General features: G+C 39.1%; 1 long non-coding RNA gene across 2 annotated transcripts; it reads left to right on the top strand.

Moving 5' to 3' along the window:
• The first annotated feature begins 36,264 nt into the window (after nt 1-36,264).
• Nucleotides 36,265-66,245, top strand: LOC144330554 (uncharacterized). 2 transcript variants are annotated; one of them, XR_013396851.1, is made up of 5 exons: nt 36,265-36,316; nt 37,676-37,821; nt 50,358-50,477; nt 53,852-54,016; nt 65,968-66,245. It is a non-coding gene; the product is annotated as an uncharacterized LOC144330554 (long non-coding RNA). The 2 variants fall into 2 exon arrangements; XR_013396852.1 differs by lacking the exon at nt 65,968-66,245 and adding an exon at nt 62,475-62,645.
• The last annotated feature ends 5,844 nt before the right edge of the window (nt 66,246-72,089 follow it).

Here is a 72,089-nt window from a genome sequence, read left to right as displayed (position 1 = left end):
TGGTAAAGATGCCGTGAACATTGTTGAAATGATAATGAAAGATTTAAAATATTCCATAAACTTAGTTAATAAAAATGTGGTGGAGTTTGAGAGGATTCCCTCCAGTTTTAAAAGAAGCTCTACTGTGGAAAACATGCTACCAAACAATATCAAATACTACAGAAAAATCTTTTGTTAAAGGAAGAACTCATTGATAAGGCAGACTTCATTGTTTCTTATTTGAAGAAATTGTCACAGCCACCCAACCTTCAACAACCAGCACCCTGATGAGTCAGAAGCCATCAACATTGAGGCAAGACCCTCCACCAACAAAAGGATTACTACTCATCAAAGGCTCAGATAACTGTCAGCATTTTTTAGCAACAAAGTATTTTTAAATTAAGGTATGTACATTTGTTTCTTAGATATAATGCTGTCAAGCACTTAAAAGACTATCGTGTGAACATAACTTTTATATGCACTGGGAAACCAAAAAATTAATGTAATTAGCTTTATTTTGATATTTGCTCTATTGCATTGGCCTAGAACTGAACTTGCAATATCTCTGAGGTATGTCTGTATTTCTCATAGCTTCATATTGAGTAGTGTGACAATGATACAGGTTAAGTGATAGTAGAGCTACATCTCTGCAGACGGTTTCCCTTAAAATGACAATTTTCTGTAAATGGCATTACATGGCCCAATGGCTTCATTTATTGCCCTCATAAGGAAATGTGTCCATATATATGTGTCTGTGGGACTCCTTTACATCAGATCCCTGCCGCTGACTATACTGAATGGCAGTGCTTCTTATTCTAATGAAAACCATTAATGCCTGGTAGTATAGAAATGAGTTTATACTATTAGCATGTTATTTACATTTGAAATACAAAACCTTAACAAAATAAGCTTATGTATCAGAGTAGAATTAGGGCTCTGTGCCTGCCAGCACAGAAAGGGTCCTAAGGGCAGGAGTAAAAATCCCTTAAAGCACACAAAATAGCCTTCTAGTAAAACTGGTCAGAGATTCTCAATCTATGGTGGCTGTGACATGAATGATTCAGAGTACTCCTCCTGATTTTATATTTAACCCAAGAGTGAACTAGCAGAAAAAAACAAGAATGAAAATAAATACTAAATGGCAAATAAAAATTTTAATAATGTCTCAAACTTATATAATAGTTTATTCTTTTTTTTTTTTTTTTGAGACGGAGTCTTGCTCTGTCTGTCACCGAGGCTAGAGTGCAGCGGCGTGATCTCGGCTCACTGCAGACTCCACCTCCTGGGTTCAAGCGATTCTCCTGCTTCAGCCTCCCAAGTAGCTGGGATGACAGGTGCCCACCACTGCACCCGGCTAAATTTTTAGTTTTTAGTAGAGACGGGGTTTCACCATCTTGGCTAGGCTGGTCTCAAACTCCTGACCTCATGATCCACCCGCCTCAGGCTCCCAAAGTGCTGGGATTACAGGCATGAGCCACCGTGCCCAACCGAATAGTTTATTCTTAAAAAAAAACCTTCCACATACTCAACAAATATAATTTATTCATTTGCTAATCAATTATTATTGCACCTTCTACTTACTAAGGGTCTATTTTGTAAGCTAAGGATATGTCAGTGTACAAGATAGACATAGTCTTTGCTAGACCAGTAAGGCAGAGTTTTTAATAAATTGGGGAAAGGACACCCTATGTAATAAATGGTGCTAGGAAAACTGGATAGCCACAAGTAGAATGAAACTGGATCCCTATCTCTCACCTTATTAAAAAAAATCAACTCAAGATGGATCAAAGACAAATCTAAAGCCTGAATCCATAAAAATTCTAGAAAATAACCTTGGCAAAACTCTTCTGGACATTGGCCTAGGCAAAGGATTCATGACTAAAACCCAAACGCAAATGCAACAACAACAAAAATAAATGAACGGGGCCTAATTAAACTAAAAAGCTTCTGCAAAGCAAAAGAGATAATCATCAGAGTAAACAGACAACCCACAGAATAGGAGAAAATATTTGCAAAGCTATGCATCCAACAAAGGACTCTTATCCAGTATCTACAGGGAACTCAAACAAACGAGCAAGAAAAAAACAAATAATCCCGTCAAAAAATGACATAAATAAACATTTATCAAAAGAAGATATACAAATGGTCAAGAAACATTTTAAAAAGCTCAACATCACTAATCATCAGAGAAACGCATATTAAAGCCACAGTGAGATGCAAGCTTACTCCTGCAAGAATGACCATTATTTAAAAAGTCAGAAAAACAAGAGATGTGTGTGTGGATGTGGTGAAAAGGGAATGCTTACACACTGCTGGTGGGAATGTAAATTAGTATAACCTTTTCAGAAAACAATATGGGGATTCCTTAAAGAACTAAAAGTAGATCTGCCATTCAATCCAGCAATCCCACTACTAGGTATCTACCCAAAGGAAAAGAAATCATCATATGAAAAAGACACATGCACACCTATGTTTATTGCAGCACAATTCACAATCACAAAGATATGAAATCAACTTAAGTGCCCATTGACTAATGAATGGATAAAGAAACTGTGGAAATATATACACAAGGAAATATTACTCAGCCATTAAAAAAGAAATGTTTTTTGAAGCAACTTGATTGGAGCTGGAGGCCATTATTCCAAGTAACTCAGGAATGGAAAACCAAATACTGTATGTTCTCGCTTGTAGGTTGGAACTAAGCTATGAGTAGGCAAAGGCATACAGAGTGATACAATAGACTTTGGATACTCAGAAGGAAGAGGGTGGGAAATGGGTGTGCGATAAAAAACTACACATTGGGTAAAATGTACACTACTCAGGTGACAGGTGCACTAAAATCTCAGAATTCACCACTATATATAATAATTCATCCATGTAACCAAAAACCACTTCTACCACAAAATATATTAACATTAATTAAAAAAATAAAAAGTAATAAATATATAAAGTACTTATAACTTTTGATAAATCTTAGAAAGAAAATTAAAATGGTGGTGTTATAAAAATTACAAAGTGAAAAGATCTACTTTAGAAAGGATGAAATTCTATCATTTAAATAATGAAGGAAAATAATTTAGAGGGATGATGTGACTTGCTCACGGTCACATAGGCAGTTACAGGCAGAACCAGACCTAGATTCAAGATCCAGTCCACAAAGCAGTTCAAAGAAAAAGAGAAATAAGAATTTTCATGTTTGCATTTGATGATTTGAAAAATTGCAAGGCTTTTGCTACCTTTAAAACAGATGGAAGAAAAAAAACCAAACCCAGCATCCTTTCACCTTCTGTCATCTTAGACTAAGTGGGCTTTTGAATATGGGATGGAGACAAGAGGTCTCCTCTCTCTTCACAGCAATTAGCAGCAGCCAGTCTTTACAGAATGGGTGTGATGGGATATCAGTTGATAATGACAGATCCATTTATTACTCCTTTTGACTCTTTTCACTAGCTGAAATGTCATCAGCATAACTGTAGAAGTAATATTCTCTATTCAGTGCAGCTAGAAGCCAAACACATTCCTTAAGGAATAGTTACCAAGCCTTTAGTAATCCACTATGGCTAGCTAGATAAGGGCCCCTATGCTAAAGAATGTTCAACCCACTGCCAGTCCAAAAGAAGCTCCCCAATTGTCCAATATTATCCTCTTTCTTCAGTGCTTTTGCAGATATTTAGTTAATGGGTTAAGACATGGTGAGAAAAAGAAAAAAAAAAAAATTTCATCTCCTGTTGCCAAGCATCTTTACACAGAATGCTCAACTCAAATTCTACCTCTATTACGAAGTTTCTTGATCCCTGACTTGAAAGATCTGCCTTCCATCTCACCCATGCTTTCTGCTACTTATTGTAACATTATTGAACTCTAGGGGGAAAAAAGAGAACTAAAAAAAAGTCCTACTAATATGAATTGAGCACAGGCCATTTGTTGCATGATTTTTACAAAACTCATTTAATCACATTATTTTGACTCTTTTTGTTTTGTTTTTTTGAGACGGAGTCTCGCTCTGTCGCCCAGGCTGGAGTGCAGTGGCGTGATCTCGGCTCACTGAAAGCTCCGCCTCCCGGGTTTACACCATTCTCCTGCCTCAGCCTCCAGAGTAGCTGGGACTACAGGCACCCGCCACCACGCCCGCCGAATTTTTTGTATTTTTAGTAGCGACGGGTTTTCACAATATTAGCCAGGATGGTTTCAATCTCCTGACCTCGTGATCCGCCCGCCTTGGCCTCCCAAAAGTGCTGGGATTACAGGCGTGAGCCACCAAGCCCAGCCTATTCTGACTCTTTAATCAGAGTAAATCATTGAGGCTGGTATTACAGGGTTGATAATAAAGGTGCTATTTATCAAACTTCCATCATTCAGTACTAAGCACTTACTGGACTGCTTGTTTATACATATCACTACACAGTTTCATAAAGTTTGTTTTATTCTTCCTACTTCCCAGATGAGGAGACTGAGGATCATAAAAGATAAGTGTCTGTGATTACAAGACAACCACTAAACTGAAGCCAGGCTTCAACACAGTGGAAGAATGAGCCCAAAAGTATTTCAGGGATGATTAGGGCTGCCTTTCCCAACCCAAACTGAGAGTGCAAGGGCCTTGAGGGCAGAACAATTTCTAAGCTCCACTCCCCACATTCCAGAGCAGTGCTCCTTGGCTGCCCCAGGTTCCCCCAGGTGTGGCTCCGATGGGTTGTTGTGTGACATGAGTTGCAGTGACCATAGTAAACCTTGGCAGTGTCTGAATGATGCCATCTCTGCCAGTTCACAGAATGCACAAGCCATGGGGGGTGTAGTTACCTCTACATAGTTTTCAAAGGATGGAGCCACCCATTGTCTTGGGATGTAACCCCAGGCAGAGGGCTTCCTGCCTAGGAGAGTTGAGAGGGTGGAGCTGCCCCCACCACCTCAGACCAGCAACGCCACCACTGTGCAATTCCAACCAAGAAGAGCCACAGGCACTTGACTCCAATCAGTGAGAGCTATGGTATGGGCTGAGCCCAGCAAAGCCACAGTGGTGGAGTCACCTGGAGACTTTGGGGCCAAGATCACACCCCAGTGTGTCTGAAAGGCAGGACATCAAGTCAAAGCTTATTCTGCAGGTTTGAGATTTAATGTTTTCCCCATTGGGCTTCAAATTTACTTGGGACCTGTTATTCCTTTATTATTTCCTATTTCTCCCTTTATGGCATAGGAATGTCTATCCTATGCCTCTCCCATTGTATTTGGGAAGCACACAACTTTGATTTCAGTTTTACAACTGGAGAGCAATTTGCCTCAGGATGAGTTGTACTTTGAGTCCCACCCATATCTGATTTAGATAACATTCAGATAAAATTTGGGACTTTGAATTTAAAGTTGGTGCTAGAATGAGTTAAAACTTTTGAAGCTATTGGGATGGAATTAACGAGTTTTGCATGTAAGAAGGACATGAATTTGGGGGGCCAGGGGAGAAATGCTATGGTCTGAATGTTGTGCCCCCCATCATTTATATGTTAAAACCTAATCATCAATGTAATGATTTTAGGACATAGGGTCTTTGAGAAGTGATTAGATCATGAGGTCAGAGGTCTCATGAATGGGATTAGTGACCTTATAAAAGAGACTCCAGAGAGCTAGCTATTCCCTCCCACCAGGTGAGGACACAGCAAGACAGTGCTGTATATGATCCACAAAACTGGCCTTCACCAGTCACTGAACCCACTGGCCCCGGGATCTTGGACTTCCCAGCCTCCAAAATTATGAGAAATAAATTTCTGTTGTTTATAAGCTAACCAGTCTATGGTATTTTTCATCCCCCAAGGCTCCATCATTCGAATTTACAGTATATTGTTATAGCAGCCTGAACAGATTAAGATAAGGTCTCTCCAGGTGGATACAACCCAAAAACTTATGGTTTAGGAAGTGATTGATAGCTCTGTGCTAATAAGAAAAATAAATCTATTTTTTCTTCCAAGTAGAAGCAGTTTCTATGCCAGGGTACTAGTTTAAATAGGAGAGAGCTGGATTTTAGAACTCACACACTTTCTGACACCCTTGGGCAGTGAATGTCTAGTACACCCACCAGCTCTGCAGGCATACAGAAGTAAAATGTACCAGAGCTGAAACTTGAACTCAAGTCTGTTGATTTAGAGCTTATGATCTTAGCTACAAAGCAACCATGCCTTTTGATGTGGTAGATTTCCATGTGCAAAGGACTCATTTCTTGAATGCAATTTAAATTGCCTGGAGGTCAAGAATCATATCCGGTGAGTCTCAGAATCCTAGCATGTAACTTTGTCCTACAAAGCAACTCCGGATGCACCTGTTGCTGAATTGTCCGATACTCTGAGACGGTGTTAAGGGTAAGACAGCAAACCCCATTCTATCATCAGCCCCTAAGGGCCAGGGTGTAAGCCACTAAGCAGCCAATTCTTCCCTGCACCTGCTTCAGTCTCTTCTCTCTCCCCTCCACACTAACAGAGCCAGTGTCTATTTGTCCTTTGGAAGTAGTGTGCCCTGCTAGGAGTAAAATTTGGCACAATTAGTCTGTGGGCTCATCATAGTCATCTGCAGCATGGACATTCAGTGTTAACTGATCCTCTCACAACATCATTAAATCAAACCTAGGGAGGGACAAATCCTCAGAACTAGAGACAAACCATGAAACAGATTCCAGATATCTGAGCCTAACTCTTGCTGTTCCCTGCCTCTTCCAAGACTGCAGACACCTACTCCCTGAGGCCCTTCTGCCTTTCCAAACTCATTGAGCGCTCCAATTCTTTAATTTAGAGCTTTCCCTTTTGGGATTAGAGTGAAGGCTGGCCAGATTTACTCCACTGACTGCATGCTAAAAAATCTGGGAGAGGTGATTAAAGATACAGCACTACAAACCATTTTAGCAATCGTGAGCAGCTTAGACTTGTAGACTGGTAAGTAAGAAACTTACAGATGTCCTGGTATAGGCTCTCCTATCTCAGACGAGGACATTGTAAGGCACAGGGGGCAGAGAAGTGCTGCTATCTCCCAACACCCACTGCTATGCTCCTTTCATTTTTTTTCTTCAACTTGAAGTTTAACCCCAGGCAACTTATATTGCTCCATTTACATCCTTTTTTTACCTGCAGAGAAAACTTTTTAATGAAGCCTTGTTTTATTATTTTAGCCTGAATCTATCTGCTCTGGTTTTTCTTGTAGCACAACAACATACCTTTTTAAAAACAGAATGTTTAAAATTACAGACATATCCTAGGACCGAGATCTAACGGACTTTTAGTGGGAGGTGGGGGGTGAGGGGAGGAGGCAAGTGTAATTCAAAATGGGCAGGAGTGCAGAGAGCTAAGAAATATCTTGGAACAAGATAGCTGGCTTTTTTCCCCCCAGATCTGCTCCAGACCTGCTAAATCTGGCTGCCCTCCTGACCTGGATCTCAGGGTGGCATGGGCATTACCTCCTGTTATTCGCAGACGAAGCTACATCTGAGTGTGAGGATGAAAACACTTCTGCTCATAAGAACAGTTTGTGGTTCAAGGTTTGCAGACAGGAGATTTGTTTGTTTTGCTTCGGGCTTGGGGGTTTTGTACCCTCCCCCTGCCGCCTACTTCAGTCCCAAGTGACTCAGCAGGCTTTCTCAGCCAGGCCCAGCCTAAACACTGCCACTTGGCAGGGAGAGGGGGTGTTCCCCCAATTGCTCAGTGACCTGGCTGCACTGAAAAGAACAGCCCAGGCCCCCTCCCTTGCCCCCTGGGGAACAATGCAGGGAGCACAGCAGTATGCAGGCAAGTCATCCCTCTGCAAACAGGACTCCCCCACCCGAACCCTTTCCCTTCACCACACACTCCGCCCTCCTACAAAACACAACGTGAAATTTGAACAGCAAAGCTGCATGGTTAGTCTACTTTCCCTCGGGGCCCCACTAATCACAAACAAGGCCATGTGCGCATGGTACACGGGGATCCCTACATCTGCCCAGTGACGCAGACACAGCTGAGGTGGGGTGGATGCAGAAGCTGTGAAAGGCCACACAACAGCACACTTGAGGTCTGGGTGGGGTGGCAGGTGGTCCCTAGGTTGGAAAGAAACCAAGAGTCTCAGGCCATAAACATCCACTCCCAGGAAACAGTGATTTTGCTGGTTCGTTGATTCAGTCCACAAACATGTGCTGGACACAGGGCTAGGTCCTAGAGAAATCAGTGTTACAAAGGGTGGGAGAGGTGGTAAAGGGTGCTGTAAAATGTGTAAGCAATGGTCTCCATCCTCAGGGACCTCATAGTCCAACTGGAAAGACAAAAATGTCAGAGAAGGATGGCAACCGACAACACAAGGTGATGAACCCTTTGAAAGAGGTATATAAGCCCCTCCATTCCCCTTTGTCTTAAGTTGCTGATTTTAAAAAGCACTTTATTATTGTCCTTCAGCAACACTGCACACATATGTAGGGGATTCACTGAAGTCATACCTTTTACTTGTGATGTGTTTCCCCACTCTCACCACCTAAATAATTAGAAATTATTCTTCCCGAATCATCTCAGGCTTGACTTTATCCATGCAGTCTCCCTGACTGCTGCCACCAACCACGAGGATGGGGTAGGTGCTTCTATTTCATATCTCTTGTTCATACCTTTCTCATTGCCCATACATGTTGTTTATTAAATGTTTATGAGTCTTTGTCTCCCACTAGACTAAAAACTGCTGGAGAGCAGATAACTACAGCTTACTTACTTCACTAATCCTAACTCTGGCATAGTATCTGATACATAATGGACACTCTAAATAAATGGCTATCAAAGGTATAAGAATGGCAGTGGGAGAGACACCCTAAGGTGACCCCCAATGAGTCATATTGTCTAATCCCCTCTTCTTGGGTCCATGTGAAACCTGCAACTTGCTTCTGACCAGTAGAATATGAAAAAAGTGATGGAAGGTCACCTCTGACATGTGATTATTCTAGATATGCCAATGGCTCATTTGTCAATCTTAGCATTCAGATCTTTCAAATCCTAAAGAGTCTTTTTCTATGAGTTAATGAAAGATTAAAATTGCCAATCATGATGGTGTATTTGTCTAATTAGCTAGTTAAATCAGTTTTTTCATGTGCCTTAAGGCTATGTCATTAGATGCATAAAAATTTAGGTGCTAGGCCGGGCGCGGTGGCTCAAGCCTGTAATCCCAGCACTTTGGGAGGCCGAGGCGGGCGGATCACAAGGTCAGGAGATCGAGACCACAGTGAAACCCCGTCTCTACTAAAAATACAAAAAATTAGCCGGGCGCGGTGGCGGGAGCCTGTAGTCCCAGCTACTCAGGAGGCTGAGGCAGGAGAATGGCGGGAACCCGGGAGGCGGAGCTTGCAGTGAGCCGAGATCGCGCCACTGCACTCCAGCCTGGGCAACAGCGTGAGACTCCGTCTCAAAAAAAAAAACAATGCTAAAATTTGGTATTATTTTCTGATTCAAGTGACTTCTTTATCATTATGAAATATTTCTGTTTTTCTCCAGTAGTAATTCTTGCTTTAAAAGTGACTTTATTGATATTAATATAGCTATGCCAACTTTAATTTTTGGATGACACCTTTTTCATATTTTTACTTTCAACCTTTCTAGGTTTCAGTATTTTTTTTTTTTTTTGAGATGGAGTCTTGCTGTGTCACCCAGGCTGGAGGGCAGTGGCACGGTCTCAGCTTACTGCAAGCTCAGCCTCCCGAGTAGCTGGGACTACAGGCGCCTGCCACGCCCGGCTAATTTTTTGTATTTTTAGTAGAGACGGGGTTTCACCGTGTAAGGCAGGATGATCTTGATCTCATGACCTAGTGATCCGCCCGCCTCAGCCTTCCAAAGTGCTGGGATTACAGGTGTGAGCTACCGCACCCGGCCTTAGGTTTCAGTATTTAAGGTGTGTTGCTTGTAAGCAGGATTGAACATTATTTTTAAATCCAGTTTTATTACCTTTGATTTATAAAATAGTGTATTTTTATTTAATATAATTAATGACATATTTGCTTTTAAATCAACTCATTCCTATTGGTTTTATATTTGTCTCATTTCTTCTCCATTCCTATTTTTTGTTGAATTTTTTAAAAAGTACTTGAATTATTAGTCTTTTCTGATTACCCATTGCCCCGGTATTCAATTATTAATTATTATTTTGATGTGTACTATAGGGAAATTTTTTTTTTTGAGATGAAGTTTTGCTCTTGTTGCCCAGGCTGGAGAGCAATGGAACGTTCTTGGCTCACTGCAACCTCTGCCTCCCGAATTCAAGCGATTTTCCTGCCTCAGCCTTCAGAGTAGCTGGGATTACAGGCATGCACCACCACGCCTGGCTAATTTTGCATTTTTAGTAGAGATGGGGTTTCTCCATGTTGGTCAGGCTGGTCTCGAACCCTCAACCTCAGGTGCTCTGCCTGCCTCGGCCTCCCAAAGTGGTGGGATTACAGGCGTAAGCCACCGCACCCAGCTGGGAAATGTATTCTTGTAACAGTCTTCCTCAAATTTGTACATTTACCAACTCCCAGACAAATGAAGAGTCAGTTGCCTATGAAACAGAACTCAAAAAACAAAAAACCAACAGTGGGCTAATAACATGTTTATTGTTTCTCTCACATAAAAGATATCCAGAAGTGTGCATTCTAGAGCTAATATGGGAGTTTTATGAAGTCGGGAACTTTAGCATTTGGATATTATTATTATTATTATTATTTTTTTGAGGCGGAGTTTCACTCTTGTTGCCCAGGCTGGATTGCAATGGCACGATCTCGGCTCACCGCAACCTCCGCCTCCCAGGTTCAAGCAATTCTCCTGCCTCAGCCTCCCTTGTAGCTGGGATTATAGGCATGTGCCACCAGGCCCAGCTAATTTTGTATTTTTAGTAGAGATGGGGTTTCTCCATGTTGGTCAGGCTGGTCTTGAACTCCCGACCTCAGGTGATCCACCCGCCTCGGCCTCCCAAAGTGCTGGGATTACAGGCGTGAGCCACTGTGCCCAGCATGGATATTATCTTAAAGTCAGAGTTCCTAGAAAGCTAGCCAATAAATTCTGCTTTTATCTCATAGGCTAAAACTTAGTCACACGGCTGCATCTCCCTAGGAGGCTGGGAATGTTTTTGTTTCTTTGTTTCCTTGTTTTCTTTTGTTTTTATAGCTGGGCGCATTCCCCAGGATTCTCATTAGGAAGAAGGAGAGCACCAAAAAAGCAGGAGGTAAGGCAAGGGTTTTATGAGTCTGTGTCACACTATTAATCGAATATTTACGGCAATAAAAGAAATCCCATTCAACTCTGTTTCTAGATCTAACTGGTTTTAGGACTTTTTTTTTTTGGAAAGTTTCCTTTTGTGTTTCCATTTCTATATTTTAATTTATTTAAATGCAATGATTTTATAATCTCTAGTCAGTATGTTTACTGAGATTATTTTGCCAGTGGTTGCTGGGAGTCAGGGAGCAGGGAGCTAATTCTACCTCTGCTGAATCTCTCATGGTTGGTGGTTTCTGTGCTTTGGAATTTCAGATTGTGAGCTCATTGTCCTTAGCGTTTAATTTGTGGAAATCTCCTGCAGAATAAGATAACATGGAAGTCTTTCTGTAGTTCTTTACATTTGATTCTCTGGTAGAAACAAATGTTTCTTATATAAAAACCTCAGGAGTCATCGGTAGCTGAGGGTCACTTTGAATCTTAATTTATTAGTTTGGAGACTTCTGAAGTGTAATTTGTATGAATTTGATTCCCAGACTTACATGAGGAATAGGTCTATAGCATAAATTCTCAGTGAATTTTTTTTTTCTATACTGTATAGAGCTCAGCGGGAAAGAGTTTTTTGTTATCAGCCTATGCCGGTGAGTAGATTTTTCCACTAGTCCAGTTTTTACTTTGGATACAGACCTTGGTGGGTTCAGAATCCAAATGAGGGATATCAGTCCCAACATCCAGTGAAGCATAGGCTCAAGGCTTCTCTCCCATCACTGGTTGTATATAAAAAACCAGTTACCCCATCCCCTAAACCCCAAAGAAATTGTCATTGCAGTGTGCCCAACAACCTGGCTTTTTAGTGTTGCTTTGTTTTTAACCCCTGGGGGACATAACTTTACATTATTGTGAGCTTAGTGGTGCATTGAAAAGAAATGTTTGTTATATTTTATCCATTATTTATGGAATTTTTTATTAAAGTATTTTTGAGTAACTTTGTCATAATTCTGTAACTGGAAGTCAAGAGTGTTTCTTTTAAAATGATTTATTGTCTATGTGAGATTTTGAAGTTCATATCATAAACATCCAAATCCTGTAAATGGAATTTTGTGCCCTCATCAAAACGGGACCACCCTGACAGAGCCTTAAGTTCCCATTACGATTCTCAATCTCCAAAGAACTCCATCCAGTTACGCCAGTCCTCTCCTTGGATGGAATCCAATTTTGGAGAGTCCTGGGAGCCCATTCCTGCCATGGCCTGTGTTTCTTCTCCACCCTTCTCTACCTATTAGGCCAAAATCTGATTGTAAAGTTGGACTGTGTTTTTATTTTTGCCATAAAACCTCACTCTCTCCTTTGGAGGAACTGGGATTTAGGCAGATAATAACAGTACCTGTCTTTTTTTTTTTTTTTTTCTCCTGTGTCTAGTATTTTTGGTAATGCAAACCTCAACACTAAGTCTAGAGAACTCTGCCCCAGTTTTTTCCTTTGACAATTATATAACTATGAACTGGCAGAACTGGGGTTCAAACCCAGAAGGACATTTTCTCTCCACAACCAAAATTCGTAATTAACACAAGTTAATATTTTTCTCATTTGTGTACTTTTTCTGATCATGGCTACCCTTGTTCCTTACAGTTGATCCTCAGTTTTCTTCCTTCGACTTCTAGTATCAGCCTTTGACAAGATCAGAAGGAAAAGATTCTCTAAATGACTTCTGAAGATATGTATATGGTTTTAAAGTCCCTGTTGTTTTTCTATGTATTTTTCCCCTGTGGCTTCTCACCTAAAGGTAGTGATAACAGCAGCAGCCCATCTAGAGTGGCCCTGCCACGATGCCAGCTGCAGCGGGGAGGCGGGCCCAGGCCTCCCACTCCATGGAGCAAGTAGGAGCCCTGCCTCTCCAGGTGCTGCTACAATCGCCCTCCCAGGTGTAGGACTTGGGTGTCTCTCCAATCTGCACCCTCGGGGGCCTGGGAAGGGCCCCCACACCTCCCGCCCACAGGCTCGGGGGTGTCTGCTCCCACTGCCTGGCCTCTTCTCCACTCCCAGCACCCGCTCCAATCTCAGAGTGTGATTGGACTGAGCCTGGAAGCTGTTACAACCAAGCAGGGTTTGTGCACACTCAGGGCAGCACTGACACGCTGTCCCCCTGCTGCCTCAGCCCCCTCTGGGCTTTTGGTGCTGACAAACGTGGAAGGGAAAGCTGAGTGTGGGCTGAAGACAGCTCCGTGCTGACCTGCTGGTGCCCCTTGGTGCCAGCAGCCTAGGTGCCATGCATGACTGCAGGAGGCAGTCAGGCTCCTGGGAGGAAGGGAGCAGGTCCCCAGTGAAGCCCCATCTTCAGGCCAGGGAAGGCCTGAAGCCTGGGAGCCAGGCTGCCAGTCCTGTGGACCACAGGGGGAACTCATGGTGCTTCTTCCTGGGCCTGCCCCATGGACCAATCACAGACTTCCTCCCTCTGAGGCCTGTGGAGAGGAGCAACCCACTCCAGGGCCTCCTCCTCTCTGCCAAGGGTTGAACACTCACTGGGACACCTTGGCTGCAGAAAGGAGCTACCCACAGTGGGTCTCTGAGCTGTTCTACTGCTCTGTAAACTCCTCTTTGTTTTGCTCACTCTTCACTTGTCCACGTACCTCATTCTTCCTGGTCACAGGACAAGAACTTGGGACCTGCCAAATGGAGAGGCTAAAAGAGCTATAACACAAACAAAGCTGAAACATACCCCTTGCTCACCATGTTGCAGGCAAAGAGAGGGCAAGAAGAGCTGCAGCCCTTTGGGGACCCCAGACCTGGGAGCTCCCTGAGCCAGGGCTGTGACTCCCTTTTTGAGGACCTGCAGTTCCTGTCATCTCCAAGCTTCCAGGCGCCGCCGCATTTCCTGGTGACAGTTGAGGAAGCTGCTGGCAGTGCACCTGGTCTAGCTGCAGCATTGCAGAGAGCTGGTGCCTGGGCTGGCACCTGGAGCCACTACTGACTGTGCAGTAGGCCGACCCCACACTTAGTCACTCACGTACTTCTCGCTGCTTCACGCCTGGCTCGCCCTTGGCACGCATGGGATCCAGGCCAGTAGCGTGAGCCGAGAGCAGCCTGCCAGGCTTAGTGGGTGAAACTAGTTGAGTAGGCCCGGGCAAAAGTCAAGCAAAGGCGCCACTGTCCACAATTTCCAGCCAGAACAGTGACACCCCAAAAATCCCCTAACAGTAGATTATCACTTTTTTGGTAAAAGCTGCTGGAAAACATCTTGCCAAGATGCAATTCTAAGCAAAATGTTCGAGTCAACTTACAAACTCCAAGAAATATTCAATTTACAATGGAAATGCTAAGTTGATCATTAGATTTTGCTCTATGAATAAAGCATCCTGAGCAACACTATTTTTTAAAGCCCATAAACCACTTTGGTCTTAGTACTGCTAATCTCGTCTGTCAGTTTCTAACTTGCCAGAGCGTAGCTTATAAAATGTTACTCTTAAAGCCAAGATGGAAGAAGCTCTTTAACAAAACATCCCATTCAGGGGATAAAAAAAATCTTAAACCTTGAAAGGAAAAGATTATTTAGTCTGCCCTCATCAGCATTCAGAGAAGAGAGGAGAGAATCTGAGAGTGACATGACTTGCCCAGTATTGCATGATGGCCACATGGCAAAGCTTCCTGCAAGGTCTAGAGGCCAGGTGGCCTGAGCACAATCCAGTCTTCTTTCCACTTCCCCATGTTTTTAATCTCATTGAATTTGGCAGTTGTTTCCGCCTTTTTTTTTTTTTTTTTTTTTTTTGAGACGGAGTTTTGCTCTTGTCACCCAGGCTGGAGTGCAATGGTGCGATCTCGGCTCACAGCAACCTCCACCTCCAGGGTTCAAGCCATTCTCCTGCCTCAGCCTCCAGAGTAGCTAGGATTACAGGCATGTGGCCACCACGCCCAGCTAATTTTGTATTTTTAGTAGAGACGGGGTTTCTCTGTGTTGCTCAGGCTGGTCTCAAACTCCGGACCTCAGGTGATCTGCCTTCCTTGGCCTCCCAAAGTGCTGGGATTACAGGCATGCGCCACTGCGCCAGGCCATATTAGCCTGTTTTTAAAGGTTCTGGGTAATATGTGTTACATCGCTACTTGAACAAAGGAGTGATGTAAGGTGGTAATATATAGCACTAGAAAATAAGTGGTATTACTGTAGGTGGCCTGGGATTTATACCTCATTACCAACTTGGTCTCATTTATTCATTTATTCAATCAATAAGAACTGCTCGACATACTCAGACCACAAATGAAGTCTCCATTCTTTTCATTGATTATGTAATAACAAAGAAACACAGATATGTCTTCTTGGTAGGAAAGATTCCAACATCTTCTTGAAGCTTTACTTGGAATTCCCAAAGAATTCTAAAATTGCGTACAGTCTAAAAGATAGGATCAATCAGGTTTCTACAGCCATGCCGAGTTAGAGACAAAACTTTACCAGACCACAGCTGCTACTGAGTCTCAATATTCTCTAAAGTTGAGATGGAAAAAAATGGTTGGACAGAGTCACACATAAAGAGGGGCACCCACTGATTCAGTTTCTGGAACTGAATACTATGGTCTTTAGAGAAGGATCCCACTCTCAATTACATACCTATCCTCAGGTACTCCAGGAATGTGTTTGCAAGGTTGAAGTTTTTATGTTCGAATGCACAGCACCTCCAAATGAGCCAGCCACACTCCAGGATGCCTGGCCATTTATGTATTCACATAATACATATTTACCCAGCATATGAGGCCAAATGGAAAAACTCGTAGATTTTTGTATCTTTCTTCATGCCTGGCTTCTGGTTGCTGGGGTCAGAGGCAAATATGGAGATGGGATATGAGTTAAATATTTGTAACTGGATTAAATGATGTAATTAACTATAAATTATATAATTATAAAGTAATAGAATAAAATAGCAACTGTCCAGTTCCCAATGGCATGAGAGAGTATAGAGCTCTTTCAAAGAAAAAAATAAACACACTGACATTAAATATTTATAATAAAGCTAATAAGGTTACAACTAATGGTCCTGGTTTCCATGTAAAAAATATAATTGAATGGGACCCCAGAATTAAAGGATGTGACCCAACCAAACTCACTTATAATTATAACTAGGAGATAAGCAAAATAAACCTTTTATTTAAAGAAAAACTCAACTTTGCCATCACTGCCTCCTGAAGATTTGAGCATAGTTCTACATTAAGGGAACAAATCCTGATACCACTCTCTTTCACTCACAAAGACAGAAGTGACAGAAGAAAAGAAGAAAAATAGTGTCATCTCCTGGATCCCTTCTTCCTGAAGGTTAACATGCAAGCTCATTGTTTAGCTAAGCACATTATGGAATCTTTGGATATGGAACAATGTGATGGTTAATTTTATACGTCAACATGACTGGACTACAGGGGGCCCAGATGTTTGGTTAAACACTATTTTGGGTGTGTCTGTGAGGGTGTTTCTGGATGAGATTAACATTTGAATCTGTAGACTGAGTAAACCAGATTGCCTTCACTAATGTGGGTGGCCCTCGTCCAATCCCCTGAAGGCCAGAAAAGAATAAAAGACCAAGTAGGAAAGAATTCTCTCTCTGCCTACGTTAGAGCTTCCTTCTTTTGAAGGAAGAAGACATCATCAATCTTCTTCCTTCAGACTGGAACTTACACCATCAACCCTCTCCTAGGTCTCCAGCTTGCCAACTGCAGATCTTGGGACTTCTTAGCCTCCATAGTTATATGAGCCTATTCCTTATTTTATATAATGAATTTAATATAAGATACATGTATTATATATATCTTATATTTTATATAAGATACATGTATTATATATATCTTATATTTTATATAAGATACATGTATCTTTTTTTTTTTTTTGAGGTAGAGTCTCGCTCTGTCACCCAGGCTGGAGTGCAGTGGTGCAATCTCAGCTCACCACAACCTCTACCTCCCAGGTTCAAGTGATTCTCATGCCTCAGCCTCCTGTGTAGCTGGGACTATCAGCATGCAACACCATTCCTGGCTAATTTTTATAGTTTTTGATAGACACAGGATTTCACCATGTTGGCCAGGCTGGTCTCAAGCTCCTGGCCTCAAGAGATCCACCTGCCTTGGATATATGTATCTTATTGGTTCTTTTTTTCTGGAAAACCCTGAGTAATATACACAACCAGAGAGTTAGGGAAAGCAAAGTTACTCTCCATTTTAAAGAAGTGAGAGGAATTAGATTTCCAAGAAGGAGCTCGGGGAAAGGGGCTTTGGCTAAGAAGAAAGTGAGGAGTCCTGCATAAAAGGAGCTTACACCAGGAAAGAGGCTATATCTATGGAGAAATGTGGTGAATAAAAGTATTACATAGGTGAAAGAACTTGGAGGAGAGAGATATCTTGAGTTAACTGTTTGGTTTCTTGCCAGTGGGAGGAGGGACAGCCTGTGATTCAATTCCCTTTGTGACTCTAAACTTTCAGTGCCATCTGCTACTCACTCAGGTGTCCTGTGGAAGTGGTCATTGGGAGGAATAATAGAAAACATACTCTATTTCAGACCTATGCTGGCATTGCAACTACCAGGCCCAGCTCTTACAGGCACATCAGGAAAGACAGTCAGTCTTCCAGATCTGAGCTTCTAAACATTAGCCTACTGACATTTTGGACTGCATAGCTTTGTTGGGGAATCTGTGTGTTGTTGAATATTTAGCAGCAGCATATTTGTTTGTCTTCTATACATTAGATGACAATATCACCCCTCCATGTAGCAACAAAAAGTTCTCCAAACATTGCCAAATGTCCCTTGGGTGGAGGAAGAGAGTTCCACCTTCATTTCAGAACCTCTAGTCTAAAGTATATGTAGAAAGAGCTTTACAGAAGGGGAGATCTTACTTCGGGACAAACCTACCAGGGTCCAATCAATGGAAGGAAAAGCTAAAAATGCAAACTGGACCTCACTTTGAAGAGAAATATTTTCTTAGTCCCTCTTACATATAAATAGTCAAATTCTTTAAACTTCGCAAAAATTAGTAAAGGTTTCCCCAACAAATTTACAAATCACTACTGTATAGAGCATACTGGGAGGAGAAATGAAGGTATTATTTTATTTATTTTATCTGACATCCTAGCATTCTCCAAAAGGTCAAACACAATAAAATCACTAACAATAAATAGTTAGATGATAGGAAGACAGGTAAATAAAATCCTTGGCTTGATTAATTATAATACTATTACTGGCAGGGGAAAGATTGGAGCAAATTAACCAAGTGGAAGGTGATCAGACTAGGTATTTGTATAGTTCACAGTAACAATAATATTGTTCAAATAATTTTTTTTTCTGTAGTTTTACTTTGTCACCAAAAAGTAAAGAAGTTGGACTAGGCAAATAGAGAAATTTCTTCTGTTTGATAGAGGCCTTTAGTACTACTCAGTCTGGATTGACGAAAAATGAAACATTTTCCTGAATATAGAAAAAGTACATTCCTGGAGAAAAAAATGTGTTTCCAACAATTCTACCAGCCCTTGAGAAATGAAGGGAATGCACAAGATAAAAAAGCCCATTTTTGCCTTGGGCTTGATGTTAAGAAACTTCTGCCAAAAACGAAAAGGACAGAACTGCAGAGGGTCAGGACGATAAAGATGTGAGCCATCTAGAAATTTACCACATCGACATAGTAATTCCTTTGTGCAGAAAAACTACATGAATTCTGTGATAATCATTTGTGAAAGCAAGAAAAATATGTTGTGTTTCAGAGAAGAGTGAAAGGCTTTCAGCTCAGCATCATAAAAGTCACTATTAGAAAAGGGAAAAATACAAATCCCAAAGCAACTATTAAAACACCACCAATAACAAATAATGGTTCCTCCATAAATTTATTTTGATGATTATACCTTGTGTTCTATCTTACAACAAACTGTCAGCAGCAAGACCTGCAGACAGATGTAAGTTTAAACTGTTTAACTCCACCTAAGAGTGAAATTAGGCCACAGTTTCTGTCTTCAATGAAACTCCAATGAAACGGATGCACATCCCTCCTCTGTGATGTCATGGTTCTCTTCTCATCAGAGAATAATCTCAAATTCCTCTGCAACGCCCCTTGATTCTACAACTTTGGATGGAATTTTACACATAAAAATCACACAAGTGTGTTTACCTTCTCATAAGAAATCATTGTATAATTCTCAGGGGCCCTTCCCTGCCCCTGAAATAAGACAGCCTCCCTCTTCTCATTTGTATAGGTTCAGGATGGCTGAAGAGGCCCCACACAGTTTACAGAAAGGAAGCCAGTTGATGCTCTAAATGGAAAGTACATCACAATAATAAATCTGCAAACAAACCATAAAATTAGAAGATGGTGAATAACTTAATGGGATCCACAGGCAGAAGAGAACTTCCCATTAAAAGAGAGAGAGAGAGAGTGCTTCTCTGGGGTTTCCCATCTCTCTGGGAAGTAGTATGTGGCAGGTGTTGTCTTCATTCCACTGACAGCAATGAATGAGAGGTCAAGAGTCAATGGGTTTGTTTGAATCTGAGCTCTCTGGCTTCTAGGTTACTGCCACTCAGCCAGGACCTCTGTCCATTTGCCTGTGCTGTTGCCTCCCCATTGGCATTGGTCAAAAGAATATTCTGTGCCCCTTTCCAAGAACTGCAGTCAGACATCAGTGGTCTAAGAGATATTCAGAGTTCTGGTCAGGTGAACTAGTTTCTTGTTCCAAGTCAGGGGGCATTCCCATGCTACAATTGCCAGGAGAGGAGAGAGTGTTGGTCTAACCTACCCTCTTCTGAATGTGTATTCTTTGGTCATAAAGAGAGGGGAAGGATCAAGAAAGATACAGTAAGAAAGAAATGTTAAAAATAATGACAAACATCTTATGAGACTTACAGTCTACAGCAATCTTTTGCATGCATGTTTTCATTTTCCATGCCAGCACCATTTTTTTAAAGATGTACTGTTTTTACACAGGAAAAAATTTAAGACTCAGAGGGGCTAAGAGGTTTATCCAGGTTGAGTGGAAAAACAAATAAAATATCAGAATTCCAAATCCTTGTTTCTTCTTGTTTCCTAGTACACAGGGACTTACAGATTTTGTTTAGAGATTAATATTTTTGTAGGGTTTTCATTAGTCAGTTTTCTTAGGTGGACAGATAACCATTTTGCTGGATCCTATATCAATTCAGCCCTTTTCCTAACCAATTTTAATTCTTTGATTAGAGAAATGAAACAATTGACTGTCCCTCTTCTCTTCCCTCTGTCCTTGCTAGTGAGCCCTGACAAAGCAGGTAGGTGTGAAGTATTGATGAAGATGTAGGAGGTGTGTTGGCTCCTGTGCCCTAAGGAAACATGAATAAATGCAAAATCACTTTCAACTGGTTGGCTTTGATTTGAGATCCCTGTCTCTAGAGCTGGATTTCTCTTACTTATGTATCAATCATGCCCTAAATGGCCTACTTTGTCCCCAAAGTCTTCACTGACTGAGCTGTCCATCTCATGTCAAAATTTCTCTCTAATTATGTGATTTCTATATATCTTACCCACCCAACCATGGACACAATGTTATACCTTGGATACAAATCTTTCTATGACTGGGTCTGTGATGTTTACAATGTGTGCCCTGATAACCACCTGCCTACCTGAATTTCTGTTGATTACCAGTTATCAGCTCATTGGTCAATTATCTTGTCAAATAATAAAAGAAATTGCTACCATTTTTGAGCACATGAGTGTCTTGTACTGTGCTAAGCACTTTAGCTGAGTTATCTTATTTGTTTCTTAAAATATCCCTGTAAGGACCATGTATCTGAATCTCTGGATCTTGAATGTCTTTTACCCTTGGATTAGGAATGGGCGAATGAAAGAGTCATTTGTGGAAAAAAAAACAATCTGTCAGACACAGATACCACTGATTCCACTTAAATGTGGGCCAGCAGGATATGTCTTCAAATATGTAAAAGCAAAGAGATATGTGTTCAAAATAACTTGGCAGGAATATTTTACCTAATGGAAAATGAAGGTCTATGTGTTTTAAATCCTTATAATGCATGTATAAAAACCATAAATCCTTAAATTGCCAACTAAATAAATGCTTCGTAGTGACTTGCCCCTTAATCATCCAGGAAAATTAGATAAGAACTAAGAAGTTATAAGAGCTCTTCCTTTGGGACATATTGTTTCACTTTGGCAAAGTGATGTGGGGTTGTGAGGAGGAAAAACAAAGTGAGTTTTCTCTACTTAGGCAAACATGAAAGTAAAAACTATCACCAGTGATTTTTGAGACAATTGAAGCCTCTATATTGAAATGCATTGGGAGTTTGTTATGCTATTAGAAAAATATACAGTCCATTTACTATTATTTAACCACATTAATCATTATGATGAAATATGTTGTGAGCTAATTCATGAATTTCATACTTAGACGATTACATTGCTGCATAGGGTAATGATTTTAAACAGTGACAGGTAAACTTTTTCCATTTTGGCAAAAATGAGTAAGTACAGATTTTCCTCTGCGGGGATCACAGATTCTTGACACACCCAAACTTCTATAGACATATACCAGTAATGTGAAAATGGAATCCATCCACTATTACTTTAATGTTAACCTTCAGCTTAAAAAAAATCTTCTACAAGGGTTTGACATCATTGCCTTGACAATTATAAATTAAGCAGGGGCAGAATTCTGCCTACTCTAGGGAATCTAAATTCTCAGAAATTTCACTATCCAAGCTTATGATCTCTCCAAACAATCAAATGTCAGTTTTGAAGGTCATTCCTTTTGCAGATGTCTGCTCACAACAGACAACAATGGGTATGGTGTTAATGGCTCAATGGCTCAACCAGGGTAGGGACTATATTTAATTGCACATCACTGCACCCTACTCTCTAACGCAGTAGCTGGCACGTAATAAAAGCTCCATACATAATGACTATTCCAGGTCCTAATATCTGACACTAATAGCCTGTGTGATTTTGGGATAGTCATTTAATACATTAAGGGATTTGAACTTAAAGGGCACCAAGATTTTTTCCAGCTCTGATATTTTACTAGTCATTGACTGAAGTCCCTGGGTGTTCACCAGTTTACTATAATGACTACAGAGAAAAACAGTGTTCCTCCCAAAAACACTTAAAATGAAATATTCCCTATCTCCTTCATTCAACCAATTCATGACTATTCCTCACGCAATCTATCATTTGCCAGAGGAAAAGCCATTGCTCATCTTTTATAAAAAGTGTTCTCAAAATCCAACCCATAATGGAACTAACAGTTTCTTGTTCAGCATAGGAAACATATTAACCTGATTTGATTCTGTTCCCATTTTGGTTCTCAGAATTTCAGTCTCCTTTGGAACCTTTATTATTGCCATTTAATTAAACCAATTCCTTCCATACCTTTTAATTTGTTTTTTTTTTAAAAAAAAAAACCCTCTCTTTTCTCAACCACTAGGAGGCAGTGTTTCAGTAGGTCTAAGCTAAACAAAGACTGATCAGCCCAGAACGCTGAAGTGGAATTTGACTCCTCAAATCTGAAAGTTTCCCTTAGACTTTGCTTCTTCAAGAAGTAGGGGAAATAACATCTTTCTCACCAAGAAATAACCAACACATATATTTTCACCATTAAATCACTAATAATCCTAAAAGATATATGCAAACTCCTGTTGGAATAATTTTTTTAAAAGTCTCTGCAGTTTATAATGCTATTATTTGGGGTGTTCTTAATGTTTAATTTACCATTTACCCATTCAAAACAATTCATCATGCCATTAATCACTTCTCTATTATCATCAAATATTGAATGACACATCTGTATTTTAAAGAATGTAACAAGTACTTAAAGGACAAATCCCTTTAATTCTATAGAAAGTGCTTTAATTTTTAAGTGGAGGGTAGTAAGTTTTTAAGAAGGTCCTAAGATAGGAAAATGGGAAAGGAAAGAGCAGAGCATGTTCTTTAGTGCTAGGCCTATTTTATAGATTTATTGAAATCTCAAAGCCACTCCATGAAGTAAATATTATTATTCCTACTTACAAGACAGAAAACTAAAGCCAAACTTCATTTAAAGTCAAATAATTAAGTGCCCAGGATTTGAATTAAGACCTGTCTGATTCACCAATCTACTACACTAAGTTGTCTTGCAAATAAAAACAACAGTAACAATAACAATAAGTGAACTGTAAAGCAACCCAAAATTTGGCACAACAGTCTCTCAATTCAGTGCTCTAATCTTGATCGCAGTCTGGAAATTCATCATTAACACAAAGTCACTACTTGGAAACAGAGCCAGCCACTGATTGTACTTAGGCTTTGTAAGAACAACACTCACTGCATATTCTCTGAGAATGTGTTTTTTAAAATTTGCATTGTTTTTATTATTAGGGACTTATTTAATAATAGCCTTCCTAAGCCTCCTTTCCTTGATTTGAAAGGCCATCACCATTGCAACCCTAAATTATTCTTTCCGAATGGTAAGAAAATCATGAAAACTCTTGTTGTACCTCTGCCCAAAGCCTATGCCCCAGGAAGAGAATTTTAAAAGTAATTAGTGTAACAGCTCTCACCACAGGCTTTAGGCCCCCTGTCTTAAGCCTCACAGTTAACAAACTTGAATATGTGCAGGCTTGTGAGTTTTATTTTCATCAATTCCAGTTTAATATTTTACTGACCATCACCTATGCCTAGGTTTTCACAATAGCAAGTAAAATGGCTGAATCTTTGCACACTCATAGCATTCTTCTTTTCAAACTATAGAAACTAAGGTAAGGGATGTGTACAGAGAGACATGATTAAAACCATCCTTGCCACTGGACTTCTTGCAACAAATCAAACAAATTTTAAAAGTAATACAATTAACTGCCAAGATATTTCTCAAATATTCAAATGGAGGAGCAGTTTACCTTAACCTCAATTACCTTAATAGAATAGAATTAAGTGGTAGAATTCTTAGAAAGTATCTGTTAAGTGCTTAACAGGTTCTTGTAGAATAATAATAGAGTTAGCTATTGCTCTAGTTGTCTCTGCACAGTTTTTGTGTGCTAAGATGGGTAGAGAAAAATTATCAGTGCTTACTGAAAAATAGGAGCTCTAAAAATGTGGAAAGAGATGGTGAGCCCGCAATTAGATCAAGAAAATAACTGAAGTACATCTGGAGTGTTGGTGCATTTCTTCTCAGAGTAATAATAAAACATCCAACAGACCTCTTAACAACACAGGACATCACCATCATCACAGTGTAATCTTAAGGAAGAAAACATACATGCAAAGCTCCCAGTCCACAGAGGAAGGGATTGCGGGAAAGAGAAATAAAGGAAATGGGGGTAGAGTAAACTCAGCCCTGCTGTGAAACCCTTTCCACTCAGTAGGTGAGGGATCATTTGTAATCACATCCTCTTTGATTTGGACAGTTTCCAGTGACAATTTAGAGAGGAGCCCCTAGGCCTGAGGGAGAGGCATTGGAGAAAAAAAAAAAAAGGGAAACACAAATAGCTTTCTGCAGGAAATACAAATACACACACACACCCCATTTCATGGAATGGTGATCATGTTGCACATATTGATTTCAGAAAATGTAAAATGTGGAGCAGTGTCTTAAGGTAAAGGAAATAAAGTTAAAGTACAGTGCACACTTCTTTTTCAGGCACTTCCCATACAGCCTTTTCCCACCTCCCTTGGCTGTTATAATAAGAGCACCAAAATAAAAAGATTACCGTCGACTGCCAAATCACTGCGGCCCCCAGTTGAGGACAATGAAAACCCTAGACTAATATCTATGGTGAATCTCTGGAGTCATATGGTAGACTACCAGTTTTCAGGAGCTTAAATAGTCAATAAAAATGCCTATGACTTTTTTTTTTTCTTTACAGGATAGTTCATTCTCATTATGCAAGATCATCCTAAGCGACTGCCAAATTAAATAGTCACCATAGTGCTTCCAATTTAAAAGCCAGAAAACATTTGCATTCTGATAAAATGGCTTCCATCGGATGAAGATCCTTTGACACCCACAGTCCTCTAGCATTTTAAAGGCTGTTTGCTGAGAACCTTCTCTGACTTTGGAGCTCCGCTGTTTGCACTCTGTTAACAGTCTAGCGACTGGTCACGGCATAATTAGCCATTTGTTTCTTCAGCTAAGGGGCCAGTGGTGAATGTGGCTTCTAAGCCAAGAGCAGGGCCCCACCCTGAGCAAATCTGGCCTTAAAAACAGGCCTTCGAAAACCTACTTCTCAGTTGCCAAATACTCTAACGTAAACACTGCCCCCTTTTTGAAAGCAGGTTGGATCAGAACTAGATCAGACTATTATTGCTTTTGCCTTCAGTTCTAATCTTTCAATGAACAATAGGGGGAAAAAAAAGGCCCAGGCCAGAACTGTCAGAAACTGATGTCATTACAGAGCTGATACAATAAGAGAAGATTAGACTCAAAGGTGCTTGGATATATATTTACTTATGTAGATAAACATTTTTATACTATATACATATTCACTTTCATGTAAATAAACATTTATATGTATGCATATATCTGAGAGAGACTTTAAAGAAAAATGTGAAAAACTATTTTAAGTGTTATCTTAAAAAAAACTAAATCAAACACTATTTCATCAAAAGAAATTTTTAAAAGTGTTGTTTGTAAGCATTTGGAAAGGAAAGAAATAAGCCTTTATTGTGACCAAATTATCTTTTTTATCCCCTCCATTTCTAATTTTATTTATTTACTAAACACATATAGCACTAACTATTCGCCAGGTACTATTCTAAGCACTCTGTAAATAATAACTTGTTTAATCATATAACGACCCTATGAAATATGTGCTATTATTATCCCTACCTGACAGATGAGGACACTAAGTAGAGAGAGGTCAAGTCACTTGCCGAGGGTCACACAGCTACCAGCGGTCACTGGAATTTGAGCCAGGCATCCCATCTGTGAAATCTGTGTTCTTCACTTTGCTTCCTCCCTAAGTGAAAATTAATCTCATTTTAAAATCTTCACAGATGAGGAACTTAAGTTACATGTTTATATAACTAATCTATTTAACTCATGCCAAATCTGAACAAAAATATGGAAATAATTTATGCCAACTAAGGACAATAGCACTAATAAAGATATTTTCATAACACATTTATGTCTTATAAAATTAACACCCTGGCTGGGTGCAGTGGCTCACGCCTGTAATCCCAGCACTTTGGGAGGCAGATCACGAGGTCAGGAGATCGAGACCATCCTGGCTAACACAGTGAAACCCCATCTCTACTAAAAATACAAAAAATTGGCCGGGCGCGGTGGCTCAAGCCTGTAATCCCAGCACTTTGGGAGGCCGAGACGGGCGGATCACGAGGTCAGGAGATCGAGACCATCCTGGTTAACATGGTGAAACCCCGTCTCTACTAAAAAAAAAAAAATACAAAAAACTAGCCGGGCGAGGTGGCGGACGCCTGTAGTCCCAGCTACTCAGGAGGCTGAGGCAGGAGAATGGCGTGAACCTGGGAGGCGGAGCTTGCAGTGAGCTGAGATCCGGCCACTGCACTCCAGCCTGGGTGACAGCGCGAGACTCCGTCTCAAAAAAAAAAAAAAAAAAAAAAAAAAAATACAAAAAATTAGTCTGGCATGGTGGCACACACCTGTAATTCCAGCTACTCGGGAGGATGAGGCAGGAGAATGGCGTGAACACAGGAGGCAGAGCTTATAGTGAGCCAAGATCGCACCATTGCACTCCAGCCTGGGCGACAAAGCAAGACTCCATCTCAAAAAGTAAATAAATAAATAATAAAATAATAAAATAAAATTAACACCCTGGCCAGGCACGGTGACTCACATCTATAATCCCAGCACTTTGGGAGCCAAAGTGGGAGGAGCACTTAAGGCCAGGAGTTCGAGGCCAGCCTGAGCAACATAGTGAGATACCATCTCTACAAAAAATTAAAAAATAAAAATTAGCCAGGCGTGGTAGCAGACCCCTAGAGTCCCAGCTACTCGGGAGGCTGAAGAGGGAAGATTGTTTGTGTCCAGGAGTTCAAGGCTGCAGTGAACTATCACTGCAACACTGTAGTCCAGCCTGGGTAACGGAGCAAGATTCTGTCTCTAAAAAGAAAAATGAAAGTGGAAATAAATAAATTAAATTAAATTAAAACCAGTTCTCTTCAATCTTCCTATACTCTCTTTAAAAAAAAAAAAATTCAATTTTTTATTTTTTTGAGATGGAGTCTCACTCTGTCACCCAGGCTGGAGTGCAATGGTATGATCTCGGCTCACTGCAACCTCTGCCTGCCGGGTTCAGGTAATTCTTCTGCCTCAGCCTCCCGAGTAGCTGGGATTACAGGGTCGCAGAACCACGCCCAGTTAATTTTTGTATTTTTAATGGAGATGGGGTTTCACCATGTTGGCCAGGCTGGTCTCGAACTTCTGACCTGAAGCGATCCGCCCACCTTGACCTCCCAAAGTGCTGGGATTACAGATGTGAGCCACCACACCCAGCCACAATCTTCCTATACTCTCTAACTTGCATTTCCTGCATATATGGTGAGCAACATAGCTCTCTGCATGCATCACTAGATGGTCCTCCAGACCTCTCTGTTCAACAGTTAGTACAGTTGAGTCACTTGGTACCTCATTCCCAACTAAGATTTACAAAGCATATTTAAAAGAGGAAAATCACACATTGGTTACCAGTTCATTGTAAAATGGTGCAAAAATTAGATTGATAATAAAATGTTTTATTAGGCACATCCTTTTCATATCTGCTATATTATAACTTGTCTTGATTTTAAATAAAAAGGCCCTTCTAGAAGCATCTATCTAAAGTCTATATAGGTTATGTTCATACTGTTATAAAATTATAAAGTCTAGACATTAGAGTTTGCTGGGCTTTGACTTTAAACTATTAAATAAGAAAAAAGATGATCTTGGCAAGGAAACAATTAGATAATATTCTCGATTTCCACAATATTGATTTGTGTGTGTTGTAGAATTTCTGGAAGGAAGTTAAAACAACAATGACTAAATCTTGCTTGATGATTACAGTACTTAATTTATATTTATTAATGGCAATAGTAATAATGGACCTTATTTTAATGTCTTCAATCTGTCCCCATCTCTCAAACCATACTACCACCACCATAGCTCAGGGTTTAACACTTCTGTCTAATCTTATCTCCTCCCCTATTTAAATTATGACTGATAGATTGATCTTTCTGGAACACATATGTCACTTTCTGCTTAAAATATTTCTGCTGTTCTCTAGTCTCTTGATGACCAAATTATAACTTCTTAGAGGAGTATTTGGGATTTCTACTACTTTATTACTACCATAGCCATGTTTCAACCTCTTACATTTTGCAAAAGCATTCTTTCACATATGTGCTTTCCCATATGTTATTCCCCGACTTGAGACATCATACCCATATCCTATCCTCACCCAATCTGGGCAATTTCATCATTCTTCAAATACCATCTCTCATATACGCCAAAGACTTTTTCTGATCGCTCTCCTTGTCTGACTTAGATGGCTCTCTGAAAGGTTATAATAGCACCATGTTCTTACCTCTATAATTCAGTCAATTACTTATCCTTTTGGAGAACATTAAAGACCTACATTACATGCTCAAGTTTCTATGCACTCCAGTAAATGTGAACTTTTTGAGGGAAGACATATTTTAAAGCTTTTTTCTTTCAATACCTCACAACTAGCATGGTGCCTGGCACAGTGATCAATAAATGCTGAATAAATGGCCAAATTTCAAGAAATCACATGTACATAAGAAAATGTTATGCAACCAAGAAAATCACTGAATTGTGTATAATCTACTAGTCAAGGTTCTTTGGTAGAACAATGGCAGTCTTATGTATAGCCCTCTCAGGCTTTTGGTATCAATAAGAAGAATATACATACACAGCAATAAGATAGTCCTGTGTGATGTTAATATTCACAGGTAACTTGCATAAATAAAAGTGCAAATGTGTGTGCATTCAAAACTACATTAGCAACATCCAAATACATTGTTACAAATCTTTTCAAAATATTTAGTAATTTTTTCCAGAAGTTCCATCCTCTTTTGCATTAGATGTTTAAATACCCTCCAGTAGATTATCTTTTTTTAAAACAACTTTTAATTAAAAAGTGAGGATAATTAGGCTGGGCACGGTGGCTCATGCCTGTCATCCCAGCACTTTGGGAGGCCAACGTGGACAAATCACGAGGTCAGGAGATAAAGGCTATCCTGGCTAACACAGTGAAACCCCATATCTACTAAAAATACAAAAAATTAGCCGGGCATGGTGGTGGGCACCTGCAGTCCCAGCTACTTGGGAGGCTGAGGCAGGAGAATGGTGTGAACCTGGGAGGCGGAGCTTGCAGTGAGCCGAGATTGTGCCACTGCATTCCAGCGTGGGGGACAGAGCAAGACTGTCCCCCCCACCAAAAAAAGAAAAAAAAAAAAGAAGTGAGGTTAATTAATAATTCCAAAGATTACTATCTTTTAGAATCGTGCAAAGATGTCCGTAAAGGTTCCTGGCAGTAAATTAAGTAGAGTTATCATTTTTAAAGATGACGGAGTTAAGCATATCCTACTATTTGTAATTAAAATTTGTCTGGGTGTGTGTTTGTTTATTCTCTGTTGTCCACATTAGATTGTAAGCTGCCAAAAAAAGTACCCGAATTTCTTATTATAATCCGTTAGCACAAAGCAAATATGAAAGAAGTGTTTTAAAATCTTCCTTTCAACTTCAACTTCTGAAGGAGATGATTAATTCATGGAAGAACAACATATGCTCATAAAACATCAAAACCACCTGATAAATTCACATATTTGAAGAATCAGAAATCTGCAGAAGCATCCAAAGAGAGAAGAACCATTCAAAAGTGACTTGATGATCTTTAGCTCTCCTTGAAAGCATTTGCTGATCCTGGAAGGCACTGTAGGTTAGAAATCTGGACTTGACCCAGGAAGCATCCTACTGGAGGACAGAGTAACAAGGAGAACTTCAGAGAGTTGCATAGAACTGAAGGGCCAAAATTGTAGAATTAAAGGACATTAACCACAGACTCTGTGTCCCTCTTAGGACTTGCCATGTTTGGAAGTTATAGGGTCAGGATACCAGAAAGCTAAACCAATTGCCTCTCAGAGACAGAGTAGAAATTATTATGACCACTCAGAGCTAAGAAGAAAAACACCTTCTAGGCTCCCAATTAGAAAGCACTGTAAGGCCATGCTTTAATCAGAATTAGACTGCTTATTACTAAAATTGCAACTAGCCTCTCCCCACCTCAGTTTATAATTGGATCCCATTCCACCCCACATGCATATACACAACTGTCTATTTATCCAGCAGAGGAAAGAGCAAATTTTGTGTGGTGAAAGAAAACAACTAAAAATGCTAAAAATGTTAGCATTCAATCAAACATTTTTAAGAAAATAAACAGGACTATATGATTGACATCCAAACACACACACACACACACACACACACACACACACAAGCATATCCACAGATGAACCACACATTACAGTTAGCACAGATTTTGAAAGAACTATCATAAAGTTTAAGACAGTAGATGAATTGATTATCAAACTAATTAAAAGGTAGAACATTTCAACAAATAGTAGTATATATAAATAATTATAATTTACAAATATCACAAAAACATTCTAGAAATTAAAGGCTGTGCATAGGTGATAGACTTTGGATGTTTGTTCCCTCCAAATATCATGCTTAAATGTGATCCCCAATGTTGGAAGTGGGGCCTGGTGGAAGGTGTTTGGGTCATAGAAGTGGATCCCTCCCCTGAATGGCTTGGTGCCCTCCCCATGGTAATGAGTTCACACAAGATCTCATTGATAAAAATTCTGGGACCTCCCTGACCTCACTCGCTCTTTCACCATGCAAGGTGACTGCTCCTCACTCACCTTCTGCCATGAGTAAAAGCTTCCCAAGGCCTTACCAGAAGCCAAGCAGATACTGGTGCCATGCTTGTACAGCCTGTAGAACCATGAGCCAAATAAACCTATTTTCTTTTTAAATGACCCACTCTCAGGTATTCCTTTACAGCAATGCAAAATGGATGAATGCAGTAGGTTTACCAGGAAGTAGACATACTTGTAAGACAAATAGCAAGTAGAAGATAAGACTAGTAATTTCGAAGACAGGTGAATAGAAAATGTATATACTTAAGTAAAGAAGGAAAGGAAGAAAAGGATGACAGGAAAAGAACAAAGTGTAAAAAAAATATATCAGACACATTTGAATGGTATAACACAAGTGTAATAAGATTACAAGAAAGAAGAGACAGGAATGAGATAGAAGCACAATTTGAAGAGCTAAGCACTGATAATTTTCCAAAATTGATGAAAAAAAACCCCAACTCACCAATTTCAGAAGCCTACTGAAGAGTATATAAAACACTGAAAGAGTACATAAAACACTTGGTCATATTGCAGCCAAACTACTGAAAACCAAGATAAAAATAAAAACTTTAAAAGAGCCAGAGAAAAGAAATACAAATTTCTTTCAAAATATACCCCAAATCTCTGACAGCTGACTTCAAAACAGAAATAATAGAAGCCAACAGACAATTGACATTTTTACAGCGCTGAAAGAAAGTAACCATCAACTTAGAATTGTACCCATAGGGGAAAAAAATTTCCAAAATGTGACTAAGCTTAAAAACACTTTTGATTAACAAAACATGTCAAGTATTTAATGCCAAAAGATTTTCTTTGAAATAAATATAAAAGAGTTTATCAGGTGAAAGGAAAATTACACTTCATAGAAACAAGGAAGTTCAGAAAGGAATGAAGAGCAATGGAAAAGGTGAATATGTATGCAAATATAAACAAATATTGACCCCATAAAGTGATATTTTGAATACCTCATTGAATTTAAAATATATGTAAAAATGAAATGCACAATAAAACATTGCAAATGGCAAGAAGGAATTTAGAGTTTAAAAGGTCTGAGATTTTAGCAATATTGAGAAAAATAGTAAAGCTAACAGTTTGTACTAGATTATAATAAGTTAAGAATTCATGTTATAATCACTAGCTAATCTATAAAAATAGTAAAATTATTTTATGAAAAACAGGTATATATTATAGTTGGGATAATTTGAGCAAAAAAGAAAGGAATTGAATAATGTGGTATTATAACCCCAAATATAAAAATAAATATCCATGAGTCCATACTAATATAAATAAATGGTTGAAAATGAGTAAGAGAAAAGAACCAACTATCTCATGAAGAAGAATTCCAAATAATTGATGTAGATACTTCACCCTCAAAAAGGCAGAGTATAACCCCCCATTCCTTAAGTGTGGGCTGCACATAGTGACTTCCTTACAATAAATACAGTATGAAAATAGGGGAAAACTAACTTTACAGTACAGAAAACCAACACTGCTTCAGTCCCATAATGAAAATGAACATAAACAATGATAAGTAATATTGACAGAATATACCTTTTATGTGAAATAAAAATGGTAGTTTACTCTGGGGTCATTCTCAAACAGATTAGCTCCAATAAAATCATGAGAAGACCATCAGACAAGTCTCAGGCAGGGGTATTGTATAAGATATTTGACTAGTACTCCTTAAAACTGTCAAAGTCCTTTTTATGCTCATCAAATACAAGTACAGTCTGAGAAACTGTCACAACCAAAAGAATCCTAAGTAGTCATGAATACTAAATGCAATGTGACACCTGAATGGATCCTGGAACTACAACGACAACAACAACAATACATTAGATAAAAGCAAAACAAAGAAAATCTGAATCTATTTGGAGGTTAGTTAATAATAATCATTAATTGTAGCAAATATACCACATTTATATAAGGTGTTAGTAACAGGGGGAAATAGATGTAGTGGAAGTGAGAATGTTCTATACTGTCTTTGCAATTTTTTTCTGTAAATCTAAGACTGTTGGAAGTAAAAATTTTAGAAAAGGGTGACATGAATAATACAATAATAAAACAATGTTTCATTAATTTAAAAGGAAAAGGAGAAAGCAATGAATAAAGACGATTAAAATAGAAAAAAATAGTAAGAAAAATTTAAAAATCCATATTATTTATTACATTCAATATAAATGGACTAAATCTACATTTTAAAAAAAACCCTAAAATTGCCAAAATCAATTGTTAAATGCCTACCTACTCTAGCCTTCTTGCAAAAAACAAACTTTTAATTTGAAGTATAAAATACAGTTGAAAATAAAAGTATAGAAATAAAGATACCATGCAAACACTAGCCAAAAGAAAAGTGATTTAGCATATTAATATTAAACAAAGTAGGCATAAAGCCATGAAGCATTATTAAATAAATTTAATAAAGATAAAGGGTTTAATCTAATAGATATCAGTGTACATGACAAATAACAATATCTGAGAATATGAAGACAGAAAGGGAAAATAGAGAAAATCTAATCATAGAGAGAGACTTTAATACACCACTCTAGGTAGCTGAGATGGCAAGATATATATGTTGTGAAGAACTGTTTTATTCATTTTAGGATGTTTAGTAGCATCCCTGGCTTCTACTCATTAAATGCTGGTAGTGCTTCCCATTCCCCCAATTATAACAACTAAAACTATCTCTAGATATTTTAAAAAATCTCTGCTGGTTGAGAACCATTTACTACGTATATATTTATATATGTTACACATACACACCACATATAAAGTTTATATGTAATATATTACATATAATATTGCATGTAATATGTAATACATATATTGCAAATAATATACATTATACACTTATGTATATATGTATACACACAGACATATATACACACAGACACAAACATGTCTACATGTCATATAAAATGTATACATATTATATATAATATATGTATGTATATATGTATGTATATGTGCATAAACACAAAAATATACTCACACACATATACACACTGAATAATACAAAGTTTTCATAATTTACACAGTTAGCTGACATTGCTGCCAACAGGACAGAATTCACATAATTTTTGACTTTGCATAGAAGCTTAGACTAAGATACACTATATGTTGAATCATAAAGCCTCAAGAAATATCAACAAATGAAAATAATTCAGAGTATATTATTTGATCGCAAAATTAACTTAGAAATAAATTGTAAGCCATCAAAACATCTCCAACTACCTGGAAATGATGTACTTCTAAATGATCCATGGGTCAAATAAGAATTAACAATGAAAATCTTAAGATATTATAGCTGAATCATAAAGAAGGTATAACATAAAATAAATGTGATATGCTTTAAAAGTAATATAGAGAGGGTAATATATATCACAGAATGAAAATATTGTGGAAGAATAAATACTAAAATTAAATGATAAATATGCTTTTATCTCAAAAGGTTGTTAAATCAAATTAAATTTGGCCTAAATCTGCCTCTGTATGCAGTGAACTGTATCCTAATATAATTTGTAAATAAACTGCAGTCTAACTTGAGAGTATATTCTTCTAACAAGTAACTGAACTTTGACAATCACAGTAGCCTGAACTTTCAGCCAATCACAGCCGCAGATTGCTCATACATGTTCAAATAAGGCAAATGTCAAGCTGTGACCAATTGAGCTATTTCTGTATGTCACTCTCTTTTCCTGCCTATAAATACTGCCTGCCCACATTGCTGGGTGGAGCTCCCTGAGGCTTTATTAGTTCAGGGTGCTGCCCAATTCGTGAATGTTTCTTTGCTCAAATAAACTGCTAAATTTAATTTGTCTAAAGTTTTTCTTTTAACAAAGTAATAACAAAATTAAACCAAAATAATTTTTAAATAATAGCAATAACAATGGGAATTAATGAAATGAAAACAAATGTGTAATAAAAAAAAAACCCAACAAAGCCTTTGACTAAAATGATTTATAAAACATATACTTAGCAAAAATAAATAAGACACAAAGACAACACAAAATACCAACATCAGAAATGAAAAAAGCAACATCATTATTTGTAACAAAGGACTACTATTAACAATTTTAGCCAATGAATTTGATAATTTGGATTAAATTGGCAAATCCCTTAAAAACACAACTTTCTGAAACTGATACTATGTATATTTAAATGTAAATTACATTAAATATACATTTATGTTGTATATATTAATATACAATTATTAATTGTATTATATATTTATTAATAATTAATACAAGGCAATCAATATAGTAATTATTATCTTGCTATGTATATTAAAATTTTTTGATTCTGTCATTGAAAACCTTCCTAAAACAAATGAAGATGAAAATATTTGTACTAGTTAATTCTTCCAAAAAATTAAGAATACAAATTTTACACAAAATCTTCCAGAGAAAGAAAACAGAGGAAATACTTTCTAGCAATTTTTATAAAGCCAGGATAATCTTTATATTAAAGTACAACAAGAAACTGAAATTTCAGACTAATCCCTCTCATTAATATGTTATAAAAGTCCTAAATCAAACTCAGTGATATGTAAAATATATATTTTCATCCAAATACCCTCAATAGTAGAACGAATCAATTGAGGTGTATTCACACATTAAAAATACTCTCTATGTGTGAGAGTGAATGAACTACAACTACACTCAAGTAACAAAAGGCAGAATAAAGAAAATCAATCCCAAAAGGATTTACACTGAATTGTCCATTCATGTAATGTTTACGAGCAAAACCAATCTACACTAACAATATTAGAGGTCAGGATATGAATTACCCTGAGAGAAGATAGTGACTAAATGGGGGTGTGGGCATGTCTTCTGGGGTATGGGTGATATTGTTTCTTGATCTCAGAATCGTTTGCAGGAGTATATTCATGCTGTAAACATTTATCACGCTCTAGACTTTTGATGTGTGAATATTTCTGTACATGTCATACTTCAATAAAAAGTTTGATTTTCCAATTCTTTTTACCCAGCTTCTCTGTTGCCAGAAAACTGTTAATATATCTGTGAAATACGTTTTGATTTCTTTTTAGGTTCATACTTGAAGTTTCCTTGCTCAAATTCAGCATTAAAAATACTTAAGAGATTCTCTGCACCACATTGATGTAGGTATGAGTTTGGCTCTGCGATTCTATTGAGCCACTTTAAAATTGTTCCCCAAGGTCTCTTCTCTTATCTCTTTCCAACTCCCTCAAAAAACCGTTAGTGACGCTGGAATCCAGGCAATTGCACAACCCTTTTAATGTCAGTCTTGGAATGAAGACTTTATGCATCACTAGCTGTGTGCATGTATAGTGAAGTAAAATTAATATCCTCTGCGTTGTTTAGTCTATATTTCATTGGCTGGCTGCCTAGAATGACTAAGGAAACTGCCTGTAAAGTTACCCCTTCCCCTCAAAAGAAAAAAGGCAAACTTTGGAATTACTTTTACAAAAGGGAAAATTAATAAATGACTTAAAAAAATAAACTAAAAGGAGAAAAGGGAGTCCTCGTGCTCGTCGATTCCTTTTTTCTCAAAAGGAAAAGTACTTCATTCGGGCATAGTTGTAGTCAAGCCAAATTGTCACCATGCTCTGGTGATTTACAAATTGAGGGATGATATTCACAGGCAGTGCTTGTCTCACTTCAAATCTTAATGCAAAGTTAATTGTATACCCTGGGTTATGTTCTACAGCATTTCAAGTGATATTGATGACACTAATAATATTATGTAAGGCAATTCTCTGAAAATTCATGAATATACCTTTTAATTAAGCTGACTTTTGGAAGGGTTATAGTCCTATTATATACTGTAAAATAGCTCCGTGTAAATTAAACTCTCTCTCTCTACGTATGTGTGTGTGTATGTGCAGCTACTGTGTACATACTCAATTACTAAATGTCAGGGAAAAGATTAAAATGTATTTTCCTCATAAACTGTTTTCAGTCATTGCAGTGCCTGAGGAGCAATGATTCCCTTTTCTGCTGACCTTCCATATAGTTTCCAGAGACCTAAATTTTCTTCTTTGGGGAGGTTACATTTTGTATCTTGTGTACACTACAGCTTTAAAGAGAAAAGAAGCCTCCTTGATGTTTGGAAGAACACTATACATGTTTTATTGTTTTGTATCCTCTGATTATTGGCAGCAGTTTTGTTTGAGGTTCCTACTGTCCTCCTTTATCCATCAGATGCTTAGGGACACATTTAACTGATGCAGCAAGCTTCAAACCTTAGCATGAGCTGTTTCAAAGACAGGTGCAGTTTAGGAAGTATAGAGCTTAAAGGAAGAAGGTACATTATTGGAATTAGAAGTGCAACAAGGAAATACATGCTTGTTGTTTCACATTGAATGACATTTAGGTCTGTAATCTTCAGTGCTGGAATGAGATATTTTGTTCAGACTGAACCTAAACATGTCAGACATTAAATATAATTTGCCTGCTCACTGAGACTAGCTCTACATGTAGTCTCCAGGAATCCATAACAAGCTGTTGCCTTTCTCTCCTGAGGTAGCCCTCCTGACTTTCCCGGCTGACTTCCCATGCTCATCTGATGGTTTACTCAACATGTTCCCAATACTGGAAACACTTTGTTCCCTGCTGGTTTTTCCCCTTCTGGCTCTCCAGATGGTTTTTGATCTTATGTCTCGAAGGATCTCTCTTTTTCTTCTCTCTCCAGTGACCAATATACAACTCAAGGGCGGATTGTTTTGTCCTTCCCTCCGTTTAGAAACTCTTCACCGGCCTGCTGTCTCCTCAGTTTCTTGCAGTCAAGTCCTGCTTTGTGGGCTTTCAAGACGTACTGAGCGGCAATAGTGTAACAACGTGAGTTCCGATGCCAGTTACCTGCATTCAAATCCTGGTCCCTCCACTTACTAAAATGGCAACTTCAGACAAGTTCCTTAACATCTATTTGCCTAAAGTTCTTCATCTGCAAAATGAAGCTAATAATATCATACATCTGGAATTTTTGAATGGATTCAATGAAACAATACATGCAAAAGACTTAGGATGATGTTGCGTATATAGCAAGAAGTCAGTGAATATTGCCCTTGGTCAATAATCCAGGAGCACCTGAGCTTATACTATTTTGAACTCTGTCAGTATAATAAAATCTAGTTGTAATATAGAGCATATGTTTATCCAAGAACAGTACAAATAACTTCAGGAATATTAAAGACTAATCATATAGAAAGTACATTTGGCAGGAACCATAATGACCAAAGTTTAAGAGTAGGAGGAGAGGGTGGCAAGAGAAATGGTTATCCTGACTGCTTTCTATCCTCTCCAATATCATCATTCTAGCAGGAGATGGTGGCTCATGCCTGTAATCCCAGCACTTCGGGAGGCCGAGGTGGGAGGATCACTTGAGCTCAGGACTTGGAGACCAGCCTGGGCAATGTAGTGAGATCTCATCCCTAGTAAAAATAAAAAAAATTAGCTTGGTATGGTGGCACACACCTGCAGTCCAAGCCACTCACAGCCTAAGGTGGGAGGATTGCCTGAGCCTTTGAGGTCCAGGCTGCAGTGTGCCATGACTGGGTCACTGCACTCCAGCCTGGGCAAAAGAGTAAGACCTGACTACTCTTTGACACAGTTATCATATATTATATATACATTTATATATATATATATGAAATAAATGTTATTAGATTATTCTGAGAATGATCTCTAATAACTCAAAAGAAATACTCATGGCCTACATACCCTGATTCTTTTCTTAAAATATACTATAAATATTTTTAAATTTTATTGTGTCATGTCTTGTGTGAGGGACTTAAGGGATTCAGAGTCTAGTAGCAGAGACACATGCCCTACTTTCTTACCCAATTTAATTCCAAATATAGTGTGATATAGACTTAGAAAAAGGAATGGAGGCCAGGCGTGGTGGTTCATGCCTGTAATCCCAGCACTTTGGGAGGCCGGGGCAGGCAGATCCCTTGAGATCAGGAGCTCAAGACCAGCCTGACCAACATGGTGAAACCTCATTTCTACTAAAAATACAAAAAATTAGCTGGGCATAGTGGCAGTTTCCTGTAGTCCCAGCTATTTGGGAGGCTGAGGCAGTATAATTTCCTGAACCTGGGAGGTGGAGGTTGTAATGAGTTGAGATCGCACCACTGTACTCCAGCCTAGGCCACAGAGCGAAACTCCATCTCTAAACAAAACAAAAAGGTATGGAGCAATAGGGAGTTAGGGAAGAATTTTTTATTCATACAAATTTATGAGGTACATGTGCAATTTTGCTACATGCATAGATTTTTTTTTCTTTTTTTTTTTTTTTTTGAGACAGAGTCTTTCTCTGTCACCAGGCTGGAGTGCAGTGGTGTGATCTCGGCTCACTGCAACCTCCGCCTCCTGGTTCAAGCGATTCTCCTACCTCAGCCTCCTGAGCAGCTGGGATTACAGGTGCACACCACCACGCCCAGCTAATTTTTGTAATTTTAGTAGAGACGGGGTTTCACCATGTTGGCCAGGATGGTCTCCATCTCTTGACCTTGTGATCACCTGCCTTAGCCACCCAAAGTGCTGGGATTACAGGTGTGAGCCATGGCGCCTGACCATGTGTACATTTTCATGGCAGTCAAGGCTTTTAGGGAATCCATCACCAAGTAATGTACATAGTACTCACTAATTTCTCATCATCCTCCCTCCTTCTGCCCCCTCACCCTTTAAAGTCTCCATTGTCTGTCATTCAATTCTCTGCACAAATGTGAACATATTTTATCACTCACTTATGAGTGAGAACATGCAATATTTGTCTTTCTGTGTCTGGCTTGTTTCATTTAATAACCTCAATTTCCATCCATGTTGTTGAAAAAGACAAGATTTTATTCTTTTTTATGACCAAATAATATTCCATGGATACGCCACATTTTATACATCCATTCATCTGTTGATGAACACTTAGGTTGATTCCATATCGTTGCTATTGTGAAGAGCGTTGTGATAAACATGTGAGTGTAGGTATTATTTTGATGCATTGATTTCTTTTCCTTTGGGTAGATACCCAGTAGTGGGATTACTAGAATGAATAGTACTTCTATTTTTAGTTCTTTGAGGAATCTCCATATGGTTTTTCAGGGGAGCTGTACTAATTTACACGTCCACCAACAGTGTATAAAGGTTTTCTTTTCTCTACATTTTCATCAACATCTGTTATTTTTGTCTTTGTGGTAACAGACATTTTGATGGGGGTAAGATGATATTCCATTGTGGTTTTGACTTACATTTCTCTGATGATTAGGGATGCTGAGCATTTTTCATATGACTGTTGGCCATTTGCAGGTCTTCTTTTGGAAAAAGTCTATTCATATCCTTTGCCCTCTTTTTAATGGGATTATCATGATTTGCTGTTGCTGTTGTTGAATTAAGTTCTTTTATATTCTGATATTAGTTCCCTGTTAGACGAATAGTTTGCAAATATTTTCTCCTATTCAGCAAGTTGTCTCCTTACTCTGTTAATTATTTCTTTTGTGGTGCAGAAGCTTTTTGGTTAATGTAGTCCCATTTGACTATTTTTTTTTTTCTGTTGCCTATGCATTTGAGGTCTTAGTCATCAATGCTTTGCCTAGCCCATTGTCTACAAGGCTTTTCCCTAGGTTTTCTTCTCATATATATAGTTTCGGGTTTTACATTTAAGTCTTTAATTCATCTTGAGTTGATTTTTGCATATAGTGAGAGATAGAGGTCTAGTTTCATTCATCTGCATATAGCTATTCAAATTTCCCAGCATAATTTATTGAAGTAGGTTTCCTTTCCCCAATATGTTATTATCAGCTTTGTCAAAGATCAGTTGGCTATAAACATGTGGCTTGATTTCTGAGTTTTCTATTGTGTTCCATTGATCTATATGTCTATGTTTATAACAGGACCATGCTTTTTTGGTTACTTTAGCCTTTTAATTTAAAGTCAAGTAATGTGAGGCCTCCAGCTATGTTCTTTTTGTTCAGGATTGCTGTGGCTGATCAAGCTCTTTTTCGGTTCCATATGAATTTCAGAAATTTTTTTCTAATTCTTTGAAAAATGACATTGGTATTTTGATAGGGATTGCATTTAATCTGTAGGGCAGTATGGTTATTTCTTTACTTTTGGAGACCAAGTCTCACTCTGTCACCCAGGCTGGAATGCAGTGATGTGATCTTGGCTCACTGCAACCTCTGCCTCCCAGGTTCAAGCAATTCTCCTGCCTCAGCCTCCCGAGTAGCTGGGATTACAGGAGCCTGCCACCAGGCCCGGCTAATTTTTGTATTTTTAGTAGATAGGGGGTTTCACCATGTTGACCAGGTTGGTCTTAAACTCCTGACCTCAGGTGATCTGCCTGCCTCAGCCTCCCAAAGTGCTGGGATTACAGGTGTGAGCCACCGTGCCTGGCCTGGTATGGTCATTTTAACGTTATTTCCAATCCATGAGCAAAGGATGTCTTTCCATTTTTTGTGTGTGTCATATATAATCTCTTTAATCATTTTTATAGATTTTTTTTTTTTGTAGAGATCTATCACTTTCATGGTTGTTTATTCCTAGGTATTTTTTGTAAATATAAATGTGATTGCCTTCTTGATTTCTTTCTAGCTAGGTTGTTACTGGTGTATATACATACTACTGATTTTTGTACATTGATTTTGTATTCTGCAATTTTACTGAATTCATTTTGCAAACCAAAGAGTTATTTGGTGAAGACTGTATGTTTTTCTAGATATAAGATCATATCAACAAAGAGGAATAATTTGACTTCCCTTTTACAATTTGGATGCCATGTATTTCTTTCTCTTATGTGATTGCTCTGGCTAGGACTTTTAGTACTATGATGAATAGGAGTGGTGAAAATGACCACCTTTGTCTTTTTTTCAGTCCATAGAGAAAATGCATTCAACTTTTCCCCATTCAGTATGATGTTAGTGGTGGGGTTGTTTTACACTACCTTTATTATTTTGACATATGTTTCTTCTATGCCTAGTTTGCTAAGGGTTTTTATCATGAGGAGATGTTGAATTTTATCAAATTCTTTTTCTGAGTCTATTGATATGATCATATGATTATTATCCTTGATTCTGTTTATGTGAAGTATCACATTTATCGACCTATGTGTGTTAAACCATCCTTGCTTCCCTGGTATAAAACCTCATTGACCATATTATATATGTTTTTTTGATGTGCTGTTGAGGGGATTGCTATTTTGTGAGGATTTTTACATCTATGGTCATCAGAGATAAAAATAGTTTCTTTACTACTTGTGTTCCTGTCTGGGTTAGGTATCAGAGTGATACTGGCATCATAGCATATGAGTTAGGAAAAATTCCCTCCTCCTGGACATTCTGGAACAGTTTTAGGAGGACTGGTATTACTTTTTCTTTGCACATTTGGTAGAATTTGACTGTAAATCCATCTGGTCCTGAGATTTTCTTTGTTGAGAGGTTTATTATTACTGATTAAATCTCTCTACTCATTATTGATCTGTACAGGTTTTCTATTTCTTCCTGATTCAATCTTGGGAGGCAGTATGCTTCTAAGAATTTATCCTCTAGGTTTTCTAGTTTATGAGCATAGAGTTGTTCACAAAATCTTGTGTTTCTGTGGTAGGAGTTGTAACTTCTCCTTTTTCATTTCTGATTTTGTTTACTTTGATCTGCTCTCCTCTTTACTTGGTTAGTTTAGCTAGCAGTTTATCTATTTTGCTTATTTTTTGAAGAACCAACTTTTCTTTTTGTTGATCTCTTGTACTGTTTTTGTTGCTGTTGCCACTATCTAGTTCTGCTCTGATCATTATTTCACTTCTGCTAATTTTGGGTTTGGTTTGTTCCTTGAGGTGCATTGTTAGATGGTTAGTTTTTAATTTTTATTTATTTATTTATTTAGAGACAGAGTCTCGGTCTCTCAGGCTGGAGTGCAGTGGCGCGATCTCTGCTCACTGCAAGCTCCGTCGCCTCCCGGGTTCATGCCATTCTCCTGCCTCAGCCTCCCGAGAAGCTGGGACTACAGGAGCCCACCACCATGCCTGGCTAATTTTTTTGTATTTTTAGTAGAGACGGGGTTTCACTGTGTTCGCCAGGATGGTCTCGATCTCCTGACCTTGTGATCCGCCCACCTCGGCCTCCCAGAGTGCTGGGATTACAGGCGTGAGCCACTGCGCCCGGCCTTTAAGTTCTGGGATACATGTGCAGAATGTGCTGGTTTGTTACATAGGTATATAGATGGTTAGTTTTTAATCTTTCTACATTTTTGAGGTAGGCATTTAATGTTATAAACTTCCTTCTTAGCACTGTTTTTGCTGTATCCCAGAACTTTTGGTTTGTTGTGTTTCCATTTCTGTTTGTTTCCAATTAAAAAAAATTTTTTTTCATCTAAATTTCTTTGTTGGCCCAATAGTCATCCAGGAGTATGTTTACTTTCCATGTATTTCTGTAGTTTCCAATGTTCCTCTGGGTATTGATTCTTAGAGTTTTCATGTTGTGATCTGAGAAGATACTTGATATGGTTTTGATTTTTTACATTTGTTGAGACTTATTTTGTGGCTTAAGACATGGTCTTAGAAAATGTTCCATGTGCTGATGAAAATAACGTATATTATGCAGTTTTTGGGTAGGATGGTCTATGTTTGATCTATTTTGTCTAAAGTCCAGTTTTAAACCAATGTTTCTTTGCTAATTTTCTGTCTAGATGAACTGTCTCATGCTATAAATGGGGTGTTGAAATACAATTTTGTATTGATATCTCTCTTCAGTTCTAGTAATATTTGCTTTATGAATCTGTGTGCTTCAGTGTTGGATGCATATATATTTAGAATTATTATAGCCTTTAGCGGAATTGATCTTTTTATCACTATATAACGACCCTCTTTGTCTTTTTTTTTTTTAACCTAAAGTCTGTTTTATCTGATATAAGCTTGTCCTGCTTACTTTTGGTCTCCATTTGCATGAAATATACTTTTTCACCCCTTTACTTTCAGTCTAAAAGGGTCTCTACAGGTAAGATGTGTTTTGTAAGCAGCATACAGTTGAATCTTTTTTTTGTTCAGCCAATTTATATGTTTTCAGTGGAGCATTTGATCCATTTATGTTCATGGCTATTATTACTATGTGAGGTTTTATTCCTTTCATACTGTTAATCATTTTCTATTTGTCTTATAAATTATTTTTTTCTCTTACAGTTTGTAATTGTGGTTTCATATTCTATAGTGGTGCCATTTGATTCCTTTCTTTTCCTTTGTGTGATTGTTTTACCAGTGAGTTTTATACTTTCATGTGTTTACATGATGGTAAATGTCCTTTTGATTCCAAGCTTAGGACTACCTTGAGCATTTTTTTAGAGATGCACTAGTGGTAACTAATTTCCTCAGCATTTGCTTATTTGGGACTTTATTTCTCCTTCACTTATGAAGGTTAGCCTCACTGGATATCATATTCCTTACTGCCTGTATTTTCTTTCAGTATGTTTAATATATCATCCCATTCTCTTCTGGCCTATAAGGTTTCTGCTGAGAAGGATGGAGTTTCCTTTGTAGATACTAGCTGCTTTTCTTTTGCTGTTTTTAGAATTAACTCTTTCATTTTAACTTTAGACAGTCTAATTTTAAAGTGCTGTGGCAAAGTCCTTTTTGCACAGTACCTGGATATCTAAATCTCTTTCTAGACTTGTTAAGGTTTTATCTATCATTTATTAAATTGCTTTTCTACACTTTTTATCTTTCTTCAGGTTAGGACACTGATACTTCATAAATTCAGTCATTCTACGCTGTTTCAGATGCCTCAAAGTCTCTGTTCATTCTTTTTATCCATTTTTCTTTATTGTCATGTAACTAGGTTATTTCAAAAAACCTGTCTTCAACTTCTAAAATTATTTCTTCCACTTGATCTAGTCTATTGTGGAAGCTTTTTAATGTATTTTGTATTTCCATCAATGCATTATTTAGTTCCAGAGTTTCTGTTGTTTTCTAGATCTCATTGGTAAGTCTCTCATTCATATCCTGAATTGTTTTCTGAATTCTTTGTTTTTAAGATTTCTCTTGTGTCTCACTGAGCTTCTTTTAAATCAATATTTTGAATTCTTCATCTGGGATTTCAAGAATTTTCTTTTGGTTAAGATCTATTGCTAGAGAATTACTGTTACTTTGGGGGTGTTATATTTCCTTGCTTTTCATGTTTCCTGTGTCTTTACATTGATATTTGTGCATCTGGTGTAATAGTCACTTCTTCCTATTTTAACATTTATTTTTGTTGGGGGAGGCTTTTTCTTAAGGGTGCATTCATGGTATTGACTGGGTAGTGCTCTTTGGCTTTACTTCTTTGAGTGTGCGGTGGTGAAGTCTGATTTCTTTGGCTATAAACAGTATTAGTGGATGTATGATTTCCTCAGTGCATTAGGAACAGTTATTAGTGGAGGTTATAGTGAAGTTGTGCTGGGGCCTGGAGTGCCAGATTGGCACATCTTTAGACCTCACTGTTACTGGTGGGCTACACATGCCTATCATTGTGCCCCAAGGTGGTGTATGCTGACATCTGGGTTGGCAATTTCAGGCACGTTGATTCTTGGGTCTCTGGGTGGCTTTCTCAGATGCCAATTGTGGTAGTGGTGGAATATGAGGATGAGTGAGCTCTCTAGTCCCTGGGCAGCCTATATGGTCTAGGTGATGGCAGTAGCAGTGGTAAGATGTTCTTCTGGTTCCAAGCATTGTGTGCTTGTGTTGACAGTGGTTGGACTAGGCAACTACTGGAGGTGTGGGCCAATTTCCACGCCAGCAGGTGGCGCTCGCAGGTAGGAGCCAACTGTGGTGGTAGCTGCAAGGTGTTTAGGCCCAATCTCAGTCTTCTGGAAGAAGTGCTTCACTGTCCCAGGTGGCAGATTCACTTGTGGAATGCTCAGGACCCTGGATTTTGTGCTTTGTCTCCAAGTGGGAGCAAAGCCAGATGGAGCCAGACTGGGCAGGCTGGTGCTCAGACCTCCCAATGGTGATTGCCTGCACCAGCGGTAACAGACAAGGGAAGGACAGTCATCAGGTACTTGGCAGAAAGCTCAGGTGCGGCTGACAGTTGCTACACTGAGGTCCTGGCAAGGGGAAGATGGGGCCATCCCCAGTGGCCACAGTCTAGAGCAGTATGTAGGATATGTGAATCTCTCTCATGTCCTGGTCCTGATGGGGCTTGCTCCTCAGTCCTGGCTGTTGCAACAGACCTGGATTACCCATCAGACCCCCCAGTCCATTCCTAGATTGCAACTCAGCCTTCAGCCATAGGAGCGCCTGCCCAGCTCAAGACCAAGCTTCCATGGCAACTGGATCCTGCTCAAGTCTCAGCGGTGGGACCCACTTCCCAGCATCTGGTGGCTGCTGCCCACACCACAGTTCTGGCTGCAGAAGTTCACTCTGCCCTAGTGCCCAGTTCTGTAAGCAGTAGACCAAGTTTCCCTAACGCCTAGGACCAGTACTATTAGATCACAGGACAGCGCACAGTCTGTTAAAAAGTTACAACAGAAAATGGTGTCTTGCTACAGCTGCTTAGGTTTCATAAAGGGAGTGAGACCTAAGGTATGTTTCCTCCCTGGGGCGGTTCCTTCTCATAGTCTCCCAGCAGCTCCCTAAATTATATTTAGGATTAGGGAGAGCCAAGATGCTCTCCCACAGCCTGGATTGCACAATCCTCCAGTGGGAATGTGGACCACTGAAAGACTCTCACTCACCCTTTCTCCAGATTGGAGAGTCACTCCCAACTCCTCATTGTTTTTGGCGAAGCAGGCTGCCTGTTATCCATCCTCATTTTTGGGTGTTTCCTGTTGCATTTCTGTTGCATTTCTTTGTCCCTCTTGGATAATGTATTGAAAGTGTGATTGTCTACACACTATTTTGACTCTTCTAAGTGGATGAGATGTGCTTGAAATGCCTCTAGTCAGCCATCTTGATCTCTATTCCTTACAACACTCATTCGCCATTCATCATCAGACTATAATTTTTAATAATCAGTAGGATCTGTCTCTCCCCTTTACTCTTAGTATTACCATCATTATTCTGGTCACAGAGATTGCGTTAAGGAGGAGAAAGTTCCAAGCCATGCTAATGAGTTTAAATTCTAAAAATTTCTAAATAACTTTTGGAATAGAGGCAGCCAGTTGTCCATTGTGATAGGGAAATGCCTCTCACCATTTTGCTCCATCTCTCAGGACAAGGGAGAGACTGCCTTCAAAAGAAGTCAACTGAGTCAAGTCAAAATAGGAAGGGAGAAACAGAATCCTAATAATATCATTCGAGTCTCTCAATCTAGCCATCATGAAGAAAATCCTAGGTGAAATTTGCCAGTATATAAACCAGAAATTTTTCTTTTCTTTTTTTTTCTTTTTTTTTTTTTTTTTTTGAGACAGAGTCTCGCTCAGTCGCCCGGGCTGGAGTGCAGTGGCCGGATCTCAGCTCACTGCAAGCTCCGCCTCCCGGGTTCACGCCATTCTCCTGACTCAGCCTCCCGAGTAGCTGGGACTACAGGCGCCCACCACCGCGCCCGGCTAATTTTTTGTATTTTTTAGTAGAGACGGGGTTTCACTGTGTTAACCAGGATGGTCTCGATCTCCTGACCTCGTGATCCGCCCGTCTGGGCCTCCCAAAGTGCTGGGATTACAGGCTTGAGCCACCGCGCCCGGCCAGAAATTTTTCTTTTCTTACATAGTTTTGAATTGGGTTTTCTGTCTTGAAGAGGGCTGCCTAACACAGAGGCCTACTGATAAAAACAAAACAAAACAAAAACCTTTCCTTGCTTGATCTCTAAGCCTAGTTATTCTCTCTCTCTCTCTCTCCCCCTCCCACCCTCCTCTGTGTCTTTCTCTCTCCCTGAAGTTTGTAGGATTCCTGCAGTAGCAAACCTACTTTCCTGTTCTGTGACTTGGCTGATTTTTTCTCAGTTACTTTCCTTTGCTAATATATAACTACTCCATCTTCACTTGCCTATCTGCAGGTCTAGGGTATGAAACCATTGCTCACAAAAAGCATTGATGAATGATGCAGGAAGTGAGGATTTGACAGGAAGTCTCTGCTCTAAATCAGATATATACTTCTTATTAGTGCATTAATCACTTTGAGCATCTTATTGCTCACTTATCAAGTATAATCACCTAGTTCGTTTCTCTTCTCTGTGCTATCACCTGCCTATTCATAGAAGTTTGAGTAGGTTGTGTGAAGTAGTAAGATTCAGACAATAGGGATTATAGTGGCATATAATCCCATACTAAGTTGTAGTAGGTTAATGTTTTCTAACGACACCTGGTATACAGATAAGTCAAAGTGGCCATAATATGTTCCCAATCCTAAAACAAAGTGAAAACAAAACAAAACAAAAATAGCAACTCGATCACAAGAATTAGAATGTAATGCTCTGAAGAAATAAGTTTTGAAAAATGAGTAAGGAAGGGTCTCTCAGAACAAGGAGATCCAAATAGATTTTGTTGCATTTTTTCTACATCACAGTAGCTGCTTTAATTCTTACTTTAAACTAGGTAATCTAGAACAAGTCTCTGAGCATCAGTTCAACGTATCTCCTAACATGCTTCTATAGAGTTAGCACAGAACATTGCACTTAGAAGGCTATAAATTGATACATTTAATTAGTATATACTTTCATGACTGAACATATGAATGGATGCTTATGATTATTATCTCCTGCAAAGTTATATAGTCTTTCTCATTTTGTTTTCAATGATTCACAATGTCTTCTTTTTTTCCAAGTTTTCCCAATCACAACTATCCAACCCGCCAAGAGAATACCTGACCCAGTCTTCTGATTTAATTTCTTTTTATGATACAGATATTTATCCAGAGATTTTCTGGTCAAAAGTCACAACTTTATCATAAAGCTGGTATGTATGTATCTGTCCATTCTCTATCTGTAGTTCATTTTATAAAGATTATGTATACATATAAGTGATAAAATATGGCATATAGTTTGACTCTGATTTCACTGTTGCATATCAAGAAGTACATGGCACTCTGGAGCTGGGCGCAGTGGCTCACGTCTGTAATCCCAGCACTTTGGGAGGCCGAGGCAGGCAGATCATAGGTCAGGAGATCGAGACCATCCTGGCTAACATGGTGAAACCCCATCTCTACCAAAAATACAAAAAATTAGCTGGGCGTGGTGGCGGGTGCCTGTAGTCCCAGCCACTCGGGAGGCTGAGGTAGGAGAATGGCATGAACCTGGGAGGCGGAGTTTGCAGTGAGCCAAGATCGCGCCACTGCTCTCCAGTCTGGGTGACGGTGCAAGACTCCATCTCAAAAATAAATAAATGAAAAGAAGTACATGGCACTCTGACATTACATACAAACAACAACAACAACAACGATTCTTGGTCCCCTCTATCACTAGACATACAAAAGGTATATGAGAAGTGATTTGCTAAATTTTGACCAAAATTAGCTTTAACAAAATATGCCATAATACCAAATAGGATATCATCTATCATTTTCTACATGACTCAAATATTCTACTTCCTTTTTCACTTAGAAAATTAAAAAGTTAATAATTTCTGTCTTCTCTTATATTTGTATGTCCTTCTCTTCTGTCGTCCAGCCCTAATTTGCTAAAGTGTACAAAATATACCTTACCTCTTCGTCCAAAATATGCTTACTATAAAAATAACAGCCAAGAGTCAAGATACTTTTAGTGCCTACTTAATTCAGTGTCTATATTTTAAAGAGATTGGAATGGATTTTTAGAAAACAAAAACAAAACAAGTTGTTTAATATGCTCAAATTGGTCTTTGTCCCACTTTATTGTGTAATATAATCTCGATCCTAATCTATTGTATCATCAAATGTACAACACTGAACAAGTCAGTTTTTTTCTGAGACTCTCAATTTCCTCATCTAATAAATGAAGAATTTCTAAATGTCCTACTAGCCATATCTATGACCCTGAAATTTAGAAAAAAAAGTAAAAAATGGTAATTTAACTAAGAAAAAAGAAGCTATATCATTTGACCCTACTTAATTCCACTAATTTGAGAAATCAATCTAGCCTGAAGTAATAATCCAAATGAAAGCAAGAACTTACATGCACACAGATGTTTACCATATTGTTCTTTATAAAACCCCAAAAGAAGGAGGAAGTAAATATTTGAGGACAGGAGAATGGTTAATCAAATTAGGTGGCATCCTCAACAGGATATTTAACAGCTGTAAATGATATTTAAGAAACAACATAAATTTTCTTATATTAATTGAGAAAAGCAGACTTTCATATTGTGTGTATTCTATGGTTTCATTGATGTGAAAATGTATACACATGTGGAAAATGGCTTGAAGGAATCAGAGTTTATTCTATTTTATTAGGATGAGAAATATTTTTTAATAGTCCAGATCTTCTGTGATATTATTTTCATACAAAAATTAGTTCCCAGTTCTTTCTTCAAGGGGGATACTGTTTCCCTTTCTGAGAAGATAATCCATGACCCTACAAGACTTGAGAGGAGTGACCTGAGTTTAGGAGATAGTAGAACCCACCTAGATCATGGTGAGTAGTCTTGAGAAATCTAAATACGCAAATTAACTTGGTAACGGGTTTTGAATCTCTCTAGCCGATATTAGAAATGGAAAGAAGATATAATCCAAGCTCACAAGTTTACAATTTGGAAGGGGACACAGTTACACAATTAGCAAATCACATTATGGGTCATAAAATAAGAACTAAATTAGAGATGCATACATCACGCTGTAAGAGCATAGAAATTTAAGAAACGGTGGAGAGATTCTTTACAGAGGAGGGAGAATATGAAGGAATTATAGATAATACTGAAAAAAATTGGAGTGAAGCATGGGAAGGGCTTTATAGACAGAAGGAGTAGCACAAACAAAGAAAAGGAAACTGAAACTGTCTTTGTAGTATAAAACAATCAGTGGTCCTGTGACTGCTCTAAGGAACAAAAAGGGAGAGGCTAACTGTTAGCTAGAGAAGAGTTTATTTGTGATAAACCTTGTAATGTCATGTTAATTTAAAGTTTAGGCCATGAGTAGCCATATAACATTTTTTTTTTTTTGTTTTGTTTTGTTTTTTGAGACGGAGTCTCGCTCTGTCGCCCAGGCTGGAGTGCAGTGGCGCGATCTCGGCTCACTGCAAGCTCCGCCTCCTGGGTTTACGCCATTCTCCTGCCTCAGCCTCCTGAGTAGCTGGGACTACCGGCGCCCGCCACCGCGCCCGGCTAATTTTTTGTATTTTTAGTAGAGACGTGGTTTCACCGTGGTCTCGATCTCCTGACCTTGTGATCCGCCCGCCTCGGCCTCCCAAAGTGCTGGGATTACAGGCGTGAGCCACCGCGCCCGGCCAAAATTTTTTTTTTTTTTTTTTTTTTTTTTTTTTTTGAGACGAAGTCTCGCTCTGTCGCCCAGGCTGGAGTGCAGTGGCCGGATCTGAACTCACTGTAAGCTCCGCCTCCCGGGTTTACGCCATTCTCCTGCCTCAGCCTCCCGAGTAGCTGGGACTACAGGCGCCCGCCACTTCGCCTGGCTAGTTTTTTGTATTTTTTAGTAGAGAGAGGGTTTCACCGTGTTAGCCAGGATGGTCTCGATCTCCTGACCTCGTGATCCGCCCGTCTCGGCCTCCCAAAGTGCTGGGATTACAGGCTTGAGCCACCGCGCCCGGCCCCATATACAATTTTGAAAACCATGGAGAGATTCCAGGAATTCAAGGTTAATATTTGAAAAGCAATCAATGCAAAACCTTAATTATACAATACAGAATAAAAACCACATGATCATGTCAATAGACATAGAAAAGACATTTAACAGAATCTAACATCCTTTCATGATTTTAAAAAAACATTCAGAAAACTAAAAATAGAAGAAAAAAATTTTAAATCTCATGAAGGACATGCAGGTTAATATTACATTTAATCAGGAACAAGACATTGAAATTTGCCCCAGCTACTTCTATTCAACATTGTGTGGTGGGTCTACCTGTAGAAATTAGGTAAGTAAAAGCAATATACAGCATCCCAAATGAAAAGAAAGAAAGAAAACTATCTCTATTTGAATATGACTTGATCTTGTATATAGAATATTCTAAAGAATCCACTAAAAATTATTCAAACTAATGAACTAATAACCAGAAGGGTTGTAGTATATAAAATCAATATATAATAATTACCTGTATTTCTCTGGGCTACCAATGAATAAAAAATGAAATTAAAGAAAAAATTCTTTCATAATAGCATAAAAAATAATTAGGAAAAGACCTTAAAGTAGTGTAAGACTTGTATACTTAAAGCAACAAAACATTGTGTTGCAAGAAATTAAACTTTTCTTTTTTTTTTTTTTTGAGACGGAGTCTCGCTGTGTCACCCAGGCTGGAGTGCAGTGGCCCGATCTCGGCTCACTGCAAGCTCCGCCTCCCGGGTTTACGCCATTCTCCTGCCTCAGCCTCCGAGTAGCTGGGACTACAGGCGCCCGCCACCACGCCCGGCTAGTTTTTTGTATTTTTAGTAGAGACGGAATTTCACCATGTTAGCCAGGATGGTCTCGATCTCCTGACTTCGTGATCCACCCGCCTCGGCCTCCCAAAGTACTGGGATTACAGGCTTGAGCCACCGCGCCCGACCTGAAATTAAACTTTTAAATAAATGGAAGGACATCCTATGTTTATGTATTGTAACATTTAATATTGAAAATATAGCAATACTCCACATGTTTATTTACAGATTTAACATAAACCCTATCAAAATCCCAGCTGGATTTCTTCAGAAATTGATAAACTGATCCTAAAATGTATATGGAAATCCAAAGGACCCAGAATAGCCACAAGCATGTTTACTAAGAAGGTCAAATTGAAGGACTCACACTTCCCAATTTCAAAATTTACTACAAAGCTATACTAATCAAGAATAGTGGTACTGGCACAAGAATAGCTATTTAAATAGAATGATTTAAAAGTCTAGTAAAAAAGAAAAAACCTCACATTTGGTTACATTTTTGTTAGTTGACTTTTAACAATGGATTATAAGATAATTCAATAGGAAACAAAGTCTTTGCAACAAATGGTGCTGGGACACCTGTATATCCACATGCAAAAGAATGAAAGGGAGCCTCTACGCCACACATACACAAGAATTAATATTGATCATGGATTTAAATGTAAAAGCTAAAATTTATTAAACTTTAGAAGCCACCGTAGGAGTAAAATCTTTATGACCTTGGGTTTGGCAATATATTTTTGCATGCTATACCAAAAACGTTAGCAACAAAAGAAAAAATAGATACATTTGGTAAAAACAAAAATTTTGTGTTGCACACTGTATCATCAGGATATTGAAAAGACAACAAACAAAATGGGAGAAAACACTAGCAAAGCATATATTTGATAAGGAACTGGTATCCAGAATGTATAAATGACTTGTAACTCAGTAATAAAATGACAAGTAGCCCAATTTTTAAAAGTTGGCAAAGGATCTGAATAGACGTATCTCTAAAGAAGATATACAAGTGAGCAACATATGCATGAAAAAATGCTCATCATTAGTTTTCACATAATCCAAACCACAATGAGTTGAGTTACTTTTCCACATTCGTTGAACTGCCTCTAATCAAAAAGACAGATAAATATTAGAAAAGATATGGAGAAATTAGAACCCTTGTACCTTGCAGATGGAAATATAAAATGGTGCGGCTGCTTTGAAAAACAGCATTATTTTTGGTTTCTCCAAAGATTGAACATAAACTTCCCAGAAGTATTCTCCATAAGGTATTCTTTAAAGCAATATAACAATCTTTAATGTCCATTTTATAAGGTGAGATATTACATGTTTTGCAATTATACAAACTTAAAATGAAAATGTCTAGGTGTCAGTTTAGAAATTTATGAAGGGATAAAAAAGTTTTTCCAAAATTCTTTTGTAGGTCATGCCAGCAAATCTGTGTGAATGGCACTGGATTTAAAGAAGGAAGTTTAATTGAATGGTTACTACTCTCAGTCACAGGAGCAGTTATCAGCATTTCCGTTGAGGCAATGGCGGTGGGAAAAGGAAGGCAAATATTTATTCACCCATGCATAAACTCATAAAAGTAGGTAATCAAGACATGCTTATTAAATAAACCTTGGAGGAAATAATGTCTGAAGCACTCCACAGTACATGGCTCAATATCCTACACAGAATATTGTCACAGGACATTTCATGTTTAGAGCAGAAATGAAATGTGTACATTTTCACAAAATCTTAGACTTTCTTTTTAGTTTTTAACTTTCCCTTCCGCCTTAGCAATATTTCACTTTGTTTCCTAACAAGCTGCAAAACAGACTGTTTAAAGATGGTTGTTACCTTACAGGTAGGATGTGGATGAGGAAAAAAAAAAAAAAAAAATGGGTCTCAAAGGAAAGTGACTAGATGATGGTTTTACTCAGATTATTTTTAGATTGAATGTGTCAGTTCTCAATCAATGGAGACCCCGTAAGAAGAAAATTTATTTTAGAAGGGAGTGGAAGAGAGCCTTGCTACTATCATGACCTCTCCTTTAGTCATGGGTAAACTGAAGGAATTTCTGACTACCCAGGGCCTACCTCTTCAATTGTAAGTCAGTGACAAAGCTCTGTTCTTCAAGAAAGCATTTCAGGGCAACTTTGTTTAGGAAATGAATCATCCCAGGGCATAGAGGTGTGGATGTTGCTTTCTTAATGTGCAAGTAGGCTTGACAAATCTGTCATTGAAGCTCTGGTATACTGCATGCCTGCTTATTTATGCTCATGAATAGCAATGCAAAGTTTTATCATTCAATGATTCACAAGGGAACTTAGTAGTTATTTGAATTAATGACAGGAAACATGTTTAGTCAGAATGTATGGTAAAGACTAGGATGAATTCCTGTCCTATTCTCCTAATCCCTTGCTACAGGTTTCTAAAATCCCATCATTAGAGAGCTATCCCTTTGGGCCAGGCTGGGTGACTTATGCCTGTAATCCCAGCACTTTGGGAGGCTGGGGCGAGTGGAGCATTTGAGATCAGGAGTTCAAGACCAGCCTGGCCAACATGGTGAACCCCCATCTCTATTAAAAATACAAAAATTAGCTGGGTGGTAGCTCGCCTGTAGTCCCGGCTACTCGGGAGGCTGAGGCAGGAGAATCACTTGAGCCTGGGAGGATCATGCCATTGCACTCCAGTCTGGGTGACAGAATGAGACCCCGTCTCAAAAAAAAAAAAAAAAAAAAAGCACCATCCCTTCGTGTTTAAGAATAAGTTAGCCCTGCTCCTAGCTTCAGCTTTACAAAGCCCTTGGGAGTCATTAATTCATTAGGCATCCCATAATCATTAACACTTTATGATAGTAATCAATCAACTACAAACTCCTATTACTGACCACCAAGCATAAAGTTCAATCCTCATTTGTGCCTACAAAGAGTTTACAGTGTAATTGCAGATAATAAATTACATAGAAAGCTATTGCTATAAAAATTCCTTTACAAGAATAAAATAAATAGGGCAAATATTAAGAGCTACAAGACTACCTGGAGACATGCTTTATCAATTCTTCCCTCTCTCATGAATTATCAGCTATTGTCTGTCTAGAAATATAAAGTAATTTTTTTTCATCTAAACAAATATCAAAACAACCATTCCTCCAGGATATTGCTATCTCCTGAAGCACCACTTTGTGATTTTATAGTGTAAAATTTATAGAAAATGTAGTCTATAATTCCCTTCAATCCACTTTTCCTAAAATTCACTCTAGTCAGATGATACAGCCCCAACCACGTGACCAAAATATGCAATGATCTGCACTGCCCTGAACCTAATCAATGATGTTGTATTTAGCCTATTTGATTTATCAGTAGGCTTTGAATCAATGGTCACTCTCCCCTCTTTGAAATATTTTTCTAGCACAGCTTTTTAGGAAATCACACTTTCTTGGTTTTCTTAACTCAGTAACTGTTCTTGGTTTTCTTTTTTTAGGTCCTCCTTATCTTGCAGATCTCTAAATATTGAATGCTGAAGGCTTAATCCTATCCCTACTGCATCCATTTCTGGAAGATCCCATCCAATTTCATGACTGACTTTCACTGCCATTTTTTGCTAACAACTTCCAAATTTATATGTCTCACTGAAACTCAGTATGTTCAGAACCAAACTGTAGGTCTTCTTTCCTAAACCTTTCACTTGCTCAGGATAAACACGTTAAAGTCCTACTTGACTCCCCTTGTCCTCTCGTATCCCACATCTGCTTTTCAATAAATCTGAATTGAACTACAGATTCAGGACAATCTCTTCCAAAATATTTCTAAGGTATTTTCTGGGATTGGCAAGTTGATTTTAAATTATTTATGAACATGTAAAAGTTTAAGGGTAGCCAAGATTCTCAAAGAAGAAGAACAATGTGAGGAGAATTTTCTACCACAGATTGATTGTGATGGTTAATTTTGTATCAGCTTGGTTTGGCTGTGGTGCCCAGATGATTGGTCAAAGAAACATGAGTCTCGATTTTGTTGTGAAGGTATTTTCTTAGACATTATTAACATTTACATTTGTAGACTTTGAATGAAGCAGATTACTCTCCATAATGTTTGTAAACCTCATCTAATCAGTTGAAGGCCTTAGGTTAAAAGGACTGAGGACTCCCAAGGAAGAAGAAATTCTGCCTTCAGACTGCCTTCCTACTTGAGGACTGCTGCATCAGCTCTTCCCAGGATCGTGAATCTCTAGCCTGCCCTGCATATTTTAAACTTGTCAGCTCTCACAATTTCTTAAAATCTCTTGATACACACACACACACAGTTGCTTCTATTTCTCTGGAAAGCTCTAATACACAAGACTTATTATAAAACTATGATATTTAAGATTGTGTGGTATTAGCACAGATAAAGAATATCAAGTAGAACAGATAATTCAAAAGTAAACCCATACATGTATGGATACTAAATATATGACAGAGATGAAATTATAGAATCATGGGAAAGAAAAGACTTTTTAGTAAGTATGCTGGAGCAAGTTTAAACTTATATGGCTGAAAATGACATTGAATTCCTATCTCATCCAATCAAAAAATCAATTTTGAATTTAACTAAAATCAATTTAGTCAGCGTTCATAACTTATTGCCAAATGTAAAAGACAGTCCTATAAAACTTTTAGAAAGAAATATGGAAGACTATCTTTACCATCTTGGTGTAGAAAATTATTTCACAAAAAATTATCAAAAGACTTTTATTGAAGGGTAAAAGAATGATAAAGTTGATTACGTTAAAACTAAGGATCTCAGTCATCATAAACTCCATTTTTAAAAGTGAAGAAATGGCCAGGCACAGTGGCTCACTCCTGTAATTCCAGCACTTTGGGAGGCCAAGGCAGAAGGATGGCTTGAGCCTGGGAATTTGAGACCAGACTGGGCAACATAGGGAGACTCTATTTCTACTAAAAATAAATAAATAAGATGAAATAAAAGTGAGTTGGGCATGGTGGCACACACCGTAGTCCCAGCTACTTTGGAGCCTGCGGTGGGAGGTTTGCTTGAGCCCAGCAGAGGGAGGCTGCAGAGAGCCATGTCTGCACCATTGCACTGCAGCCTGGGTGACAGAGTAAGACCCTGTCTCGAACTCATGAGTTAGACTTTTGGTGAAAAGTGCTACTACCCTGGCTGCAGAAAAAGTACATAACCCAGAGCCAAAGGGCTCTGGGCTGCTGAGTCTGCTTTTTTTTTTTTTTTTTTTTTTTTTTAAAGACTGAGTCTCGCTCTGTCGTCCAGGCTGGAGTGCAGTGACCGGATCTCAGCTCACTGCAAGCTCCGCCTCCCGGGTTCACGCCATTCTCCTGCCTCAGCCTCCAGAGTAGCTGGGACTACAAGCGTGAGCCACCGCACCCGGCTAGTTATTTTTGTGTTTTTAGTCCAGACGGGGTTTCACCATGTGAGCCAGGATAATCTCGATCTCCTGACCTCGTGATCCACCCGCCTTGGCATCCCAAAGTGCTGGGATTACAGGCGTGAGCCACCGCACCCGGCCTCTTGTTTTTTTTCTGAGCTTCCAGAGTGGGGACCCAGAATCTTTCTCTCTGGCTGCTGCTGACACCGGAGTCACCACCACGGTGGCACTGCCTCTGCAGGGGCACCTTCACCTCTGTTGCGTGCACCAACTCTTTCACCACTGTTTGCTTTGCCACTGCCACTACTATAAGAGTTGTGGCCAGAAACCAGAATAAAGAGGAGAGTTTCTTATTTCCTCCTTCTGACTTTCAATCTTTTTCCGGTGCTTTCCAGAAAAAGCACTTTGAAAATACAGCTTACAGGATCCAAACTTCCCTAAAATATGTAGCAGAGAACAGAATAAAGGGAATCAAGCTGAGAGCAAATTAATAAATAATTTGCATACTCTCTTAAAGCAAGTTCTTATCATTCTTTATTCCTCAAATTTAACTGATTACTTGACCCTGCCTCTCAGCCACTGTTGGTGCAGTTTCTTCCTTTTAGGAGTCCTTAGCCTTCTGCCTGCGACTTCCTACAATCCAGTGTACCCTTCAAGTCCCCATTCAGATAATGTTCTGTACATAACACGGTCCTCCCAATTTTGAAGATCATCTTTCCTGGCCCTGTTCACCCACTATACTTTCAGAGTGAACTCTTGTACATGCTAATTTAATCTATAAACCTTCACAAAGAGGACTAAAAAAATAAGGCCTATTCTTTGAATGAGATTGAAGTCCCAGCTGGGCGTGGTGGTTCATGCCTGTAATCTTAGCACTTTGGGAGGCCCAGGTAGGTGAATTGCCTCAGCTCAGGGGTTTGAGACCTGTCTGGGCACCATGGTAAAACCCCATCTCTTCTAAAAATATAAAAAATTAGCTGGACGTGGTGATGTAGCTACTGGGGAGACTGAGGCATGAGAATTGTTTGAAACCGGGAGGTGGAGGTTGCAGTGAGCTGAGATCATGCCACTGCACTGCAGCCTGGGCAAAAGAGTGAGACTTTGTCTGAAAATAAATAAATAAATGTAAAAATAAAGTCCTTCTATGTGGAGAATTAGAAAACCAAATAAGCAAATCAGTTTTATGTCAGAGGTATGAGTTATGATTAGGTTTGGCCATGTGAGTGGAAAATAAATCTCAGGATCTCAAAATCACTAAATGAAGAGGAAAAGTCAAGCTGGGACCTGCTTAGGGCAAACCTGCCTCCCATTCTGTGCCTAATAAAGATAGCCACATACCTTTCTCACAATTTGCCCACAAGGAAATTTCTTGTAGACAGAGAGAGGACAGACAGAACTCTCATCATCCTTCTGCTGAGATAAATGAATATCTGATTGCTTCCTTTAGAAAAGCTAATCAGAAACTCCAAAGAACGCAACTATTTGTCACTCATTTACCTATGACCTGGAAGCCCCCTCCCCGCCTCGAGTTGTCTTGCCTTTCCAGACAGAACCAATGTACATTTTACCCATATTTATTGATGTCTCATGTCTCCCTAAAATGTATAAAACCAAGCTGTGCCCCAACCATGTTGGACACATGTCATCAGGACCACCTGAAGCTCTGCCATGGGCCCATCCTTAACCCTGGCAAAATAAACTTCCTAAACTGATTGAGATCTGTCAGATATTTGGGGTTCACAGCTGCAGTGAAAAGAAAACCCAACATAGCTTATAAAACATATAAATACATTTCTCTCCCATGTAAAAAATTATGGCCAGTAGAATAGTTCTGGTCTGATAGGGCATCTCCACTAAGTTCTCAGGAATCCATAACACAGGCTGTTGAGGTATTTAGTCCCATAGGAAATAGAAGATAGAAGCTAAGAGTCAAAGCATCACAGAGCTATGATGGACTTTAGATTTCTAATCCAATATTCTGTGTTACAGATGACATTCCTGTTTTTCTGCTCTGATATCCTCAATACATGGCTTCCATGCTTAAGGTCATCTCATAGTCCAAGCTATAATAGCTCGTGGATACCTAGCCAACACATCTTACAGGATAGGCCATCACAAGGAGGAACACAAAAGGGGTAGTCCTCCTCGCTGAGCCAGGTCCCTTTTGTGGCTCCCATACAGTACTTACACTCACATTTTATTGGCCAAAAATTAGTCACATGGCCACATCTAGTTGCAAAAGATACTGGCAGATGTATTACTGTAGTATGTACAAAGTGACCACAAATAAAATTGAAGTTCTGGTTCTCAAAAAAAGGGAAGAATGGATACCCATTGGCAATAGGCATTCTTGGCCACAAGCATAGTGTTATGGGGTCAAAAACTCACATTTGGGAAGCCAGAGAAGGATTCCAAGAGGATATGATTTCTGCACTCGTCCTAGTTCACTCTGAGAATTACATGTATACATGTCTGTCTTCCCCACAAGACCATGAGCCCTGAGAGCAGGCACTATATCCTCTTCATATCTATAACCTCTCAGAGGGGAGCTTTTTACAAAACAGAGCCTCAATTTATTTTTGATGAACTGAGATGAAGGTGATGAAGTTTTTGAAGAGGAAGAAGAGAAGGTATGTCAGCTTTGCTAAAACTCTGTCTTTTATCTTCAGGGAAAAAAAATGCCTCAGGTTTCATATCACAAAGGGAGCTTACAAAAATAATTCTTGGAAACATTTGTAACCTTGTAACAATTAAAATGTCTTCTTACTAATGGTTGATCCACTTTTTACTCATCTCAATGAGCAAAAGTCCTTCCTCCCCCACTGTAACCCTAATCTCCACCCCAGCAGTCCTAACTTAGCCTGGAGCCTTAAAGAAAAGCCAAATTCAAACTCAGGTGAAATCATAGGCTTTATGTGGGTAGAAATAGTGACTCAGGTTTGCAGAAACCATGACTTGCCATCCTTTCACAGAACACAGCTCTTGGAATAGGTATGACTATAAAACCAACATTTGGACACAGGTCATTATAATAACTGATTCCCAGATGAATCACATTAACTATTTCCAGATTTATGGGGTTATCTAAAGTTGAAAATGGCAACCACTAGTTAAAAGAGTTCAAAACCCAAACTAAGACAAGTCCTGACAACACGGGGAAATTTAAGAGCAGCTGCTAGCAGACCTTCTCTTATTTCATCCCATTTCTTTTAGCTGGTTTCAGATTATACACAAAAAGAATCTTTGAGATGACTACTGATTTACCCAGAAATGAAATCCAAGCTCTAACAGCTAGTTAACTTCCTATTTTGTTTCATTTTCTGTGACTAAGAAATGATTCTCTATACAGATGTTAATTATAGTGAAGCTGATGGAAACTTGGCTGCCATGTTCAGACACTGACCAAGTCGGGATCTGGCTGGAGACCTGGTTCAGTTTGAACCTTAGATTATATCTTGACTCTCTGAAATGCCTCTTCCCACTTTCTAATTCCGAGACAGCTTGATAGAGGCATGCCACAGCTGCTTCAACTCCGACATTTCTGCATTATCAGTTGAGTGTGGAGGAGAGAAAGCAGACTGAACTCCTTCAGATTCTGCTTGGTAGACGTGGGGAGTCAGGCTGGAATGTGGATTTCTGAGGATCCCTAAAATGTGTTCTTAAGTGCTTTTCAACAAACAAGCTTCTTAGAGCTTTTTCTTGTCTCTTGGGAATAAGAGATAATTTTTTTCTATTATATTTCCGGTTGTCAAATGTGATGATTTGTGAGGAAGCTACAAAGTCACGAAGTCCAACTTACTGTTTAGGACAGTGGAACTATCAAACAGGACAAACTGATAAGCTCACAAAGTCAGGTAACCTAAAGATAACTAGGAGTTGCTCATTCATCTCTGCAGCATGAGAAACACTTAAAGCACAACATCTTGAGAGAGGAAAGAGACAAGCTGCCCTTAAGAACAGAAGATACTCTTTTCTTTAGGTAGGGTCTCCAAAAATCACCAGCCCAGAACTTAAAATCTGTAACACCTAGGCTGTTGAGGTGTTGAGTCCTGTAGGAAACAGAAGACAGAAGCTAACCGTCAAACCATCACAGAGCTGTCACGGATTTTAGATTTCTAATCCAACATTCTTGTGTTACAGATGATGAAATCAGGACACAGAGAAATGTTTAAAATCTAGTCCCAATATAAATCGCTAATGGAGAAGGACAGAGATCCAACACCAATTTCAGTACCTCAGGAAACCCAGCTATTTATTGCCACTTTTAGCATAAACAAGGCTACATGTCAACTGACACACAGTTTATCTGCTTTTGACTGGAATCACATCAGCTCAGCATGGTCCATTAGTTTCTCATGGTAAGACGAAATAAGAATCAGATGAATATAAGATGGTCTGATGGAAGAAAAAATATGACTTTAATCTTGGCTCTATTAACCTTTAGCAAATTGGGCAAGCCACATAAAGCCTCTGAGTCACAGCTTTTTCACCTACAAAACAGAAGATAATTCGCACCTGAATTGAAAGGATTCCAGATGAGGTATGAAAAGAAGTCAACATAGCGTTTCGCCCTGTTTGTGCTCAATAAATAGTAATTGTTGTTGTTGTTGTTAAGCACCAGAAAGACAAATTGCCAAATTGAAGTTGAGAGGGTAACTCGCTGAATCCTTTCTCTACAGATTGCCAACTTTACAGAGAAACTGTTTTTTCCATTTTTGAAGAAACCCTAGCTTGTCTACCTGGGAGCTCATATTCAAGCCTTCACTTAAGCTCTTGAATCCTCCAACGAAATGCTGCTCAAGCCTTCTTGTCCTGAATTACACTGTGTTCTTGGATACACTTGCATCCCACATACATTTATTGTGTTCTAAATGTTTCTGGGGTTGCCATGGTTTCAAATACTTATTTCTAATCTGCAGCAGAAAGTTTGAACTAAGTTTGCTAGTTAAAGGGAGGGAAGAGACATGATCATGACAGATTTTACTGTTTTATATTTGGTCACAAATTACCAATCAAACCTTATATTTTTCTTATTTATAAAATGGAATCATTGTATACCCACCTCATGTTCTTCATATTTATAAAATAGGACCATTATATGCCCACTTCATATGTTTGTCATGAGAATTACAAAAACTAATACATGTTATAACATGTAGCTTTCAGTATATCAGGTATTTAATACATATGATTATTCTTTATTCCCCAGGATGTCCTATCATAAACACTACATTACCATTAGTCTGGTTAACTCATCCTATCATAGACACAGATATTTTTACCTCTCTTTTCTCTGCTGTCTTTCCAGGCAGGTTTTTTTCCCCCTCTCCTTTTTAACTACTTAATCAGTTGTAATTAGCAAACAGTAAGATTCCTTTTATTACTGGCTTTTTGTTACTGGTTTTATTTCTCTTTATTACACCACCTGAACTAAACTGCTAAATCATTAGGTACGCAAGAAAAGATCCCAGAGAGGACAGACTGTCAGTCTTAGTCATTTACATAATTCCACTGTTGAGCAAAAAACCAGACATGTAATAGGCATTCAGTGCGTATCAAGGTTAGGCATGTGACTTTAGAATCTGAAATCTTCTTGCTACCTTTGAACTTCAGACAAGTTACTTAACCTTTTTCATCTCGACTTCCTTATGTGGACAATAGAGATAAGGATGGAACTTTCCTCCCTGCTGTGTTGAGGATTGTGAACTGAAATTTATGGGAGGTCATTATTTTGGGCTGAGCCCCAACAGAACGGACAAAATCAAAATGGAGCCACTTATGCTAAGATTCCACATCACCAAACCAAAACCACAGTGTTTATCTGATCTTCTGAGAAATCAGGAGACAGATCATAGTCAAATTCCCACACAGGCCAGTTTTAGCCAGTATGAATGAGGAAATCCCCTCTGCTTTAACACTAATAACGAAAATTACCAGAAACAACCTGATGTCAGCCAATCTGCTTTTTGTATTATGCATTTCTTTATTCCTGCTCAAGCTATCTGATAAAAACCAACCATTCTGCCATGGCCATAGGAGTTCCTTATCTAAATCTTTAGATGAAATGCTGCCCAGTGCATAAATAGCTAACAAAGGCCAACTAGATCTTTAAATTCAATTTGTTGAAATTTTATGTGTGTAGTTTTTTTTCTTTCTCTCTCTTTCTTATTTTTTTTAAATTTATTTATTATTATTATACTTTAAGTTGTAGGGTACATGTGCATACCGTGCAGGTTTGTTACATATGTATACTTGTGCCATGTTGCTGTGCTGCACCCATCAACTCGTCATTTACATCAGGTATAACTCCCAATGCAATCCCTCCCCCCTCCCCCCTCCCCATGATAGGCCCCGGTGTGTGATGTTCCCCTTCCTGAGTCCGAGTGATCTCATTGTTCAGTTCCCACCTATGAGTGAGAACATGCGGTGTTTGGTTTTCTGTTCTTGTGATAGTTTGCTAAGAATGATGGATTCCAGCTGCATCCAAGTCCCTACAAAGGACTCAAACTCATCCTTTTTGATGGCTGCATAGTATTCCATGGTGTATATGTGCCACATTTTCTTAATCCAATCTGTCACTGATGGACATTTGGGTTGATTCCAAGTCTTTGCTATTGTGAATAGTGCCAAAATAAACATACGTGTGCATGTGTCTTTATAGCAGCATAATTTATAATCCTTTGGGTATATACCCAGTAATGGGATGGCTGGGTCATATGGTACATCTAGTTCTAGATCCTTGAGGAATTGCCATACTGTTTTCCATAATGGTTGAACTAGTTTACAATCCCACCAACAGTGTAAAAGTGTTCCTATTTCTTCACATCCTCTCCAGCACCTGTTGTTTCCTGACTTTTTAATGATTGCCATTCTAACTGGTGTGAGATGGTATCTCATTGTGGCTTTGATTTGCATTTCTCTGATGGCCAGTGATGATGAGCATTTTTTCATATGTCTGTTGGCACTTTTTTTCTTTTTTTGAGATGGGGTCTTACTCTGTCACCCAGGCTGGAGTGTAGTGGCATGATCACTACTCATTGCAGCCACTAGCTCCCAGGCTCAACTAATCCTCCAACCTCAGCCTCAAAATTACCTGGGGCTACAGGAACATGCCACCATGCCTGGCTAATTTTTAAATTTTTTGTAGAGATAGGTCTCGTTGTGTTGCCCAAGCTGGTCTCAACCTCCTGGGCTCAAGTGATCCTCCCACTTCGGCCTCCCAAAGTGCTGGGATTAAAGGCATGAGCCACCATGCCCAGTCACTTTTTTTTTTAAATAAGATAAAATACAAAATGCTTAGCAGGTTGCATATGTAAAAATTTTACATATTTATAGTCATTATAACTAAATAACTATTAAAGTATCACACATAATTGGCAGAAAATGCACAGGTAATTTCATATTACTTACCCTCTAGATCAAGGATTAGATGAACAGCTAGCTCAAGGCTTTTACAAAGAGGGTTAGATGGACAGCTCCCTCCTCTGACCCTTTACAAAAGGGCACCCCAGGCAAACCACACTTTCCTGTTATAACAATGCGTTTGTACAGGCACTTTATTTCATTTTGAATGCCACTTCCTTTTCAACTTTCAGAAATCCTATCTTCCTTTCAAGATTCAAACTGAATACAAAGATCATCATGTCTTCCTGGATTCTCCAGCCACCTGCCTCCCACAGTCGACTCCCTTCTCTCCCTTCAAAATACGCAAGTCTCCCCATCTCCCCAACTTCCACTATTCTGTGACAACCTGCTCACACCTCCCTGGCAGCGCTGAACATAACTACTTGGCTGGCTTCTATGGCTTATCTCTATTAGATTAGAGACTTCCTGCCAGCCAAGTCATCTTCATTGTTTATCTCCCAGAGTAGAGAACACAGCAGGCCTCTGTTCCATTCCATTGGATACATTGGATTGATTTAGTTGGAATTGACAGCAGTTTGTGAAATCATTGGCCTCTGCTGTGTCTCATTGCCTTGTTAATTTGACAATTTACTCTGATTACATCTTACTGGAACTGTATTGTCAGTTTCGTTTCTAGAAATTCGTAATTAAAACAATAAATAGGATTGAATGGGGTGGGGCTGACTTAAGAGTGATTATAAAGGGATTTAAAAGCAGTATTGCAGAGACATGCAAATCAGTACTAAGATTCCACCTCACCTTGTAAAGTCTCTATTCTTTTTTAGGAGCTGATGAACTGAACACAAGTTTTGGTGTAATTAACAAGCTGCCTGGAATATGCATGAACTCCCCTAATTTTATGGATGCCTTTAATTCTGAAAGCATCTTCTGGGAGAGCTTAGCCTTTTCCATAAGTATGGATTTGAAAGCAAGCAGAATGGAAATAAGTCTGTGTTGTTCACATGTGCTTTAGTTTATGTGCACTTAAAAGTTTTAAAGAACTTTTTTAAAAAAAACCTTTTAATATAACTCTTTTGTAAAAGTAATACTTAAAAGAAAATGTTTAATGATTTAAAAAAATCTTAGAGAAAAGAGCCTCCCATTTCTTTTTCTTTTTTTTTTTTTTTTTTCCCGAGACGGAGTCTCACTGTCACCCAGGCTGGAGTGCAGTGGCGCAATCTCGGCTCCCTGCAAGCTCTGTCTCCTGGGTTCAAGCAATTACTCTGCCTCAGCCTCCCGAGTAGCTTGGATTACAGGCACCCACCACCATGCCTAGCTAATTTTTGTATTTTTAGTAGAGACGGGGTTTCACCATGTGGGCCAGGTTGGTAGTCTCAAACTCCTGACCTGGTGATCCACCCACCTCGGCCTCCCAAAGTGCTGGGATTATAGGTGTGAACCACCATGCCCGGCCCTCTCATTACATTTCTAAAAAATATTTGCACAATTAAAATATCTCCATGTGGGCTGGGTGAAGTGGCTCACACCTGTAATCCCAGCACTTTGGGAGGCCAAGGCGGGCAATTCAAGACCAGCCTGGCCAACATGGTGAAACCCCGTCTCTAGGAAAAATACAAAAATTAGCAGGGTGTGGTGGTATGCAGGTATAATCCCAGCTACTCAGGAGACTGAGGCACGGATCCCTTGAACTCAGGAGGCAGAGGTTGCAGTGAGCTGATATAGTACCACTGCACTCCAGCCCAAGTGACAGAGCGAGATTCTGTCTCAAAACAAAACAAAGCAAAACAAAACTCCAGGCATATTGGTATTATATTTTAATTTTTTTTAAAAGCACATGGACTTCTTTCTGATTTTTTTTTTTTTTTTTTTTTTTGAGACGGAGTCTCGCTCTGTCGCCCAGGCTGGAGTGCAGTGGCCGGATCTCAGCTCACTGCAAGCTCCGCCTCCCGGGTTCACGCCATTCTCCGGCCTCAGCCTCCCGAGTAGCTGGGACTACAGGCGCCCGCCACCTCGCCCGGCTAGTTTTTTGTATTTCTTAATAGAGACGGGGTTTCACCGTGTTAGCCAGGATGGTTTCGATCTCCTGACCTCGTGATCCGCCCGTCTCGGCCTCCCAAAGTGCTGGGATTACAGGCTTGAGCCACCGCGCCCGGCCTTCTTTCTGATTTTTAATGTCTTGAAAGTAAACACTCTTATTCCATATAAAGCAGTATTTTGAAATAATACCTCAATTGACATAAAATACATGTTACAATGAGAAAATAATGAGCCATATTAACATTGTGTGAATAATTGTAAATGAACTCATCACATTTTGAAAATGCCCCATGTTTTGAAGACCAGTGTATTAGTCTGTTCTTACACTTCTAAGAAAGACATACCTAAGACTAGGTAATTTATAAAGGGAAGAGGTTTAACAGACTCACATTTCCACATGGCTGGGGAGGCCTCACAATCATGGTAGAAGGTAAATGAGGGGCAAAGTCATGTCTCACACGGTGGCAGGCAAGAGAGCGCGTATAAGGAACTCCCACTTATAAAAGCCTCAGATCTCGTGAGACTTACTCACTACCAGCAGAGCAGTATGGGGGAAACCACCCCTCTGATTCAATTATCTCCACCTGGCTGCTTCCTTGCCATGTGGGGATTATTACAATTCAAGGTGAGAGTTGGGTGAGGACACAGCTGAACCATATCAGCTAGTGCACTGCATGAGTCTGTGCCTCCTTCGAGGTCTAAAAATTAAGCAACCTCTCAGGGTTACACAACTGAACGTATTCTCAGTCTCTCTGTGCTTCCCAGTTAACTGGGATACTATTGGTACCTCTCTCATAAAGTGGACATGAGAATTAAAATAGAAAATGAGGCCTGGTGCAGTGGCTTACGCCTGCAATCCCAGCACTTTGGGAGGCCAAGGCGAGCAGATCACGAGGATAGGAGATTGAGACAATCCTCAGGTGATTGAGACATTCTCAGGTGTCTCAAAATACAAAAAATTATCCAGGCGTGGTGGTGCATGCCTGTAGTCCCAGCTCTCGGGAGGCTGAGGCGGGGGAATCGCTTGAACCCAGGAAGCGGAGGTTGCAGTGAGATGAGATCATGCCACTGCACTCCAGCTTGGTGACAGAGTGAGACTCAGTCTCAAAAAAAAAAAAAAAGAAAAAAGAAAATGCACATAAAAGGTTTAGCACAGTGCCTGATTCCTACAAATACTCAATAAACATTTCTTTTTATTGCTAAAACATATGTTAAGTTTCCACTCTTTTCTTGATGTAAAGAAATGGATGCCATCCTTTCTCCTCCTTTATTTAGAAGAAACCAAAAAAGCTGGAAGAATTAAAAAATACCTTCTAACTACTGATGGCAGGAAGTTGGCCACTCAAAGCAAATAAAAATTGTTATGTTTCTGAAACTGCAGTTAACCAAAACATTCTATTAATTTTGACACTTAAAAGGCTAACGATTCTAATTCCCAAATGGAGTTTGGAGTCTTACATTGATCACATAAACTTGCAGCTTGGCGCTCAGGTGGCCTAAAGGTTATCAACCAGGAGGGTGGACAGTGGCTTTGAGCTGGCTATCCTGGATCTGCAACTTGAACAACCAGTTTTCACTGTCTCAATTGATCTGCTTCTTTGTCTTCAAAGCCACTTCTATTTATTTTTCAAGAGTTCAAAAGTTACTTCCTCTCTGTGTTTTCTATTTGCCCCACACACTTTCAGAAGGATGAATGACCCTGTCTCAGTGTCTCCACTGCGCTCTCTTAATATTTCTGTATTATCTACTCTGAACCTACTCTCTCTCTACCTACTATATACTACTCCATACCTCCTGCACTCTAGACCTTCATCTACTATATATCAACTATATCTATTCTATACCTACTTCCATCTACAATATGCCTCTATTAGTATAGAGGTTAATGTGCTCTTTATTTTTTATTTTTTTGAGACAGAGTCTCACTCTGTCAACCAGACTGGAGTGCAGTGGTGCAATCTCAACTAACTGCAACCTCTGCCTCCAGGGTTCAAGCAATTCTCATGCCTTAGCCTCCTGGTAGCTGGTATTACAGGTGTTTGCCACCATGCCTGGCTAATTTTTGTATTTTTAGTAGAGTCGGGGTTTCACCATGTTGGCCAGGCTGGTCTCGAACTCCTGACCTCAGCTGATCCGCCTGCCTCGGCCTCCTAAGGTGCTGGGATTACAGGTGTGAGCCACCGCAACTGGCCTCATTATTTATTTTCTAAACATGAAAGCAGGACTATTGTATCTGACCATGTTAATATGTATGTCCTTATTAGATGATGTTTCGGAGATTCAATAAAGATTGTCTTCCAAGAAACTGGAGGACCTAGGATTTAGGTTGTTCATTAATTGTGTCACCATGAGGAGGCTGCTTAATATTTAGACCTTAGTTTCGTCTAAAATGTTAATTTGGACTACATATGCCATGTGATCCCTTTCAGTTCCAGAACCCTATGAGTTTGTAGCATTAAGTAAATTAAAATCAGCATTTTTGTTACCTCTTTATTTCAAGAGTTAGAAGACCAGGGCTCAGAGAATTTCAGCGATGTTAATAGGCCTTAGTAAATAGAGCCTGGCATTTTAGAGATGGGCTCTGGAATCAGAATGCCTAGGCTGGAGTTTCTCCTCCATCACTTGCTCTATGATTTTAGGCAAGTTGTTTAAACTTTCTGTGCCTCTGTTTCGTTATCTATAAAATAGTAATAATAATGCGTATCTATGGCATATGATCTTCATATAAAGATTAAACTAACACATGCAAAGTGCTGATTCATTCATAAGTATTAAATGTTAGCTTTCATCTTACCCTGATATCTCACACCAGTTTATAAGACAGCAGGTCCTGGTACTTAGTCTCCTCACCACACAGATAGTGCTTTTGAAACTATACCACATGCTCTCCAATATGGTGGTTTAATTAATTACAAACATATACATACATACAGGAAGATTGAGCCTGCTATGTATGCAGCACTGTGCTAAGCACTTTAACTGTCACAATGATTTTAATGTGAATATTACAGGTCCACGATACCTTAGGTGCAATTTCAAAATCAAAGAAGCTCCAAACACCAAAAGTACTTCAAAATTCATTGGATGACTTGAACTCCCCTAGAGGCAAAATCTGCCTTGATTGACATAAAGCTATTTGTAGACATACTTTATTCCATTTAGTGTGAATATTTATCTGATTCACTATAGAAATATTATTAATGATATATTTGGTTGTCTTTCTTTAGAAATAGGAGCCTCGCTCTGTTGCCCAGGCTGGAGTGCAGTGGCACAATCATAACTGCTGGCTCAAACTCCTCGCCTCAAGCGATCCTCCTGCCTCAGCTTCCTGAGTAGCTGGGACTACAGCTGCAGGTCACCATGCCCTACTAATTTCTTTTTTAAAATTTTCTTAGAGAGAGGGTCTTGCCATGTTACCCAGGCTGGTCTTGAACTCCTGGTCTCAAGCCATCCTCCTACCTCCCCAGCTTCTGGAGTAGCTGGAATTACAGATGAGAGCAATATCCTTTATAATGCAATACTGTTCCAAATCACCTGATAATGTTAATACGCATTATTACATTGTTAGATAATTATATGATTTGGATCTGTGTCCCCACCCAAATTTCATGTTCAGTTGTAATCCCCAATGTTGGAGGTAGGGCCTGGTACGAGGTGACTGGATCACAGAGGCAGTTTCACATGAATGACTTAGCACCATCCTTTTGGTGCTGTTCTTGTGATAATGAGTGAGCTCTCATGAGATCTGGGTTTTGAAAAATGTGTAGCACTTCCCCACCTCTCTCTCTTGCTTCTGCTCCAGCAGTGTGATGTCGCTGCTCCCACTTTACCTTCAACCATGATTGTAAGTTTCCTGAGGTCTCCTCAGAAGCTAAGCAAATGCCAGCATTATGCTTCCTGTATAGCCTGCTGAATCATAAGCCAATTAAACCTCTTTTCTTTATAAATTACCCAGTCTCAGGTATTTCTTTTCAGCAATGTAAGAATGGACGGATACAGATAATATACAGTGTTTGCACCTCATTGACTTTCTATCTTTCAAAACTTCTACATTCTCAGGCCGGACGCGGTGGCTCACGCCTGTAATCCCAGCACTTTGGGAGGCCGAGGCGGGCGGATCACGAGGTCAAGATATTGAGACCATCCTGGGTAACACAGTGAAACCCCGTCTCTACTAAAAATACAAAAACTTAGCCGGGCGAGGTGGCAGGCGCCTGTAGTCCCAGCTACTCGGGAGGCTGAGGCAGGAGAATGGCGTGAACCCGGGAGGCGGAGCTTGCAGTGAGCTGAGATCCGGCCACTGCACTCCAGCCTGGGTGACAGAGTGAGACTCCGTCTCAAAAAAAAAAAAAAAAAAAAAAAAAAAAAAAAAAATTAGCCGCGCCTGGCAGCGGGCGCCTGTAGTCCCAGCTACTCTGAGGCTGAGGCAGGAGAATGGCATGAACCCGGGAGGCAGAGCTTGCAGTGAGCCGAGATCGCGCCACTGCACTCCAGCCTGGGCGACAGAGCGAGACTCCGCCTCAAAAACAAAAAAACAAAAACAAACAAAAAAACTTCAACATTCTCTCTTTTTAGAATGAGGGAAATGTTTAATAACTCGGTTGTGCTGATAGCTATATATCTGTAAATTTACTAAAGATCAACTTAAAACAAATACATTTTATGGTATGTAAACTATACCTTAATAATGCTATCTTCATGAGACCATTAAATTGGAAAACATATATAATTATTAAGAATAATAAGGTTAATCAGGTACACTTGTAACCTTTCAAGTTTAATATTACCACTGACTGTGATGTTTAATGTTTTTAGCCTGAAGCAGGGCTTAGCTGATACAAATACTTTAATGCCATCCATCCAGGGTTTGAATTTATAATGACATGAATGGG

The sequence above is a fragment of the Macaca mulatta genome, chromosome 8, assembly GCF_049350105.2.
Source record: "Macaca mulatta isolate MMU2019108-1 chromosome 8, T2T-MMU8v2.0, whole genome shotgun sequence".
Lineage (NCBI taxonomy): Eukaryota > Metazoa > Chordata > Mammalia > Primates > Cercopithecidae > Macaca > Macaca mulatta.
The sequence above is the reverse complement of the archived record's forward strand: the minus strand, read 5'-3'. Positions and strand labels throughout refer to the sequence as shown.